This window comes from Diceros bicornis, chromosome 39 (assembly GCF_020826845.1).
Source record: "Diceros bicornis minor isolate mBicDic1 chromosome 39, mDicBic1.mat.cur, whole genome shotgun sequence".
Classification (NCBI taxonomy): domain Eukaryota; kingdom Metazoa; phylum Chordata; class Mammalia; order Perissodactyla; family Rhinocerotidae; genus Diceros; species Diceros bicornis.
In genome coordinates, this window is record NC_080778.1 from 1,087,474 (window position 1) to 1,159,562 (window position 72,089).

Genomic DNA, 72,089 nt, shown 5'->3' on the forward strand with positions numbered 1-72,089 from the left:
CCTATAGAAACTTGTTCCTAAATAGTAACTTGCAACTTTGAATGAGAATGTGCTTGCTTACAGCAACGTGCTATATGTTCTGAATGCCCGAACTGGGAATCTGTGTCAAAACTCTGTTAGGAATTATGTGATCCTTACTAGCTGGAAGTAAGGGTGATGAGGCATGAAGTTATTTCTAGGAGTTGGAGACATACAACGTTTAGCTCAGTTCTGGGCATCTTTGAAATACCTATACAAACTGGTTCCTACATAGTAACTTGCAACTTTGAATGAGAATGTGCTTGCTTACAGCAACGTTCTATATGTTCTGAATGCCCGAATTGGGAATCTGTATCAAAACTTTGCTAGAAATTATGTGATCCTTACTAGCTGGAAGTAAGGGAGATGGGGCAGGAAGTTATTTCTAGGAGTTGGAGACATACAACGTTTAGCTCAGTTCTGGGCATCTTTGAAATACCTATACAAACTTGTTCCTACATAGTAACTTGCAACTTTGAATGAGAATGTGCTTGCTTACAGCAACGTGCTATATGTTCTGAATGCCAGAATTGGGAATCTGTGTCAAAACTTTGTTAGGATTTATGTGATCCTTACTAGCTGGAAGTAAGGGAGATGGGGCATGAAGTTATTTCTAGGAGTTGGAGACATACCAAGTTTAGCTCAGTTCTGGGCATCTTTGAAATACCTATACAAACTGGTTCCTACATAGGAACTTGCAACTTTGAATGAGAATGTGCTTGCTTACAGCAACGTGCTATATGTTCTGAATGCCCGAAAAGGGAATCTGTGTCAAAACTTTGTTAGGAATTATGTGATCCTTACTAGCTGGAAGTAAGGGAGATGGGGCATGAAGTTATTTCTAGGAGTTGGAGACATACAAACTTCAGCTCAGCCCTCGGCATCTTTGAAATACCTATAGAAACTTGTTCCTACATAGTAACTTGCAACTTTGAATGAGAATGTGCTTCCTTACAGCAACGTTCTATATGTTCTGAATGCCCGAATTGGGAATCTGTGTCAAAACTTTGTTAGGAATTATGTGATCCTTACTAGCTGGAAGAAAGGGAGATGGGGCATGATGTTATTTCTAGGAGTTGGAGTCATACAAACTTCAGCTCAGTTCTGGGCATCTTTGAAATACCTATACAAACTTGTTCCTACATAGTAACTTGCAACTTTGAATGAGAATGTGCTTGCTTACAGCAACGTTCTATATGTTCTGAATGCCCGAATTGGGAATCTGTGTCAAAACTTTGTTAGAAATTATGTGATCCTTACTAGCTGGAAGTAAGGGAGATGGGGCATGAAGTTATTTCTAGGAGTTGGAGACATACAACGTTTAGCTCAGTTCTGGGCATCTTTGAAATACCTATACAAATTTGTTCCTACATAGTAACTTGCAACTTTGAATGAGAATGTGCTTGCTTACAGCAACGTGCTATATGTTCTGAATGCCCGAATTGGGAATCTGTGTCAAAACTTTGTTAGGAATTATGTGATCCTTACTAGCTGGAAGTAAGGGAGATGGGGCATGAAGTTATTTCTAGGACTTGGAGACATACAACGTTTAGCTCAGTTCTGGGCATCTTTTAAATACCTATACAAACTTGTTCTTACATAGTAACTTGCAACTTTGAATGAGAATGTGCTTGCTTACAGCAACGTGCTATATGTTCTGAATGCCCGAATTGGGAATCTGTGTCAAAACTTTGTTAGGAATTATGTGATCCTTACTAGCTGCAAGTAATGGAGATGGGGCATGAAGTTATTTCTAGAGGTTGGACACATACCAAGTTTAGCTCAGTTCTGGGCATCTTTGAAATACCTATACAAACTTGTTCCTACATAGTAACTTGCAACTTTCAATGAGAATGTGCTTGCTTACAGCAACGTTCTATATGTTCTGAATGCCCGAATTGGAAATCTGTGTCAAAACATTGTTAGAAATTATGTGATCCTTACTAGCTGGAAGTAAGGGAGATGGGGCATGAAGTTATTTCTAGGAGTTGGAGACATACAACGTTTAGCTCAGTTCTGGGCATCTTTGAAATACCTATACAAATTTGTTCCTACATAGTTACTTGCAACTTTGAATGAGAATGTGCTTGCTTACAGCAACGTGCTATATGTTCTGAATGCCGGAATTGGAAATCTGTGTCAAAACTTTGTTAGGAATTATGTGATCCTTACTAGCTGGAAGTAAGGGAGATGAGGCATGAAGTTATTTCTAGGAGTTGGAGTCATACAACGTTTAGCTCAGTTCTGGGCATCTTTGAAATACCTATAGAAACTTGTTCCTACATAGTAACTTGCAACTTTGAATGAGAATGTGCTTGCTTACAGCAACGTGCTATATGTTCTGAATGCCCGAATTGGGAATCTGTGTCAAAACTTTGTTAGGAATTATGTGATCCTTACTAGCTGGAAGTAAGGGAGACGGGGCATGAAGTTATTTCTAGGAGTTGGACACATACCAAGTTTAGCTCAGTTCTGGGCATGTTTGAAATACCTATACAAACTTGTTCCTACATAGTAACTTGCAACTTTGAATGAGAATGTGCTTGCTTACAGCAACGTGCTATATGTTCTGAATGCCCGAATTGGGAATCTGTGTCAAAACTTTGTTAGGAATTATGTGATCCTTACTAGCTGGAAGTAAGGGAGATGGGGCATGAAGTTATTTCTAGAGGTTGGACACATACAACGTTTAGCTCAGTTCTGGGCATCTTTGAAATACCTATACAAACTTGTTCCTACATAGTAACTTGCAACTTTGAATGAGAATGTGCTTGCTTACAGCAACGTGCTATATGTTCTGAATGCCCGAATTGGGAATCTGTGTCAAAACTTTGTTAGGAATTATGTGATCCTTACTAGCTGGAAGAAAGGGAGATGGGGCATGAAGTTATTTCTAGGAGTTGGACACATACCAAGTTTAGCTCAGTTCTGGGCATCTTTGAAATACCTATAGAAACTTGTTCCTACATAGTAACTTGCAACTTTGAATGAGAATGAGCTTGCTTACAGCAACGTGCTATATGTTCTGAATGCCCGAACTGGGAATCTGTGTCAAAACTTTGTTAGAAATTATGTGATTCTTACTAGCTGGAAATAAGGGAGATGGGGCACGAAGTTATTTCTAGAGGTTGGAGACATACAACGTTTAGCTCAGTTCTGGGCATCTTTGAAATACCTATACATACTTGTTCCTACATAGTAACTTGCAACTTTGAATGAGAATGTGCTAGCTTACAGCAACGTGCTATATGTTCTGAATGCCCGAATTGGGATCTGTGTCAAAACTTTGTTAGGAATTATGTGATCCTTACTAGCTGGAAGTAAGGGAGATGGGGCATGAAGTTATTTCTAGAGGTTGGACACATACCAAGTTTAGCTCAGTTCTGGGCATCTTTGAAATACCTATAGAAACTTGTTCCTAAATAGTAACTTGCAACTTTGAATGAGAATGTGCTTGCTTACAGCAACGTGCTATATGTTCTGAATGCCCGAACTGGGAATCTGTGTCAAAACTCTGTTAGGAATTATGTGATCCTTACTAGCTGGAAGTAAGGGTGATGAGGCATGAAGTTATTTCTAGGAGTTGGAGACATACAACGTTTAGCTCAGTTCTGGGCATCTTTGAAATACCTATACAAACTGGTTCCTACATAGTAACTTGCAACTTTGAATGAGAATGTGCTTGCTTACAGCAACGTTCTATATGTTCTGAATGCCCGAATTGGGAATCTGTATCAAAACTTTGCTAGAAATTATGTGATCCTTACTAGCTGGAAGTAAGGGAGATGGGGCAGGAAGTTATTTCTAGGAGTTGGAGACATACAACGTTTAGCTCAGTTCTGGGCATCTTTGAAATACCTATACAAACTTGTTCCTACATAGTAACTTGCAACTTTGAATGAGAATGTGCTTGCTTACAGCAACGTGCTATATGTTCTGAATGCCCGAATTGGGAATCTGTGTCAAAACTTTGTTAGGATTTATGTGATCCTTACTAGCTGGAAGTAAGGGAGATGGGGCATGAAGTTATTTCTAGGAGTTGGACACATACCAAGTTTAGCTCAGTTCTGGGCATCTTTGAAATACCTATACAAACTGGTTCCTACATAGGAACTTGCAACTTTGAATGAGAATGTGCTTGCTTACAGCAACGTGCTATATGTTCTGAATGCCCGAAAAGGGAATCTGTGTCAAAACTTTGTTAGGAATTATGTGATCCTTACTAGCTGGAAGTAAGGGAGATGGGGCATGAAGTTATTTCTAGGAGTTGGAGACATACAAACTTCAGCTCAGCCCTCGGCATCTTTGAAATACCTATAGAAACTTGTTCCTACATAGTAACTTGCAACTTTGAATGAGAATGTGCTTCCTTACAGCAACGTTCTATATGTTCTGAATGCCCGAATTGGGAATCTGTGTCAAAACTTTGTTAGGAATTATGTGATCCTTACTAGCTGGAAGAAAGTGAGATGGGGCATGATGTTATTTCTAGGAGTTGGAGTCATACAAACTTCAGCTCAGTTCTGGGCATCTTTGAAATACCTATACAAACTTGTTCCTACATAGTAACTTGCAACTTTGAATGAGAATGTGCTTGCTTACAGCAACGTTCTATATGTTCTGAATGCCCGAATTGGGAATCTGTGTCAAAACTTTGTTAGAAATTATGTGATCCTTACTAGCTGGAAGTAAGGGAGATGGGGCATGAAGTTATTTCTAGGAGTTGGAGACATACAACGTTTAGCTCAGTTCTGGGCATCTTTGAAATACCTATACAAATTTGTTCCTACATAGTAACTTGCAACTTTGAATGAAAAGGTGCTTGCTTACAGCAACGTGCTATATGATCTGAATGCCCGAATTGGGAATCTGTGTCAAAACTTTGTTAGGAATTATGTGATCCTTACTAGCTGGAAGTAAGGGAGATGGGGCATGAAGTTATTTCTAGGAGTTGGACACATACCAAGTTTAGCTCAGTTCTGGGCATCTTTGAAATACCTATACAAACTTGTTCCTACATAGTAACTTGCAACTTTGAATGAGAATGTGTTTGCTTACAGCAACGTGCTATATGTTCTGAATGCCCGAATTGGTAATCTGTGTCAAAACTTTGTTAGGAATTATGTGATCCTTACTAGCTGGAAGTAAGTGAGATGGGGCATGAAGTTATTTCTTGGAGTTGGAGACATACCAAGTTTAGCTCAGTTCTGGGCATCTTTGAAATACCTATACAAACTTGTTCCTACATAGTAACTTGCATCTTTGAATGAGAATGTGCTTGCTTACAGCAACGTGCTATATGTTCTGAATGCCGAATTGGCAATCTGTGTCAAAACTTTGTTAGGAATGATGTGATCCTTACTAGCTGGAAGTAAGGGAGATGGGGCATGAAGTTATTTCTAGGAGTTGGACACATACCAAGTTTAGCTCAGTTCTGGGCATCTTTGAAATACCTATACAAACTTGTTCCTACATAGTAACTTGCATCTTTGAATGAGAATCTGCTTGCTTACAGCAACGTGCTATATGTTCTGAATGCCCGAATTGGGATTCTGTGTCAAAACTTTGTTAGGAATGATGTGATCCTTACTAGCTGGAAGTAAGGGAGATGGGGCATGAAGTTATTTCTAGGAGTTGGACACATACCAAGTTTTGCTCAGTTCTGGGCATCTTTGAAATACCTATAGAAACTTGTTCCTACATAGGAACTTGCAACTTTGAATGAAAATGTGCTTGCTTACAGCAACGTGCTATATGTTCTAAATGCCCGAATTGGGAATCTGTGTCAAAACTTTGTTAGGAATTATGTGATCCTTACTAGCTGGAAGTAAGGGAGATGGGGCATGAAGTTATTTCTAGGAGTTGGACACATACCAAGTTTAGCTCAGTTCTGGGCATCTTTGAAATGCCTATACAAACTTGTTCCTACATAGTAACTTGCAACTTTGAATGAGAATGTGCTTGCTTGCAGCAACGTGCTATAGGTTCTGAATGCCCGATTTGGGAATCTGTGTCAAAACTTTGTTAGGAATTATGTGATCCTTACTAGCTGGAAGTAAGTGAGATGGGGCATGAAGTTATTTCTAGGAGTTGGAGACATACAACGTTTAGCTCAGTTCTGGGCATCTTTGAAATACCTATACAAACTTGTTCCTACATAGTAACTTGCAACTTTGAATGAGAATGTGCTTGCTTGCAGCAACGTGCTATATGTTCTGAATGCCCGAATTGGGAATCTGTGTCAAAACTTTGTTAGGAATTATGTGATCCTTACTAGCTGGAAGTAAGGGAGATGGGGCATGAAGTTATTTCTAGGAGTTGGACACATACCAAGTTTAGCTCAGTTCTGGGCATCTTTGAAATACCTATACAAACTTGTTCCTACATATTAACTTGCAACTTTGAATGAGAATGTGCTTGCTTACAGCAACGTGCTATATGCTCTGAATGCCCTAAAAGGAAATCTGTGTCAAAACTTTGTTAGGAATTATGTGATCCTTACTAGCTGGAAGTAAGTGAGATGGGGCATGGAGTTATTTCTAGGAGTTGGAGACATACAACGTTTAGCTCAGTTCTGGGCATCTTTGAAATACCTATACAAACTTGTTCCTACATAGTAACTTGCAACTTTGAATGAAAATGTGCTTGCTTACAGCAACGTGCTATATGTTCTGAATGCCCGAATTGGGAATATGTGTCAAAACTTTGTTAGGAATTATGTGATCCTTACTAGATGGAAGTAAGGGAGTTGGGGCATGAAGGTATTTCTAGGAGTTGGACACATACCAAGTTTAGCACAGTTCTGGGCATCTTTGAAATACCTATACAAACTTGTTCCTACATAGTAACTTGCAACTTTGAATGAGAATGTGCTTGCTTACAGCAACGTGCTATATGTTCTGAATGCCCGAATTGGGAATCTGTGTCAAAACTTTGTTAGGAATTATGTGATCCTTACTAGCTGGAAGTAAGGGAGATGGGGCATGAAGTTATTTCTAGGAATTGGACACATACCAAGTTTAGCTCAGTTCTGGGCATCTTTGAAATACCTATACAAACTTGTTCCTACATAGTAACTTGCAACTTTGAATGAGAATGTGCTTGCTTACAGCAACGTGCTATATGTTCTGAATGCCCGAATTGGGAATCTGTGTCAAAACTTTGTTAGGAATTATGTGATCCTTACTAGCTGGAAGTAAGGGAGATGGGGCATGAAGTTATTTCTAGAGGTTGGAGACATACAACGTTTAGCTCAGTTCTGGGCATCTTTTAAATACCAATACAAACTTGTTCCTACATAGTAACTTGCAACTTTGAATGAGAATGTGCTTGCTTACAGCAACGTGCTATATGTTCTGAATGCCCGAATTGGGATCTGTGTCAAAACTTTGTTAGGAATTATGTGATCCTTACTAGCTGGAAGTAAGGGAGATGGGGCATGAAGTTATTTCTAGGAGTTGGACACATACCAAGTTTAGCTCAGTTCTGGGCATCTTTGAAATACCTATAGAAACTTGTTCCTAAATAGTAACTTGCAACTTTGAATGAGAATGTGCTTGCTTACAGCAACGTGCTATATGTTCTGAATGCCCGAACTGGGAATCTGTGTCAAAACTCTGTTAGGAATTATGTGATCCTTACTAGCTGGAAGTAAGGGTGATGAGGCATGAAGTTATTTCTAGGAGTTGGAGACATACAACGTTTAGCTCAGTTCTGGGCATCTTTGAAATACCTATACAAACTGGTTCCTACATAGTAACTTGCAACTTTGAATGAGAATGTGCTTGCTTACAGCAACGTTCTATATGTTCTGAATGCCCGAATTGGGAATCTGTATCAAAACTTTGCTAGAAATTATGTGATCCTTACTAGCTGGAAGTAAGGGAGATGGGGCAGGAAGTTATTTCTAGGAGTTGGAGACATACAACGTTTAGCTCAGTTCTGGGCATCTTTGAAATACCTATACAAACTTGTTCCTACATAGTAACTTGCAACTTTGAATGAGAATGTGCTTGCTTACAGCAACGTGCTATATGTTCTGAATGCCAGAATTGGGAATCTGTGTCAAAACTTTGTTAGGATTTATGTGATCCTTACTAGCTGGAAGTAAGGGAGATGGGGCATGAAGTTATTTCTAGGAGTTGGAGACATACCAAGTTTAGCTCAGTTCTGGGCATCTTTGAAATACCTATACAAACTGGTTCCTACATAGGAACTTGCAACTTTGAATGAGAATGTGCTTGCTTACAGCAACGTGCTATATGTTCTGAATGCCCGAAAAGGGAATCTGTGTCAAAACTTTGTTAGGAATTATGTGATCCTTACTAGCTGGAAGTAAGGGAGATGGGGCATGAAGTTATTTCTAGGAGTTGGAGACATACAAACTTCAGCTCAGCCCTCGGCATCTTTGAAATACCTATAGAAACTTGTTCCTACATAGTAACTTGCAACTTTGAATGAGAATGTGCTTCCTTACAGCAACGTTCTATATGTTCTGAATGCCCGAATTGGGAATCTGTGTCAAAACTTTGTTAGGAATTATGTGATCCTTACTAGCTGGAAGAAAGGGAGATGGGGCATGATGTTATTTCTAGGAGTTGGAGTCATACAAACTTCAGCTCAGTTCTGGGCATCTTTGAAATACCTATACAAACTTGTTCCTACATAGTAACTTGCAACTTTGAATGAGAATGTGCTTGCTTACAGCAACGTTCTATATGTTCTGAATGCCCGAATTGGGAATCTGTGTCAAAACTTTGTTAGAAATTATGTGATCCTTACTAGCTGGAAGTAAGGGAGATGGGGCATGAAGTTATTTCTAGGAGTTGGAGACATACAACGTTTAGCTCAGTTCTGGGCATCTTTGAAATACCTATACAAATTTGTTCCTACATAGTAACTTGCAACTTTGAATGAGAATGTGCTTGCTTACAGCAACGTGCTATATGTTCTGAATGCCCGAATTGGGAATCTGTGTCAAAACTTTGTTAGGAATTATGTGATCCTTACTAGCTGGAAGTAAGGGAGATGGGGCATGAAGTTATTTCTAGGACTTGGAGACATACAACGTTTAGCTCAGTTCTGGGCATCTTTTAAATACCTATACAAACTTGTTCTTACATAGTAACTTGCAACTTTGAATGAGAATGTGCTTGCTTACAGCAACGTGCTATATGTTCTGAATGCCCGAATTGGGAATCTGTGTCAAAACTTTGTTAGGAATTATGTGATCCTTACTAGCTGCAAGTAATGGAGATGGGGCATGAAGTTATTTCTAGAGGTTGGACACATACCAAGTTTAGCTCAGTTCTGGGCATCTTTGAAATACCTATACAAACTTGTTCCTACATAGTAACTTGCAACTTTCAATGAGAATGTGCTTGCTTACAGCAACGTTCTATATGTTCTGAATGCCCGAATTGGAAATCTGTGTCAAAACATTGTTAGAAATTATGTGATCCTTACTAGCTGGAAGTAAGGGAGATGGGGCATGAAGTTATTTCTAGGAGTTGGAGACATACAACGTTTAGCTCAGTTCTGGGCATCTTTGAAATACCTATACAAATTTGTTCCTACATAGTTACTTGCAACTTTGAATGAGAATGTGCTTGCTTACAGCAACGTGCTATATGTTCTGAATGCCGGAATTGGAAATCTGTGTCAAAACTTTGTTAGGAATTATGTGATCCTTACTAGCTGGAAGTAAGGGAGATGGGGCATGAAGTTATTTCTAGGAGTTGGAGTCATACAACGTTTAGCTCAGTTCTGGGCATCTTTGAAATACCTATAGAAACTTGTTCCTACATAGTAACTTGCAACTTTGAATGAGAATGTGCTTGCTTACAGCAACGTGCTATATGTTCTGAATGCCCGAATTGGGAATCTGTGTCAAAACTTTGTTAGGAATTATGTGATCCTTACTAGCTGGAAGTAAGGGAGACGGGGCATGAAGTTATTTCTAGGAGTTGGACACATACCAAGTTTAGCTCAGTTCTGGGCATGTTTGAAATACCTATACAAACTTGTTCCTACATAGTAACTTGCAACTTTGAATGAGAATGTGCTTGCTTACAGCAACGTGCTATATGTTCTGAATGCCCGAATTGGGAATCTGTGTCAAAACTTTGTTAGGAATTATGTGATCCTTACTAGCTGGAAGTAAGGGAGATGGGGCATGAAGTTATTTCTAGAGGTTGGACACATACAACGTTTAGCTCAGTTCTGGGCATCTTTGAAATACCTATACAAACTTGTTCCTACATAGTAACTTGCAACTTTGAATGAGAATGTGCTTGCTTACAGCAACGTGCTATATGTTCTGAATGCCCGAATTGGGAATCTGTGTCAAAACTTTGTTAGGAATTATGTGATCCTTACTAGCTGGAAGAAAGGGAGATGGGGCATGAAGTTATTTCTAGGAGTTGGACACATACCAAGTTTAGCTCAGTTCTGGGCATCTTTGAAATACCTATAGAAACTTGTTCCTACATAGTAACTTGCAACTTTGAATGAGAATGAGCTTGCTTACAGCAACGTGCTATATGTTCTGAATGCCCGAACTGGGAATCTGTGTCAAAACTTTGTTAGAAATTATGTGATTCTTACTAGCTGGAAATAAGGGAGATGGGGCACGAAGTTATTTCTAGAGGTTGGAGACATACAACGTTTAGCTCAGTTCTGGGCATCTTTGAAATACCTATACATACTTGTTCCTACATAGTAACTTGCAACTTTGAATGAGAATGTGCTAGCTTACAGCAACGTGCTATATGTTCTGAATGCCCGAATTGGGATCTGTGTCAAAACTTTGTTAGGAATTATGTGATCCTTACTAGCTGGAAGTAAGGGAGATGGGGCATGAAGTTATTTCTAGAGGTTGGACACATACCAAGTTTAGCTCAGTTCTGGGCATCTTTGAAATACCTATAGAAACTTGTTCCTAAATAGTAACTTGCAACTTTGAATGAGAATGTGCTTGCTTACAGCAACGTGCTATATGTTCTGAATGCCCGAACTGGGAATCTGTGTCAAAACTCTGTTAGGAATTATGTGATCCTTACTAGCTGGAAGTAAGGGTGATGAGGCATGAAGTTATTTCTAGGAGTTGGAGACATACAACGTTTAGCTCAGTTCTGGGCATCTTTGAAATACCTATACAAACTGGTTCCTACATAGTAACTTGCAACTTTGAATGAGAATGTGCTTGCTTACAGCAACGTTCTATATGTTCTGAATGCCCGAATTGGGAATCTGTATCAAAACTTTGCTAGAAATTATGTGATCCTTACTAGCTGGAAGTAAGGGAGATGGGGCAGGAAGTTATTTCTAGGAGTTGGAGACATACAACGTTTAGCTCAGTTCTGGGCATCTTTGAAATACCTATACAAACTTGTTCCTACATAGTAACTTGCAACTTTGAATGAGAATGTGCTTGCTTACAGCAACGTGCTATATGTTCTGAATGCCCGAATTGGGAATCTGTGTCAAAACTTTGTTAGGATTTATGTGATCCTTACTAGCTGGAAGTAAGGGAGATGGGGCATGAAGTTATTTCTAGGAGTTGGACACATACCAAGTTTAGCTCAGTTCTGGGCATCTTTGAAATACCTATACAAACTGGTTCCTACATAGGAACTTGCAACTTTGAATGAGAATGTGCTTGCTTACAGCAACGTGCTATATGTTCTGAATGCCCGAAAAGGGAATCTGTGTCAAAACTTTGTTAGGAATTATGTGATCCTTACTAGCTGGAAGTAAGGGAGATGGGGCATGAAGTTATTTCTAGGAGTTGGAGACATACAAACTTCAGCTCAGCCCTCGGCATCTTTGAAATACCTATAGAAACTTGTTCCTACATAGTAACTTGCAACTTTGAATGAGAATGTGCTTCCTTACAGCAACGTTCTATATGTTCTGAATGCCCGAATTGGGAATCTGTGTCAAAACTTTGTTAGGAATTATGTGATCCTTACTAGCTGGAAGAAAGTGAGATGGGGCATGATGTTATTTCTAGGAGTTGGAGTCATACAAACTTCAGCTCAGTTCTGGGCATCTTTGAAATACCTATACAAACTTGTTCCTACATAGTAACTTGCAACTTTGAATGAGAATGTGCTTGCTTACAGCAACGTTCTATATGTTCTGAATGCCCGAATTGGGAATCTGTGTCAAAACTTTGTTAGAAATTATGTGATCCTTACTAGCTGGAAGTAAGGGAGATGGGGCATGAAGTTATTTCTAGGAGTTGGAGACATACAACGTTTAGCTCAGTTCTGGGCATCTTTGAAATACCTATACAAATTTGTTCCTACATAGTAACTTGCAACTTTGAATGAGAATGTGCTTGCTTACAGCAACGTGCTATATGTTCTGAATGCCCGAATTGGAAATCTGTGTCAAAACTTTGTTAGGAATTATGTGATCCTTACTAGCTGGAAGTAAGGGAGATGGGGCATGAAGTTATTTCTAGGAGTTGGACACATATCAAGTTTAGCTCAGATCTGTGCATCTTTGAAATACCTATACAAACTTGTTCCTACATAGTAACTTGCATCTTTGAATGAGAATGTGCTTGCTTACAGCAACGTGCTATATGTTCTGAATGCCCGAATTGGCAATCTGTGTCAAAACTTTGTTAGGAATTATGTGATCCTTACTAGCTGGAAGTAAGGGAGATGGGACATGAAGTTATTTCTAGGAGTTGGACACATACCAAGTTTAGCTCAGTTCTGGGCATCTTTGAAATACCTATACAAACTTGTTCCTACATAGTAACTTGCATCTTTGAATGAGAATCTGCTTGCTTACAGCAACGTGCTATATGTTCTGAATGCCCGAATTGGGAATCTGTGTCAAAACTTTGTTAGGAATTATGTGATCCTTACTAGCTGGAAGTAAGTGAGATGGGGCATGAAGTTATTTCTAGGAGTTGGACACATACCAAGTTTAGCTCAGTTCTGGGCATCTTTGAAATACCTATACAAACTTGTTCCTACATAGGAAATTGCAACTTTGAATGAAAATGTGCTTGCTTACAGCAACGTGCTATATGTTCTGAATGCCCGAATTGGGAATATTTGTCAAAACTTTGTTAGGAATTATGTGATACTTACTAGATGGAAGTAAGGGAGTTGGTGCATGAAGGTATTTCTAGGAGCTGGACACATACCAAGTTTAGCACAGTTCTGGGCATCTTTGAAATACCTATACAAACTTGTTCCTACATAGTAACTTGCAACTTTGAATGAAAAGGTGCTTGCTTACAGCAACGTGCTATATGATCTGAATGCCCGAATTGGGAATCTGTGTCAAAACTTTGTTAGGAATTATGTGATCCTTACTAGCTGGAAGTAAGGGAGATGGGGCATGAAGTTATTTCTAGGAGTTGGACACATACCAAGTTTAGCTCAGTTCTGGGCATCTTTGAAATACCTATACAAACTTGTTCCTACATAGTAACTTGCAACTTTGAATGAGAATGTGTTTGCTTACAGCAACGTGCTATATGTTCTGAATGCCCGAATTGGTAATCTGTGTCAAAACTTTGTTAGGAATTATGTGATCCTTACTAGCTGGAAGTAAGTGAGATGGGGCATGAAGTTATTTCTTGGAGTTGGAGACATACCAAGTTTAGCTCAGTTCTGGGCATCTTTGAAATACCTATACAAACTTGTTCCTACATAGTAACTTGCATCTTTGAATGAGAATGTGCTTGCTTACAGCAACGTGCTATATGTTCTGAATGCCGAATTGGCAATCTGTGTCAAAACTTTGTTAGGAATGATGTGATCCTTACTAGCTGGAAGTAAGGGAGATGGGGCATGAAGTTATTTCTAGGAGTTGGACACATACCAAGTTTAGCTCAGTTCTGGGCATCTTTGAAATACCTATACAAACTTGTTCCTACATAGTAACTTGCATCTTTGAATGAGAATCTGCTTGCTTACAGCAACGTGCTATATGTTCTGAATGCCCGAATTGGGATTCTGTGTCAAAACTTTGTTAGGAATGATGTGATCCTTACTAGCTGGAAGTAAGGGAGATGGGGCATGAAGTTATTTCTAGGAGTTGGACACATACCAAGTTTTGCTCAGTTCTGGGCATCTTTGAAATACCTATAGAAACTTGTTCCTACATAGGAACTTGCAACTTTGAATGAAAATGTGCTTGCTTACAGCAACGTGCTATATGTTCTAAATGCCCGAATTGGGAATCTGTGTCAAAACTTTGTTAGGAATTATGTGATCCTTACTAGCTGGAAGTAAGGGAGATGGGGCATGAAGTTATTTCTAGGAGTTGGACACATACCAAGTTTAGCTCAGTTCTGGGCATCTTTGAAATGCCTATACAAACTTGTTCCTACATAGTAACTTGCAACTTTGAATGAGAATGTGCTTGCTTGCAGCAACGTGCTATAGGTTCTGAATGCCCGATTTGGGAATCTGTGTCAAAACTTTGTTAGGAATTATGTGATCCTTACTAGCTGGAAGTAAGTGAGATGGGGCATGAAGTTATTTCTAGGAGTTGGAGACATACAACGTTTAGCTCAGTTCTGGGCATCTTTGAAATACCTATACAAACTTGTTCCTACATAGTAACTTGCAACTTTGAATGAGAATGTGCTTGCTTGCAGCAACGTGCTATATGTTCTGAATGCCCGAATTGGGAATCTGTGTCAAAACTTTGTTAGGAATTATGTGATCCTTACTAGCTGGAAGTAAGGGAGATGGGGCATGAAGTTATTTCTAGGAGTTGGACACATACCAAGTTTAGCTCAGTTCTGGGCATCTTTGAAATACCTATACAAACTTGTTCCTACATATTAACTTGCAACTTTGAATGAGAATGTGCTTGCTTACAGCAACGTGCTATATGCTCTGAATGCCCTAAAAGGAAATCTGTGTCAAAACTTTGTTAGGAATTATGTGATCCTTACTAGCTGGAAGTAAGTGAGATGGGGCATGGAGTTATTTCTAGGAGTTGGAGACATACAACGTTTAGCTCAGTTCTGGGCATCTTTGAAATACCTATACAAACTTGTTCCTACATAGTAACTTGCAACTTTGAATGAAAATGTGCTTGCTTACAGCAACGTGCTATATGTTCTGAATGCCCGAATTGGGAATATGTGTCAAAACTTTGTTAGGAATTATGTGATCCTTACTAGATGGAAGTAAGGGAGTTGGGGCATGAAGGTATTTCTAGGAGTTGGACACATACCAAGTTTAGCACAGTTCTGGGCATCTTTGAAATACCTATACAAACTTGTTCCTACATAGTAACTTGCAACTTTGAATGAGAATGTGCTTGCTTACAGCAACGTGCTATATGTTCTGAATGCCCGAATTGGGAATCTGTGTCAAAACTTTGTTAGGAATTATGTGATCCTTACTAGCTGGAAGTAAGGGAGATGGGGCATGAAGTTATTTCTAGGAATTGGACACATACCAAGTTTAGCTCAGTTCTGGGCATCTTTGAAATACCTATACAAACTTGTTCCTACATAGTAACTTGCAACTTTGAATGAGAATGTGCTTGCTTACAGCAACGTGCTATATGTTCTGAATGCCCGAATTGGGAATCTGTGTCAAAACTTTGTTAGGAATTATGTGATCCTTACTAGCTGGAAGTAAGGGAGATGGGGCATGAAGTTATTTCTAGAGGTTGGAGACATACAACGTTTAGCTCAGTTCTGGGCATCTTTTAAATACCAATACAAACTTGTTCCTACATAGTAACTTGCAACTTTGAATGAGAATGTGCTTGCTTACAGCAACGTGCTATATGTTCTGAATGCCCGAATTGGGATCTGTGTCAAAACTTTGTTAGGAATTATGTGATCCTTACTAGCTGGAAGTAAGGGAGATGGGGCATGAAGTTATTTCTAGGAGTTGGACACATACCAAGTTTAGCTCAGTTCTGGGCATCTTTGAAATACCTATAGAAACTTGTTCCTAAATAGTAACTTGCAACTTTGAATGAGAATGTGCTTGCTTACAGCAACGTGCTATATGTTCTGAATGCCCGAACTGGGAATCTGTGTCAAAACTCTGTTAGGAATTATGTGATCCTTACTAGCTGGAAGTAAGGGTGATGAGGCATGAAGTTATTTCTAGGAGTTGGAGACATACAACGTTTAGCTCAGTTCTGGGCATCTTTGAAATACCTATACAAACTGGTTCCTACATAGTAACTTGCAACTTTGAATGAGAATGTGCTTGCTTACAGCAACGTTCTATATGTTCTGAATGCCCGAATTGGGAATCTGTATCAAAACTTTGCTAGAAATTATGTGATCCTTACTAGCTGGAAGTAAGGGAGATGGGGCAGGAAGTTATTTCTAGGAGTTGGAGACATACAACGTTTAGCTCAGTTCTGGGCATCTTTGAAATACCTATACAAACTTGTTCCTACATAGTAACTTGCAACTTTGAATGAGAATGTGCTTGCTTACAGCAACGTGCTATATGTTCTGAATGCCAGAATTGGGAATCTGTGTCAAAACTTTGTTAGGATTTATGTGATCCTTACTAGCTGGAAGTAAGGGAGATGGGGCATGAAGTTATTTCTAGGAGTTGGACACATACCAAGTTTAGCTCAGTTCTGGGCATCTTTGAAATACCTATACAAACTGGTTCCTACATAGGAACTTGCAACTTTGAATGAGAATGTGCTTGCTTACAGCAACGTGCTATATGTTCTGAATGCCCGAAAAGGGAATCTGTGTCAAAACTTTGTTAGGAATTATGTGATCCTTACTAGCTGGAAGTAAGGGAGATGGGGCATGAAGTTATTTCTAGGAGTTGGAGACATACAAACTTCAGCTCAGCCCTCGGCATCTTTGAAATACCTATAGAAACTTGTTCCTACATAGTAACTTGCAACTTTGAATGAGAATGTGCTTCCTTACAGCAACGTTCTATATGTTCTGAATGCCCGAATTGGGAATCTGTGTCAAAACTTTGTTAGGAATTATGTGATCCTTACTAGCTGGAAGAAAGGGAGATGGGGCATGATGTTATTTCTAGGAGTTGGAGTCATACAAACTTCAGCTCAGTTCTGGGCATCTTTGAAATACCTATACAAACTTGTTCCTACATAGTAACTTGCAACTTTGAATGAGAATGTGCTTGCTTACAGCAACGTTCTATATGTTCTGAATGCCCGAATTGGGAATCTGTGTCAAAACTTTGTTAGAAATTATGTGATCCTTACTAGCTGGAAGTAAGGGAGATGGGGCATGAAGTTATTTCTAGGAGTTGGAGACATACAACGTTTAGCTCAGTTCTGGGCATCTTTGAAATACCTATACAAATTTGTTCCTACATAGTAACTTGCAACTTTGAATGAGAATGTGCTTGCTTACAGCAACGTGCTATATGTTCTGAATGCCCGAATTGGGAATCTGTGTCAAAACTTTGTTAGGAATTATGTGATCCTTACTAGCTGGAAGTAAGGGAGATGGGGCATGAAGTTATTTCTAGGACTTGGAGACATACAACGTTTAGCTCAGTTCTGGGCATCTTTTAAATACCTATACAAACTTGTTCTTACATAGTAACTTGCAACTTTGAATGAGAATGTGCTTGCTTACAGCAACGTGCTATATGTTCTGAATGCCCGAATTGGGAATCTGTGTCAAAACTTTGTTAGGAATTATGTGATCCTTACTAGCTGCAAGTAATGGAGATGGGGCATGAAGTTATTTCTAGAGGTTGGACACATACCAAGTTTAGCTCAGTTCTGGGCATCTTTGAAATACCTATACAAACTTGTTCCTACATAGTAACTTGCAACTTTCAATGAGAATGTGCTTGCTTACAGCAACGTTCTATATGTTCTGAATGCCCGAATTGGAAATCTGTGTCAAAACATTGTTAGAAATTATGTGATCCTTACTAGCTGGAAGTAAGGGAGATGGGGCATGAAGTTATTTCTAGGAGTTGGAGACATACAACGTTTAGCTCAGTTCTGGGCATCTTTGAAATACCTATACAAATTTGTTCCTACATAGTTACTTGCAACTTTGAATGAGAATGTGCTTGCTTACAGCAACGTGCTATATGTTCTGAATGCCGGAATTGGAAATCTGTGTCAAAACTTTGTTAGGAATTATGTGATCCTTACTAGCTGGAAGTAAGGGAGATGGGGCATGAAGTTATTTCTAGGAGTTGGAGTCATACAACGTTTAGCTCAGTTCTGGGCATCTTTGAAATACCTATAGAAACTTGTTCCTACATAGTAACTTGCAACTTTGAATGAGAATGTGCTTGCTTACAGCAACGTGCTATATGTTCTGAATGCCCGAATTGGGAATCTGTGTCAAAACTTTGTTAGGAATTATGTGATCCTTACTAGCTGGAAGTAAGGGAGACGGGGCATGAAGTTATTTCTAGGAGTTGGACACATACCAAGTTTAGCTCAGTTCTGGGCATGTTTGAAATACCTATACAAACTTGTTCCTACATAGTAACTTGCAACTTTGAATGAGAATGTGCTTGCTTACAGCAACGTGCTATATGTTCTGAATGCCCGAATTGGGAATCTGTGTCAAAACTTTGTTAGGAATTATGTGATCCTTACTAGCTGGAAGTAAGGGAGATGGGGCATGAAGTTATTTCTAGAGGTTGGACACATACAACGTTTAGCTCAGTTCTGGGCATCTTTGAAATACCTATACAAACTTGTTCCTACATAGTAACTTGCAACTTTGAATGAGAATGTGCTTGCTTACAGCAACGTGCTATATGTTCTGAATGCCCGAATTGGGAATCTGTGTCAAAACTTTGTTAGGAATTATGTGATCCTTACTAGCTGGAAGAAAGGGAGATGGGGCATGAAGTTATTTCTAGGAGTTGGACACATACCAAGTTTAGCTCAGTTCTGGGCATCTTTGAAATACCTATAGAAACTTGTTCCTACATAGTAACTTGCAACTTTGAATGAGAATGAGCTTGCTTACAGCAACGTGCTATATGTTCTGAATGCCCGAACTGGGAATCTGTGTCAAAACTTTGTTAGAAATTATGTGATTCTTACTAGCTGGAAATAAGGGAGATGGGGCACGAAGTTATTTCTAGAGGTTGGAGACATACAACGTTTAGCTCAGTTCTGGGCATCTTTGAAATACCTATACATACTTGTTCCTACATAGTAACTTGCAACTTTGAATGAGAATGTGCTAGCTTACAGCAACGTGCTATATGTTCTGAATGCCCGAATTGGGATCTGTGTCAAAACTTTGTTAGGAATTATGTGATCCTTACTAGCTGGAAGTAAGGGAGATGGGGCATGAAGTTATTTCTAGAGGTTGGACACATACCAAGTTTAGCTCAGTTCTGGGCATCTTTGAAATACCTATAGAAACTTGTTCCTAAATAGTAACTTGCAACTTTGAATGAGAATGTGCTTGCTTACAGCAACGTGCTATATGTTCTGAATGCCCGAACTGGGAATCTGTGTCAAAACTCTGTTAGGAATTATGTGATCCTTACTAGCTGGAAGTAAGTGTGATGAGGCATGAAGTTATTTCTAGGAGTTGGAGACATACAACGTTTAGCTCAGTTCTGGGCATCTTTGAAATACCTATACAAACTGGTTCCTACATAGTAACTTGCAACTTTGAATGAGAATGTGCTTGCTTACAGCAACGTTCTATATGTTCTGAATGCCCGAATTGGGAATCTGTATCAAAACTTTGCTAGAAATTATGTGATCCTTACTAGCTGGAAGTAAGGGAGATGGGGCAGGAAGTTATTTCTAGGAGTTGGAGACATACAACGTTTAGCTCAGTTCTGGGCATCTTTGAAATACCTATACAAACTTGTTCCTACATAGTAACTTGCAACTTTGAATGAGAATGTGCTTGCTTACAGCAACGTGCTATATGTTCTGAATGCCCGAATTGGGAATCTGTGTCAAAACTTTGTTAGGATTTATGTGATCCTTACTAGCTGGAAGTAAGGGAGATGGGGCATGAAGTTATTTCTAGGAGTTGGACACATACCAAGTTTAGCTCAGTTCTGGGCATCTTTGAAATACCTATACAAACTGGTTCCTACATAGGAACTTGCAACTTTGAATGAGAATGTGCTTGCTTACAGCAACGTGCTATATGTTCTGAATGCCCGAAAAGGGAATCTGTGTCAAAACTTTGTTAGGAATTATGTGATCCTTACTAGCTGGAAGTAAGGGAGATGGGGCATGAAGTTATTTCTAGGAGTTGGAGACATACAAACTTCAGCTCAGCCCTCGGCATCTTTGAAATACCTATAGAAACTTGTTCCTACATAGTAACTTGCAACTTTGAATGAGAATGTGCTTCCTTACAGCAACGTTCTATATGTTCTGAATGCCCGAATTGGGAATCTGTGTCAAAACTTTGTTAGGAATTATGTGATCCTTACTAGCTGGAAGAAAGTGAGATGGGGCATGATGTTATTTCTAGGAGTTGGAGTCATACAAACTTCAGCTCAGTTCTGGGCATCTTTGAAATACCTATACAAACTTGTTCCTACATAGTAACTTGCAACTTTGAATGAGAATGTGCTTGCTTACAGCAACGTTCTATATGTTCTGAATGCCCGAATTGGGAATCTGTGTCAAAACTTTGTTAGAAATTATGTGATCCTTACTAGCTGGAAGTAAGGGAGATGGGGCATGAAGTTATTTCTAGGAGTTGGAGACATACAACGTTTAGCTCAGTTCTGGGCATCTTTGAAATACCTATACAAATTTGTTCCTACATAGTAACTTGCAACTTTGAATGAGAATGTGCTTGCTTACAGCAACGTGCTATATGTTCTGAATGCCCGAATTGGGAATCTGTGTCAAAACTTTGTTAGGAATTATGTGATCCTTACTAGCTGGAAGTAAGGGAGATGGGGCATGAAGTTATTTCTAGGACTTGGAGACATACAACGTTTAGCTCAGTTCTGGGCATCTTTTAAATACCTATACAAACTTGTTCTTACATAGTAACTTGCAACTTTGAATGAGAATGTGCTTGCTTACAGCAACGTGCTATATGTTCTGAATGCCCGAATTGGGAATCTGTGTCAAAACTTTGTTAGGAATTATGTGATCCTTACTAGCTGCAAGTAAGGGAGATGGGGCATGAAGTTATTTCTAGAGGTTGGACACATACCAAGTTTAGCTCAGTTCTGGGCATCTTTGAAATACCTATACAAACTTGTTCCTACATAGTAACTTGCAACTTTCAATGAGAATGTGCTTGCTTACAGCAACGTTCTATATGTTCTGAATGCCCGAATTGGAAATCTGTGTCAAAACTTTGTTAGAAATTATGTGATCCTTACTAGCTGGAAGTAAGGGAGATGGGGCATGAAGTTATTTCTAGGAGTTGGAGACATACAACGTTTAGCTCAGTTCTGGGCATCTTTGAAATACCTATACAAATTTGTTCCTACATAGTAACTTGCAACTTTGAATGAGAATGTGCTTGCTTACAGCAACGTGCTATATGTTCTGAATGCCGGAATTGGAAATCTGTGTCAAAACTTTGTTAGGAATTATGTGATCCTTACTAGCTGGAAGTAAGGGAGATGGGGCATGAAGTTATTTCTAGGAGTTGGAGTCATACAACGTTTAGCTCAGTTCTGGGCATCTTTGAAATACCTATAGAAACTTGTTCCTACATAGTAACTTGCAACTTTGAATGAGAATGTGCTTGCTTACAGCAACGTGCTATATGTTCTGAATGCCCGAATTGGGAATCTGTGTCAAAACTTTGTTAGGAATTATGTGATCCTTACTAGCTGGAAGTAAGGGAGACGGGGCATGAAGTTATTTCTAGGAGTTGGACACATACCAAGTTTAGCTCAGTTCTGGGCATGTTTGAAATACCTATACAAACTTGTTCCTACATAGTAACTTGCAACTTTGAATGAGAATGTGCTTGCTTACAGCAACGTGCTATATGTTCTGAATGCCCGAATTGGGAATCTGTGTCAAAACTTTGTTAGGAATTATGTGATCCTTACTAGCTGGAAGTAAGGGAGATGGGGCATGAAGTTATTTCTAGAGGTTGGACACATACAACGTTTAGCTCAGTTCTGGGCATCTTTGAAATACCTATACAAACTTGTTCCTACATAGTAACTTGCAACTTTGAATGAGAATGTGCTTGCTTAAAGCAACGTGCTATATGTTCTGAATGCCCGAATTGGGAATCTGTGTCAAAACTTTGTTAGGAATTATGTGATCCTTACTAGCTGGAAGAAAGGGAGATGGGGCATGAAGTTATTTCTAGGAGTTGGACACATACCAAGTTTAGCTCAGTTCTGGGCATCTTTGAAATACCTATACAAACTTGTTCCTACATAGTAACTTGCAACTTTGAATGAGAATGAGCTTGCTTACAGCAACGTGCTATATGTTCTGAATGCCCGAACTGGGAATCTGTGTCAAAACTTTGTTAGAAATTATGTGATTCTTACTAGCTGGAAATAAGGGAGATGGGGCACGAAGTTATTTCTAGAGGTTGGAGACATACAACGTTTAGCTCAGTTCTGGGCATCTTTGAAATACCTATACATACTTGTTCCTACATAGTAACTTGCAACTTTGAATGAGAATGTGCTAGCTTACAGCAACGTGCTATATGTTCTGAATGCCCGAATTGGGATCTGTGTCAAAACTTTGTTAGGAATTATGTGATCCTTACTAGCTGGAAGTAAGGGAGATGGGGCATGAAGTTATTTCTAGAGGTTGGACACATACCAAGTTTAGCTCAGTTCTGGGCATCTTTGAAATACCTATAGAAACTTGTTCCTAAATAGTAACTTGCAACTTTGAATGAGAATGTGCTTGCTTACAGCAACGTGCTATATGTTCTGAATGCCCGAATTGGGAATCTGTGTCAAAACTTTGTTAGGAATTATGTGATCCTTACCAGCTGGAAGTAAGGGTGATGAGACATGAAGTTATTTCTAGGATTTGGAGTCATACAACGTTTAGCTCAGTTCTGGGCATCTTTGAAATACCTATAGAAACTTGTTCCTACATAGTAACTTGCAACATTGAATGAGAATGTGCTTGCTTACAGCAACGTTCTATATGTTCTGAATGCCCGAATTGGGAATCTGTGTCAAAACTTTGCTAGAAATTATGTGATCCTTAGTAGCTGGAAGTAAGGGAGATGGGGCAGGATGTTATTTCTAGGAGTTGGAGACATACAAACTTCAGCTCAGTTCTGGGCATCTTTGAAATACCTATACAAACTTGTTCCTACATAGTAACTTGCAACTTTGAATGAGAATGCGCTTGCTTACAGCAACGTGCTATATGTTCTGAATGCCCGAATTGGGAATCTGTGTCAAAACTTTGTTAGGAATTATGTGATCCTCACTAGCTGGAAGTAAGGGAGATGGGGCATGAAGTTATTTCTAGGAGTTGGAGACATACAAACTTCAGCTCAGTTCTGGGCATCTTTGAAATACCTATACAAACTTGTTCCTACATAGTAACTTGCAACTTTGAATGAGAATGTGCTTGCTTACAGCAACGTGCTATATGTTCTGAATGCCCGAATTGGGAATCTGTGTCAAAACTCTGTTAGAAATTATGTCATCCTTACTAGCTGGAAGTAAGGGAGATGGGGCATGAAGTTATTTCTAGGAGTTGGAGACATACAACGTTTAGCTCAGTTCTGGGCATCTTTGAAATACCTATACAAACTGGTTCCTACATAGTAACTTGCAACTTTGAATGAGAATGTGCTTGCTTACAGCAACGTGCTATATGTTCTGAATGCCCGAATTGGGAATCTGTGTCAAAACTTTGTTAGGAATTATGTGACCCTTACTAGCTGGAAGTAAGGGAGATGGGGCATGAAGTTATTTCTAGAGGTTGGACACATACAACGTTTAGCTCAGTTCTGGGCATCTTTGAAATACCTATAGAAACTTGTTCCTACATAGTAACTTGCAACTTTGAATGAGAATGTGCTTGCTTACAGCAACGTGCTATATGTTCTGAATGCCCGAATTGGGAATCTGTGTCAAAACTTTGTTAGGAATTATGTGATCCTTACTAGCTGGAAGTAAGGGAGATGGGGCATGAAGTTATTTCTAGGAGTTGGACACATACCAAGTTTAGCTCAGTTCTGGGCATCTTTGAAATACCTATACAAACTTGTTCCTACATAGTAACTTGCAACTTTGAATGAGAATGTGCTTCCTTACAGCAACGTTCTATATGTTCTGAATGCCCGAATTGGAAATCTGTGTCAAAACTTTGTTAGAAATTATGTGATCCTTACTAGCTGGAAATAAGGGAGATGGGGCATGAAGTTATTTCTAGAGGTTGGAGACATACAACGTTTAGCTCAGTTCTGGGCATCTTTGAAATACCTATACAAATTTGTTCCTACATAGTAACTTGCAACTTTGAGTGAGAATGTGCTTGCTTACAGCAACGTGCTATATGTTCTGAATGCCCGAATTGGGAATCTGTGTCAAAACTTTGTTAGGAATTATGTGATCCTTACTAGCTGGAAGTAAGGGAGATGGGGCATGAAGTTATTTCTAGAGGTTGGACACATACCAAGTTCAGCTCAGTTCTGGGCATCTTTTAAATACCTATACAAACTGGTTCCTACATAGTAACTTGCAACTTTGAATGAGAATGTGCTTGCTTACAGCAACGTGCTATATGTTCTGAATGCCCGAATTGGGAATCTGTGTCAAAACTTTGTTAGGAATTATGTGATCCTTACTAGCTGGAAGTAAGGGAGACGGGGCAGGAAGTTATTTCTAGGAGTTGGACACATACCAAGTTTAGCTCAGTTCTTGGCATCTTTGAAATACCTATACAAACTTGTTCCTACATAGTAACTTGCAACTTTGAATGAGAATGAGCTTGCTTACAGCAACGTGCTATATGTTCTGAATGCCCGAATTGGGAATCTGTGTCAAAACTTTGTTAGGAATTATGTGATCCTCACTTGCTGGAAGTAAGGGAGATGGGGCATGAAGTTATTTCTAGGAGTTGGAGACATACAAACTTCAGCTCAGTTCTGGGCATCTTTGAAAGTCCTATACAAGCTTGTTCCTACATAGTAACTTGCAACTATGACTGAGAATGTGCTTGCTTACAGCAACGTGCTATATGTTCTGAATGCCCGAACTGGGAATCTGTGTCAAAACTTTGTTAGAAATTATGTGATCCTTACTAGCTGGAAGTAAGGGAGATGGGGCATGAAGTTATTTCTAGGAGTTGTAGACACACAACGTTTAGCTCAGTTCTGGGCATCTTTGAAATACCTATACAAATTTGTTCCTACGTAGTAACTTGCAACTTTGAATGAGAATGTGCTTGCTTACAGCAACGTTCTATATGTTCTGAATGCCCGAATTGGGATCTGTGTCAAAACTTTGTTAGGAATTATGTGATCCTTACTAGCTGGAAGTAAGGGAGATGGGGCATGAAGTTATTTCTAGAGGTTGGACACATACCAAGTTTAGCTCAGTTCTGGGCATCTTTGAAATACCTATACAAACTGGTTCCTACATAGTAACTTGCAACTTTGAATGAGAATGTGCTTGCTTACAGCAACGTGCTATAAGTTCTGAATGCCCGAATTGGGAATCTGTGTCAAAACTTTGTTAGGAATTATGTGATCCTTACTAGCTGGAAGTAAGGGAGATGGGGCATGAAGTTATTTCTAGAAGTTGGACACATGCCAAGTTTAGCTCAGTTCTGGGCATCTTTGAAATACCTATACAAACTTGTTCCTACATAGTAACTTGCATCTTTGAATGAGAATGTGCTTGCTTACAGCAACGTGCTATATGTTCTGAATGCCCGAATTGGGAATCTGTGTCAAAACTTTGTTAGGAATTATGTGATCCTCACTAGCTGGAAGTAAGGGAGATGGGGCATGAAGTTATTTCTAGGAGTTGGAGACATACAACGTTTAGCTCAGTTCTGGGCATCTTTGAAATACCTATACAAACTTGTTCCTACATAGTAACTTGCAAATTTGAATGAGAATGTGCTTGCTTACAGCAACGTGCTATATGTTCTGAATGCCGGAATTGGGAATCTGTGTCCAAACGTTGTTAGGAATTATGTGATCCTTTCTAGCTGGAAGTAAGGGAGATGGGGCATGAAGATATTTCTAGAGGTTGGACACATACCAAGTTTAGCTCAGTTCTGGGCATCTTTGAAATACCTATACAAACTTGTTCCTACATAGTAACTTGCAACTTTGAATGAGAATGTGCTTGCTTACAGCAACGTGCTATATGTTCTGAATGCCCGAATTGGGAATGTGTGTCAAAACTTTGTTAGGAATTATGTGATCCTTACTAGCTGGAATTAAGGGAAATGGGGCATGAAGTTATTTTTAGGAGTTGGAGACATACAACGTTTAGCTCAGTTCTGGGCATCTTTGAAATACCTATACAAACTGGTTCCTACATAGTAACTTGCAACTTTGAATGAGAATGTGCTTGCTTACAGCAACGTGCTATATGTTCTGAATGCCCGAAATGGGATCTGTGTCAAAACTTTGTTAGGAATTATGTGATCCTTACTAGCTGGATGTAAGGGAGATGGGGCATGAAGTTATTTCTAGGAGTTGGACACATACCAAGTTTAGCTCAGTTCTGGGCATCTTTGAAATACCTATACACACTTGTTCCTACATAGTAACTTGCAACTTTGAATGAGAATGTGCTTGCTTACAGCAACGTGCTATATGTTCTGAATGCCCGAGTTGGGAATCTGTGTCAAAACTTTGTTAGGAATTATGTGATCCTTACTAGCTGGAAGTAAGGGATATGGGGCATGAAGTTATTTCTAGAGGTTGGACACATACCCACTTTAGCTCAGTTCTGGGCATCTTTGAAATACCTATACAAACTGGTTCCTACATAGTAACTTGCTTCTTAGAATGAGAATGTGCTTGCTTACAGCAACGTGCTATATGTTCTGAATGCCCGAATTGGGAATCTGTGTCAAAACTTTGTTACTAATTATGTGATCCTTACTAGCTGGAAGTAAGGGAGATGGGGCATGAAGTTATTTCTAGGAGTTGGAGACATACCAAGTTTAGCTAAGTTCTGGGCATCTTTGAAATACCTATACAAACTTGTTCCTACATAGTAACTTGCAACTTTGAATGAGAATGTGCTTGCTTACAGCAACGTGCTATATGTTCTGAATGCCCGAATTGGGAATCTGTGTCAAAACTTTGGTAGGAATTATGTGATCCTTACTAGCTGGAAGTAAGGGAGATGGGGCATGAAGTTATTTCTAGGAGTTGGACACATACGAAGTTTAGCTCAGTTCTGGGCATCTTTGAAATACCTACACAAACTTGTTCCTACATAGTAACTTGCAACTTTGAATGAGAATGTGCTTGCTTACAGCAACGTGCTATATGTTCTGAATGCCCGAACTGGGAATCTGTGTCAAAACTTTGTTAGAAATTATGTGATCCTTACTAGCTGGAAGTAAGGGAGATGGGGCATGAAGTTATTTCTAGGAGTTGGAGACATAAAACGTTTATATCCGGTCTGGGCATCTTTGAAATACCTATAGAAACTTGTTCCCACATAGTAACTTGCATCTTTGAATGAGAATGTGCTTGCTTACAGCAACGTGCTATACGTTCTGAATGCCCGAATTGGGAATCTGTGTCAAAACATTGTTAGGAATTATGTGATCCTTACAAGCTGGAAGTAAGGGAGATGGGGCATGAAGATATTTGTAGGAGTTGGAAACATACCAAGTTTAGCTCAGTTCTGGGCATCTTTGAAATACATATACAAACTTGTTCCTACATAGTAACTTGCAACTTTGAATGAGAATGTGCTTGCTTACAGCAACGTGCTATATGTTCTGAATGCCCGAATTGGGAATCTGTGTCAAAACTTTGTTAGATATTATGTGATCCTTACTAGCTGGAAGTAAGCGAGATGGGGCATGAAGTTATTTCTAGGAGTTGGAGTCATACAACGTTTAGCTCAGTTCTGGGCATCTTTGAAATACCTATAGAAACTTGTTCCTACATCGTAACTTGCAACTTTGAATGAGAATGTGCTTGCTTACAGCAACGTGCTATATGTTCTGAATGCCGGAATTGGGAACCTGTGTCAAAACTTTGTTCGGAATTATGTGATCCTTACTAGCTGGAAGTAAGGGAGATGGGGCATGAAGTTATTTCTAGGAGTTGTAGACATACAACGTTTAGCTCAGTTCTGGGCATCTTTGAAATACCTATACAAATTTGTTCCTACGTAGTAACTTGCAACTTTGAATGAGAATGTGCTTGCTTACAGCAACGTTCTATATGTTCTGAATGCCCGAATTGGGATCTGTGTCAAAACTTTGTTAGGAATTATGTGATCCTTACTAGCTGGAAGTAAGGGAGATGGGGCATGATGTTATTTCTAGAGGTTGGACACATACCATTTTAGCTCAGTTCTGGGCATCTTTGAAATACCTATACAAACTTGTTCCTACATAGTAACTTGCAACTTTGAATGAGAATGTGCTTGCTTACAGCAACGTGCTATATGTTCTGAATGCCGGAATTGGGAACCTGTGTCCAAACTTTGTTAGAAATTATGTGATCCTTACTAGCTGGAATTAAGGGAGATGGGGCATGAAGTTATTTCTAGTAGTTGGAGACATACAACGTTTAGCTCAGTTCTGGGCATCTTTGAAATACCTATACAAACTTATTCCTACATAGTAACTTGCAACTTTGAATGAGAATGTGCTTGCTTACAGCAATGTGCTATATGTTCTGAATGCCGGAATTGGGAACCTGTGTCCAAACTTTGTTAGGAATTATGTGATCCTTTCTAGCTGGAAGTAAGGGAGATGGGGCATGAAGTTATTTCTAGAGGTTGGACACATACCAAGTTTAGCTCAGTTCTGGGCATCTTTGAAATACCTATACAAACTGGTTCCTACATAGTAACTTGCAACTTTGAATGAGAATGTGCTTGCTTACAGCAACGTGCTATATGTTCTGAATGCCCGAATTGGGAATGTGTGTCAAAACTTTGTTAGGAATTATGTGATCCTTACTAGCTGGAATTAAGGGAGATGGGGCATGAAGTTATTTTTAGGAGTTGGAGACATACAACGTTTAGCTCAGTTCTGGGCATCTTTGAAATACCTATACAAACTTGTTCCTACATAGTAACATGCAACTTTGAATGAGAATGTGCTTGCTTACTGCAACGTGCTATATATTCTGAATGCCCGAATTGGGAATCTGTGTCAAAACTTTGTTAGGAATTATGTGATCCTTACTAGCTGGAAGTAAGGGAGATGGGGCATGAAGTTATTTCTAGGAGTTGGACACATACCAAGTTTAGCTCAGTTCTGGGCATCTTTGAAATACCTATACAAACTTGTTCCTACATAGTAACTTGCAACTTTGAATGAGAATGTGCTTGCTTACAGCAACGTGCTATATGTTCTGAATGCCTGAGTTGGGAATCTGTGTCAAAACTTTGTTAGGAATTATGTGATCCTTACTAGCTGGAAGTAAGGGAGATGGGGCATGAAGTTATTTCTAGAGGTTGGACACATACCCACTTTAGCTCAGTTCTGGGCATCTTTGAAATACCTATACAAACTTGTTCCTACATAGTAACTTGCTTCTTAGAATGAGAATGTGCTTGCTTACAGCAACGTGCTATATGTTCTGAATGCCCGAATTGGGAATCTGTGTCAAAACTTTGTTAGGAATTATGTGATCCTTACTAGCTGGAAGTAAGGGAGATGGGGCATGAAGTTATTTCTAGGAGTTGGAGACATACCAAGTTTAGCTCAGTTCTGGGCATCTTTGAAATACCTATACAAACTTGTTCCTACATAGTAACTTGCAACTTTGAATGAGAATGTGCTTGCTTACAGCAACGTGCTATATGTTCTGAATGCCCGAATTGGGAATCTGTGTCAAAACTTTGTTAGGAATTATGTGATCCTTACTAGCTGGAAGTAAGGGAGATGGGGCATGAAGTTATTTCTAGAGGTTGGACACATACCAAGTTTAGCTCAGTTCTGGGCATCTTTGAAATACCTATACAAACTGGTTCCTACATAGTAACTTGCAACTTTGAATGAGAATGTGCTTGCTTACAGCAACGTGCTATATGTTCTGAATGCCCGAATTGGGAATCTGTGTCAAAACTTTGTTAGAAATTATGTGATCCTTACTAGCTGGAAGTAAGGGAGATAGGGCATGAAGTTATTTCTAGGAGTTGGAGACATATAACGTTTAGCTCAGTTCTGGGCATCTTTGAAATACCTATACAAACTTGTTCCTACATAGTAACTTGCAATTTTGAATGAGAATGTGCTTGCTTACAGCAACGTGCTATATGTTCTGAATGCCCGAATTGGGAATCTGTGTCAAAACTTTGTTAGGAATTATGTGATCCTTACTAGCTGGAAGTAAGGGAGATGGGGCATGAAGTTATTTCTAGAGGTTGGACACATACCAAGTTTAGCTCAGTTCTGGGCATCTTTGAAATACCTATACAAACTGGTTCCTACATAGTAACTTGCAACTTTGAATGAGAATGTGCTTGCTTACAGCAACGTGCTATATGTTCTGAATGCCCGAATTGGGAATCTGTGTCAAAACTTTGTTAGGAATTATGTGATCCTTACTAGCTGGAAGTAAGGGAGATGGGGCATGAAGTTATTTCTAGAGGTTGGACACATACCAAAATTAGCTCAGTTCTGGGCATCTTTGAAATACCTATACAAACTGGTTCCTACATAGCAACTTGCAACTTTGAATGAGAATGTGCTTGCTTACAGCAACGTGCCATATGTTCTGAATGCCCGAATTGGGAATCTGTGTCAAAACTTTGTTAGGAATTATGTGATCCTTACTAGCTGGAAGTAAGGGAGATGGAGCATGAAGTTATTTCTAGGAGTTGGAGACATACAACGTTTAGCTCAGTTCTGGGCATCTTTGAAATACCTATACAAACTTGTTCCTACATAGTAACTTGCAACTTTGAATGAGAATGTACTTGCTTACAGCAACGTGCTATATGTTCTGAATGCCCGAATTGGGAATCTGTGTCAAAACTTTGTTAGGAATTATGTGATCCTTACTAGCTGGAAGTAAGGGAGATGGGGCATGAAGTTATTTCTAGGAGTTGGACACATACCCACTTTAGCTCAGTTCTGGGCATCTTTGAAATACCTATACAAACTTGTTCCTACATAGTAACTTGCTTCTTAGAATGAGAATGTGCTTGCTTACAGCAACGTGCTATATGTTCTGAATGCCCGAATTGGGAATCTGTGTCAAAACTTTGTTAGGAATTATGTGATCCTTACTAGCTGGAAGTAAGGGAGATGGGGCATGAAGTTATTTCTAGGAGTTGGAGACATACAACGTTTAGCTCAGTTCTGGGCATCTTTGAAATACCTATACAAAATTGTTCCTACATAGTAACTTGCAACTTTGAATGAGAATGTGCTTGCTTACAGCAACGTGCCATATGTTCTGAATGCCCGAATTGGGAATCTCTGTCAAAACTTTGTTAGGAATTATGTGATCCTTACTAGCTGGAAGTAAGGGAGATGGGGCATGAAGTTATTTCTAGGAGTTGGACACATACGAAGTTTAGCTCAGTTCTGGGCATCTTTGAAATACCTAAACAAACTTGTTCCTACATAGTAACTTGCAACTTTGAATGAGAATGTGCTTGCTTACAGCAAGGTGCTATATGTACTGAATGGCCGAATTGGGAATCTGTGTCAAAACTTTGTTAGAAATTATGTGATCCTTACTAGCTGGAAGTAAGGGAGATGGGGCATGAAGTTATTTCCAGGAGTTGGAGACATACAACGTTTAGCTCAGTTCTGGGCATCTTTGAAATACCTATACAAACTTGTTCCTACATAGTAACTTGCTTCTTAGAATGAGAATGTGCTTGCTTACAGCAACGTGCTATATGTTCTGAATGCCCGAATTGGGAACCTGTGTCAAAACTTTGTTAGGAATTATGTGATCCTTACTAGCTGGAAGTAAGGGAGATGGGGCATGAAGTTATTTCTAGAGGTTGGACACATACCAAAATTAGCTCAGTTCTGGGCATCTTTGAAATACCTATACAAACTGGTTCCTACATAGCAACTTGCAACTTTGAATGAGAATGTGCTTGCTTACAGCAACGTGCCATATGTTCTGAATGCCCGAATTGGGAATCTGTGTCAAAACTTTGTTAGGAATTATGTGATCCTTACTAGCTGGAAGTAAGGGAGATGGCGCATGAAGTTATTTCTAGGAGTTGGAGACATACAACGTTTAGCTCAGTTCTGGGCATCTTTGAAATACCTATACAAACTTGTTCCTACATAGTAACTTGCAACTTTGAATGAGAATGTGCTTGCTTACAGCAACGTGCTATATGTTCTGAATGCCCGAATTGGGAATCTGTGTCAAAACTTTGTTAGGAATTATGTGATCCTTACTAGCTGGAAGTAAGGGAGATGGGGCATGAAGTTATTTCTAGGAGTTGGACACATACCCACTTTAGCTCAGTTCTGGGCATCTTTGAAATACCTATACAAACTTGTTCCTACATAGTAACTTGCTTCTTAGAATGAGAATGTGCTTGCTTACAGCAACGTGCTATATGTTCTGAATGCCCGAATTGGGAATCTGTGTCAAAACTTTGTTAGGAATTATGTGATCCTTACTAGCTGGAAGTAAGGGAGATGGGGCATGAAGTTATTTCTAGGAGTTGGAGACATACAACGTTTAGCTCAGTTCTGGGCATCTTTGAAATACCTATACAAACTTGTTCCTACATAGTAACTTGCAACTTTGAATGAGAATGTGCTTGCTTACAGCAACGTGCCATATGTTCTGAATGCCCGAATTGGGAATCTGTGTCAAAACTTTGTTAGGAATTATGTGATCCTTACTAGCTGGAAGTAAGGGAGATGGGGCATGAAGTTATTTCTAGGAGTTGGACACATACAACGTTTAGCTCAGTTCTGGGCATCTTTGAAATACCTATACAAACTTGTTCCTACATAGTAACTTGCTTCTTAGAATGAGAATGTGCTTGCTTACAGCAACGTGCTATATGTTCTGAATGCCCGAATTGGGAACCTGTGTCAAAACTTTGTTAGGAATTATGTGATCCTTACTAGCTGGAAGTAAGGGGGATGGGGCATGAAGTTATTTCTAGAGGTTGGACACATACCAAGTTTAGCTCAGTTCTGGGCATCTTTGAAATACCTAAACAAACTGGTTCCTACATAGTAACATGCAACTTTGAATGAGAATGTGCTTGCTTACAGCAACGTGCTATATGTTCTGAATGCCCGAATTGGGATCTGTGTCAAAACTTTGTTAGGAATTATGTGATTCTTACTAGCTGGAAGTAAGGGAGATGGGGCATGAAGTTATTTCTAGAGGTTGGACACATACCAAGTTTAGCTCAGTTCTGGTCATCTTTGAAATACCTATACAAACTTGTTCCTACATAGTAACTTGCAACTTTGAATGAGAATGTGCTTTCTTACAGCAACGTGCTATATGTTCTGAATGCCCGAATTGGGAATCTGTGTCAAAACTTTGTTAGGAAATATGTGATCCTTACTAGCTGGAAGTAAGGGAGATGGGGCATGAAGTTATTTCTAGGAGTTGGAGACATACAACGTTTAGCTCAGTTCTGGGCATCTTTGAAATACCTATACAAACTTGTTCCTACATAGTAACTTGCAACTTTGAATGAGAATGTGCTTGCTTACAGCAACGTGCTATATGTTCTGAATGCCCGAATTGGGAATCTGTGTCAAAACTTTGTTAGAAATTATGTGATCCTTACTAGCTGGAAGTAAGGGAGATGGGGCATGAAGTTATTTCTAGAGGTTGGACACATACCAAGTTTAGCTCAGTTCTGGGCATCTTTGAAATACCTATAGAAACTGGTTCCTACATAGTAACTTGCAACTTTGAATGAGAATGTGCTTGCTTACAGCAACGTGCTATATGTTCTGAATGCCCGAATTGGGAATCTGTGTCAAAACTTTGTTAGAAATTATGTGATCCTTACTAGCTGGAAGTAAGGGAGATGGGGCATGAAGTTATTTCTAGGAGTTGTAGACATACAACGTTTAGCTCAGTTCTGGGCATCTTTGAAATACCTATACAAACTTGTTCCTACATAGTAACTTGCAACTTTGAATGAGAATGTGCTTGCTTACAGCAACGTGCTATATGTTCTGAATGCCCGAATTGGGATCTGTGTCAAAACTTTGGTAGGAATTATGTGATCCTTACTAGCTGGAAGTAAGGGAGATGGGGCATGAAGTTATTTCTAGGAGTTGGACACATACCAAGTTTAGCTCAGTTCTGGGCATCTTTGAAATACCTATACAAACTGGTTCCTACATAGCAACTTACAACTTTGAATGAGAATGTGCTTGCTTACAGCAACGTGCCATATGTTCTGAATGCCCGAATTGGGAATCTGTGTCAAAACTTTGTTAGGAATTTTGTGATCCTTACTAACTGGAAGTAAGGGAGATGGGGCATGAAGTTATTTCTAGAGGTTGGACACATACCAAGTTTAGCTCAGTTCTGGGCATCTTTGAAATACCTATAGAAACTGGTTCCTACATAGTAACTTGCAACTTTGAATGAGAATGTGCTTGCTTACAGCAACGTGCTATATGTTCTGAATGCCCGAATTGGGAATCTGTGTCAAAACTTTGTTAGGAATTATGTGATCCTTACTAGCTGGAAGTAAGGGAGTTGGGGCATGAATTTATTTCTAGGAGTTGGAGACATACAAACTTCAGCTCAGTTCTGGGCATCTTTGAAAGTCCTATACAAACTTGTTCCTACATAGTAACTTGCAACTTTGAATGAGAATGTGCTTGCTTACAGCAACGTGCTATATGTTCTGAATGCCCGAACTGGGAATCTGTGTCAAAACTTTGTTAGAAATTATGTGATCCTTACTAGCTGGAAGTAAGGGAGATGGGGCATGAAGTTATTTCTAGAGGTTGGACACATACCAAGTTTAGCTCAGTTCTGGGCATCTTTGAAATACCTATACAAACTGGTTCCTACATAGTAACTTGCAACTTTGAATGAGAATGTGCTTGCTTACAGCAACGTGCTATATGTTCTGAATGCCCGAATTGGGAATGTGTGTCAAAACTTTGTTAGGAATTATGTGATCCTTACTAGCTGGAAGTAAGGGAGATGGGGCATGAAGTTATTTCTAGGAGTTGGAGACATACAACGTTTAGCTCAGTTCTGGGCATCTTTGAAATACCTATACAAACTTGTTCCTACTTAGTAACTTGCAACTTTGAATGAGAATGTGCTTGCTTACAGCAACGTGCTATATGTTCTGAATGCCCGAATTGGGAATCTGTGTCAAAACTTTGTTAGGAATTATGTGATCCTTACTAGCTGGAAGTAAGGGAGATGGGGCATGAAGTTATTTCTAGGAGTTGGAGACATACAACGTTTAGCTCAGTTCTGGGCATCTTTGAAATACCTATACAAACTTGTTCCTACATTGTAACTTGCTTCTTAGAATGAGAATCTGCTTGCTTACAGCAACGTGCTATATGTTCTGAATGCCCGAATTGGGAATCTGTGTCAAAACTTTGTTAGGAATTATGTGATCCTTACTAGCTGGAAGTAAGGGAGATGGGGCATGAAGTTATTTCTAGGAGTTGGAGACATACAACGTTTAGCTCAGTTCTGGGCATCTTTGAAATACCTATACAAACTTGTTCCTACATAGTAACTTGCAACTTTGAATGAGAATGTGCTTGCTTACAGCAACGTGCTATATGTTCTGAATGCCCGAATTGGGAATCTGTGTCAAAACTTTTTTATGAAATATGTGATCCTTACCAGCTGTAAGTAAGGGAGTTGGGGCATGAAGTTATTTCTATAGGTTGGACAAATACCAAGTTTAGCTCAGTTCTGGGCATCTTTGAAATACCTATACAAACTTGTTCCTACATAGTAACTTGCAACTTTGAATGAGAATGTGCTTGCTTACAGCAACGTGCTATATGTTCTGAATGCCCGAATTGGGAACCTGTGTCAAAACTTTGTTAGGAATTATGTGATCCTTACTAGCTGGAAGTAAGGGGGATGGGGCATGAAGTTATTTCTAGAGGTTGGACACATACCAAGTTTAGCTCAGTTCTGGGCATCTTTGAAATACCTATACAAACTTGTTCCTACATAGTAACTTGCAACTTTGAATGAGAATGTGCTTGCTTACAGCAACGTGCTATATGTTCTGAATGCCCGAATTGGGAATCTGTGTCAAAACTTTGTTAGAAATTATGTGATCCTTACTAGCTGGAAGTAAGGGAGATGGGCCATGAAGTTATTTCTAGGAGTTGGAGTCATACAACGTTTAGCTCAGTTCTGGGCATCTTTGAAATACCTATACAAACTTGTTCCTACATAGTAACTTGCAACTTTGAATGAGAATGTGCTTGCTTACAGCAACGTGCTATATGTTCTGAATGCCCGAATTGGGAATCTGTGTCAAAACTTTTTTATGAAATATGTGATCCTTACCAGCTGTAAGTAAGGGAGTTGGGGCATGAAGTTATTTCTATAGGTTGGACAAATACCAAGTTTAGCTCAGTTCTGGGCATCTTTGAAATACCTATACAAACTTGTTCCTACATAGTAACTTGCTTCTTAGAATGAGAATGTGCTTGCTTACAGCAACGTGCTATATGTTCTGAATGCCCGAATTGGGAATCTGTGTCAAAACTTTGTTAGGAATTATGTGTTCCTCACTAGCTGGAAGTAAGGGAGATGGGGCATGAAGTTATTTCTAGGAGTTGGAGACATACAAACTTCAGCTCAGCTCTCGGCATTTTTGAAATACTTATACAAACTTCTTCCTACATAGTATCTTGCAACTTTGAATGAGAATGCGCTTGCTTACAGCAACGTGCTATATGTTCTGAATGCCCGAATTGGGAATCTGTGTCAAAAATTTGTTAGGAATTATGTGATCCTCACTAGCTGGAAGTAAGGGAGATGGGGCATGAAGTTATTTCTAGGAGTTGGAGACATACAAACTTTAGCTCAGTTCTGGGCATCTTTGAACGTCCTATACAAACTTGTTCCTACATAGTAACTTGCAACTTTGAATGAGAATGTGCTTCCTTACAGCAACGTGCTATATGTTCTGAATGCCCGAACTGGGAATCTGTGTCAAAACTTTGTTAGAAATTATGTGATCCTTACTAGCTGGAAGTAAGGGAGATGGGGCATGAAGTTATTTCTAGAGGTTGGACACATACCAAGTTTAGCTCAGTTCTGGGCATCTTTGAAATACCTATAGAAACTGGTTCCTACATAGTAACTTGCAACTTTGAATGAGAATGTGCTTGCTTACAGCAACGTGCTATATGTTCTGAATGCCCGAATTGGGAATCTCTTTCAAAACTTTGTTAGGAATTATGTGATCCTTGTTAGCTGGAAGTAAGGGAGATGGGGCATGAAGTTATTTCTAGGAGTTGGACACATACGAAGTTTAGCTCAGTTCTGGGCATCTTTGAAATACCTATACAAACTTGTTCCTACATAGTAACTTGCAACTTTGAATGAGAATGAGCTTGCTTACAGCAACGTGCTATATGTTCTGAATGCCCGAACTGGAAATCTGTGTCAAAACTTTGTTAGGAATTATGTGATACTTAGTAGCTGGAAGTAAGGGAGATGGGGCATGAAGTTATTTCTAGAGGTTGGAGACATACAACGTTTAGCTCAGTTCTGGTCATCTTTTAAATACCTATACAAACTTGTTCCTACATTGTAACTTGCAACGTTGAATGAGAATGTGCTTGCTTACAGCAACGTGCTATATGTTCTGAATGCCCGAATTGGGATCTGTGTCAAAACTTTGTTAGGAATTATGTGATCCTTACTAGCTGGAAGTAAGGGAGATGGGGCATGAAGTTATTTCTAGAGGTTGGACACATACCAAGTTTAGCTCAGTTCTGGGCATCTTTGAAATACCTATAGAATCTGGTTCCTACATAGTAACTTGCAACTTTGAATGAGAATGTGCTTGCTTACAGCAACGTGCTATATGTTCTGAATGCCCGAATTGGGAATCTGTGTCAAAACTTTGTTAGGAATTATGTGATCCTTACTAGCTGGAAGTAAGGGAGATGGGGCATGAAGTTATTTCTAGGAGTTGGAGACATACCAAGTTTAGCTCAGTTCTGGGCATCTTTGAAATACCTATACAAACTGGTTCCTACATAGTAACTTGCAACTTTGAATGAGAATGTGCTTGCTTACAGCAACGTGCTATATGTTCTGAATGCCCGAATTGGGAATCTGTGTCAAAATTTTGCTAGTAATTATGTGATCCTTACTAGCTGGAAGTAAGGGAGATGGGGCATGATGTTATTTCTAGGAGTTGGAGTCATACAACGTTTAGCTCAGTTCTGGGCATCTTTGAAATACCTATAGAAACTTGTTCCTACATAGTAACTTGCAACTTTGAATGAGAATGTGCTTGCTTACAGCAACGTTCTATATGTTCTGAATGCCCGAATTGGGAATCTGTGTCAAACTTTGCTAGAAATTATGTGATCCTTACTAGCTGGAAGTAAGGGAGATGGGGCATGAAGTTATTTCTAGGAGTTGGAGACATACAACGTTTAGCTCAGTTCTGGGCATCTTTGAAATACCTATACAAACTTGTTCCTACATAGTAACTTGCAACTTTGAATGAGAATGTGCTTGCTTACAGCAACGTGCTATATGTTCTGAATGCCCGAATTGGGATCTGTGTCAAAACTTTGTTAGGAATTATGTGATCCTTACTAGCTGGAAGTAAGGGAGATGGGGCATGAAGTTATTTCTAGAGGTTGGACACATACCAAGTTTAGCTCAGTTCTGGGCATCTTTGAAATACCTATACAAACTTGTTCCTACATAGTAACTTGCAACTTGGAATGAGAATGTGCTTGCTTACAGCAACGTGCTATATGTTCTGAATGGCCGAAATGGGAATCTGTGTCAAAACTTTGTTAGGAATTATGTGATCCTTACTAGCTGGAAGTAAAGGAGATGGGCATGAAGTTATTTCTAGAGGTTGGACACATACCAAGTTTAGCTCAGTTCTGGGCATCTTTGAAATACCTATACAAACTGGTTCCTACATAGTAACTTGCAACTTTGAATGAGAATGTGCTTGCTTACAGCAAAGTGCTATATGTTCTGAATGCCCGAAATGGGAATCTGTGTCAAACTTTGTTAGAAATTATGTGATCCTTACTAGCTGGAAGTAAGGGAGATAGGGCATGAAGTTATTTCTAGGAGTTGGAGACATACAACGTTTAGCTCAGTTCTGGGCATCTTTGAAATACCTATACAAACTTGTTCCTACATAGTAACTTGCAACTTTGAATGAGAATGTGCTTGCTTACTGCAACGTGCTATATGTTCTGAATGCCCGAATTGGGATCTGTGTCAAAACTTGGTTAGGAATTATGTGATCCTTACTAGCTGGAAGTAAGGGAGATGGGGCATGAAGTTATTTCTAGAGGTTGGACACATACCAAGTTTAGCTCACTTCTGGGCATCTTTGAAATACCTATATAAACTGGTTCCTACATAGCAACTTGCCACTTTGAATGAGAATGTGCTTGCTTACAGCAACGTGCCATATGTTCTGAATGCCCGAATTGGGAATCTGTGTCAAAACTTTGTTAGGAATTATGTGATCCTTACTAGCTGGAAGTAAGGGAGATGGGGCATGAAGTTATTTCTAGGAGTTGGAGACATACAACGTTTAGCTCAGTTCTGGGCATCTTTGAAATACCTATACAAACTTGTTCCTACTTAGTAACTTGCAACTTTGAATGAGAATGTGCTTGCTTACAGCAACGTGCTATATGTTCTGAATGCCCGAATTGGGAATCTGTGTCAAAACTTTGTTAGGAATTATGTGATCCTTACTAGCTGGAAGTAAGGGAGATGGGGCATGAAGTTATTTCTAGGAGTTGGACACATACCCACTTTAGCTCAGTTCTGGGCATCTTTGAAATACCTATACAAACTTGTTCCTACATAGTAACTTGCTTTTTAGAATGAGAATCTGCTTGCTTACAGCAACGTGCTATATGTTCTGAATGCCCGAATTGGGAATCTGTGTCAAAACTTTGTTAGGAATTATGTGATCATTACTAGCTGGAAGTAAGGGAGATGGGGCATGAAGTTATTTCTAGCAGTTGGACACATACCCACTTTAGCTCAATTCTGGGCATCTTTGAAATACCTATACAAACTTGTTCCTACATAGTGACTTGCTTCTTAGAATGAGAATGTGCTTGCTTACAGCAACGTGCTATATGTTCTGAATGCCCGAATTGGGAATCTGTGTCAAAAATTTGTTAGGAATTATGTGATCCTCACCAGCTGGAAGTAAGGGAGATGGGGCATGAAGTTATTTCTAGGAGTTGGAGACATACAAACTTCAGCTCAGTTCTGGGCATCTTTGAAAGTCCTATACAAACTTGTTCCTACATAGTAACTTGCAACTTTGAATGAGAATGTGCTTGCTTACAGCAACGTGCTATATGTTCTGAATGCCCGAACTGGGAATCTGTGTCAAAACTTTGTTAGAAATTATGTGATACTTACTAGCTGGAAGTAAGGGAGATGGGGCATGAAGTTATTTCTAGAGGTTGGACACATACCAAGTTTAGCTCAGTTCTGGGCATCTTTGAAATACCTATACAAACTTGTTCCTACATAGTAACTTGCAACTTTGAATGAGAATGAGCTTGCTTACAGCAACGTGCTATATGTTCTGAATGCCCGAACTGGGAATCTGTGTCAAAACTTTGTTAGGAATTATGTGATCCTTACTAGCTGGAAGTAAGGGAGATGGGGCATGAAGTTATTTCCAGAGGTTGGAGACATACAACGTTTAGCTCAGTTCTGGGCATCTTTTAAATACCTATACAAACTTGTTCCTACATAGTAACTTGCAACTTTGAATGAGAATGTGCTTGCTTACAGCAACGTGCTATATGTTCTGAATGCCCGAATTGGGATCTGTGTCAAAACTTTGTTAGGAATTATGTGATCCTTACTAGCTGGAAGTAAGGGAGATGGGGCATGAAGTTATTTCTAGAGGTTGGACACATACCAAGTTTAGCTCAGTTCTGGGCATCTTTGAAATACCTATAGAAACTGGTTCCTACATAGTAACTTGCAACTTTGAATGAGAATGTGCTTGCTTACAGCAACGTGCTATATGTTCTGAATGCCCGAATTGGGAATCTGTGTCAAAACTTTGTTAGGAATTATGTGATCCTTACTAGCTGGAAGTAAGGGAGATGGGGCATGAAGTTATTTCTAGGAGTTGGACACATACCAAGTTTAGCTCAGTTCTGGGCATCTTTGAAATACCTATAGAAACTTGTTCCTACATAGTAACTTGCAACTTTGAATGAGAATGTGCTTGCTTACAGCAACGTTCTATATGTTCTGAATGCCCGAATTGGGAATCTGTGTCAAACTTTGCTAGAAATTATGTGATTCTTACTAGCTTTAAGTAAGGGAGATGGGGCATGAAGTTATTTCTAGGAGTTGGAGACATACAACGTTTAGCTCAGTTCTGGGCATCTTTGAAATACCTATACAAACTGTTTCCTACATAGTAACTTGCAACTTTGAATGAGAATGTGCTTGCTTACAGCAACGTGCTATATGTTCTGAATGCCCGAATTGGGATCTGTGTCAAAACTTTGTTAGGAATTATGTGATCCTTACTAACTGGAAGTAAGGGAGATGGGGCATGAAGTTATTTCTAGAGGTTGGACACATACCAAGTTTAGCTCAGTTCTGGGCATCTTTGAAATACCTATACAAACTTGTTCCTACATAGTAACTTGCAACTTGGAATGAGAATGTGCTTGCTTACAGCAACGTGCTATATGTTCTGAATGCCCGAATCGGGAATCTGTGTCAAAACTTTGTTAGGAATTATGTGATCCTTACTAGCTGGAAGTAAGGGAGATGGGGCATGAAGTTATTTATAGGAGTTGGACACATACCAATTTTAGCTCACTTCTGGGCATCTTTGAAATACCTATACAAACTTGTTCCTACATAGTAACTTGCAACTTTGAATGAGAATGTGCTTGCTTACAGCAACGTGCTATATGTTCTGAATGCCAGAATTGGGAATGTGTGTCAAAACTTTGTTAGGAATTATGTGATCCTTACTAGCTGGAAGTAAGGGAGATGGGGCATGAAGTTATTTCTAGGAGTTGGAGACATACAACTTTTAGCTCAGTTCTGGGCATCTTTGAAATACCTATACAAACTGGTTCCTACATAGTAACTTGCTTCTTAGAATGAGAATGTGCTTGCTTACAGCAACGTGCTATATGTTCTGAATGCCCGAATCGGGAATCTGTGTCAAAACTTTGTTAGGAATTATGTGATCCTTACTAGCTGGAAGTAAGGGAGATGGGGCATGAAGTTATTTATAGGAGTTGGACACATACCAATTTTAGCTCACTTCTGGGCATCTTTGAAATACCTATACAAACTTGTTCCTACATAGTAACTTGCAACTTTGAATGAGAATGTGCTTGCTTACAGCAACGTGCTATATGTTCTGAATGCCAGAATTGGGAATGTGTGTCAAAACTTTGTTAGGAATTATGTGATCCTTACTAGCTGGAAGTAAGGGACATGGGGCATGAAGTTATTTCTAGGAGTTGGAGACATACAACTTTTAGCTCAGTTCTGGGCATCTTTGAAATACCTATACAAACTGGATCCTACATAGTAACTTGCAAGTTTGAATGAGAATGTGCTTGCTTACAGCAACGTACTATATGTTCTGAATGCCCGAAGTGGGAATCTGTGTCAAAACTTTGTTAGTAAATATGTGATCCTTACCAGCTGGAAGTAAGGGAGTTGGGGCATGAAGTTATTTCTAGAGGTTGGACACATAGCCAGTTTAGCTCAGTTCTGGGCATCTTTGAAATACCTATACAAACTTGTTCCTACATAGTATCTTGCAACTTTGAATGAGAATGTGCTTGCTTACAGCAACGTGCTATATGTTCTGAATGCCCGAATTGGGAATCTGTGTCAAAACTTTGTTAGGAATTATGTGATCCTTACTAGCTGGAAGTAAGGGAGACGGGGCATGAAGCTATTTCTAGCAGTTGGACACATACCGACTTTAGCTCAATTCTGGGCTTCCTTGAAATACCTATACAAACTTGTTCCTACATAGTAACTTGCTTCTTAGAATGAGAATGTGCTTGCTTACAGCAACGTGCTATATGTTCTGAATGCCCGAATTGGGAATCTGTCAAATCTTTGTTAGGAATTATGTGATCCTCACTAGCTGGAAGTAAGGGAGATGGGGCATGAAGTTATTTCTAGGAGTTGGAGACATACAAACTTCAGCTCAGCTCTCGGCATCTTTGAAATACCTATACAAACTTCTTCCTACATAGTAAATTGCAACTTTGTATGAGAATGCGCTTGCTTACAGCAACGTGCTATATGTTCTGAATGCCCGAATTGGGAATCTGTGTCAAAACTTTGTTAGGAAATATGTGATCCTTACTAGCTGGAAGTAAGGGAGATGGGGCATGAAGTTATTTCTAGGAGTTGGAGACATACAAACTTCAACTCAGCTCTCGGATCTTTGAAATACCTATACAAACATCTTCCTACATTGTAACTTGCAACTTTGAATGAGAATGCGCTTGCTTACAGCAACGTGCTATATGTTCTGAATGCCCGAATTGGGAATCTGTGTCAAAACTTTGTTAGGAATTATGTGATCCTCACTAGATGGAAGTAAGGGAGATGGGGCATGAAGTTATTTCTAGGAGTTGGAGACGTACAAACTTCAGCTCAGTTCTGGGCATCGTTGAAAGTCCTATACAAACTTGTTCCTACATAGTAACTTGCAACTTTGAATGAGAATGTGCTTGCTTACAGCAACGTGCTATATGTTCTGAATGCCCGAACTGGGAATCTGTGTCAAAACTTTGTTAGAAATTATGTGATCCTTACTAGCTGGAAGTAAGGTAGATGGGGCATGAAGTTATTTCTAGGAGTTGGAGACATACAACGTTTAGCTCAGATCTGGGCATCTTTGAAATACCTATACAAACTTGTTCCTACATAGTAACTTGCAACTTTGAATGAGAATGTGCTTGCTTACAGCAACGTGCTATATGTTCTGAATGCCCGAATTGGGAATCTGTGTCAAATCTTTGTTAGGAATTATGTGATCCTTACTAGCTGGAAGTAAGGGAGATGGGGCATGAAGTTATTTCTAGGAGTTGGACACATACCAAGTTTAGCTCACTTCTGGGCATCTTTGAAATACCTATAGAAACTTTTTCCTACATAGTAACTTGCAACTTTGAATGAGAATGTGCTTGCTTACAGCAACGTTCTATATGTTCTGAATGCCCGAATTGGGAATCTGTGTCAAAAGTTTATTAGAAATTATGTGATCCTTACTAGCTGGAAGTAAGGGAGATGGGGCATGAAGTTATTTCTAGGAGTTGGAGACATACAACTTTTAGCTCAGTTCTGGGCATCTTTGAAATACCTATACAAACTGGTTCCTACATAGTAACTTGCTTCTTAGAATGAGAATGTGCTTGCTTACTGCAACGTGCTATATGTTCTGAATGCCCGAATTGGGATCTGTGTCAAAACTTGGTTAGGAATTATGTGATCCTTACTAGCTGGAAGTAAGGGAGATGGGGCATGAAGTTATTTCTAGAGGTTGGACACATACCAAGTTTAGCTCACTTCTGGGCATCTTTGAAATACCTATATAAACTGGTTCCTACATAGCAACTTACAACTTTGAATGAGAATGTGCTTGCTTACAGCAACGTGCCATATGTTCTGAATGCCCGAATTGGGAATCTGTGTCAAAACTTTGTTAGGAATTATGTGATCCTTACTAGCTGGAAGTAAGGGAGATGGGGCATGAAGTTATTTCTAGGAGTTGGAGACATACAACGTTTAGCTCAGTTCTGGGCATCTTTGAAATACCTATACAAACTTGTTCCTACTTAGTAACTTGCAACTTTGAATGAGAATGTGCTTGCTTACAGCAACGTGCCATATGTTCTGAATGCCCGAATTGGGAATCTGTGTCAAAACTTTGTTAGGAATTATGTGATCCTTACTAGCTGGAAGTAAGGGAGATGGGGCATGAAGTTATTTCTAGGAGTTGGACACATACCCACTTTAGCTCAGTTCTGGGCATCTTTGAAATACCTATACAAACTTGTTCCTACATAGTAACTTGCAACTTGGAATGAGAATGTGCTTGCTTACAGCAACGTGCTATATGTTCTGAATGCCCGAATCGGGAATCTGTGTCAAAACTTTGTTAGGAATTATGTGATCCTTACTAGCTGGAAGTAAGGGAGATGGGGCATGAAGTTATTTATAGGAGTTGGACACATACCAATTTTAGCTTACTTCTGGGCATCTTTGAAATACCTATACAAACTTGTTCCTACATAGTAACTTGCAACTTTGAAAGAGAATGTGCTTGCTTACAGCAACGTGCTATATGTTCTGAATGCCCGAACTGGGAATGTGTGTCAAAACTTTGTTAGGAATTATGTGATCCTTACTAGCTGGAAGTAAGGGAGATGGGGCATGAAGTTATTTCTAGGAGTTGGAGACATACAACTTTTAGCTCAGTTCTGGGCATCTTTGAAATACCTATACAAACTGGTTCCTACATAGTAACTTGCTTCTTAGAATGAGAATGTGCTTGCTTACAGCAACGTGCTATATGTTCTGAATGCCAGAATTGGGAATCTGTGTCAAAACTTTGTTAGGAATTATGTGATCCTTACTAGCTGGAAGTAAGGGAGATGGGGCATGAAGTTATTTCTAGGAGTTGGAGACATACAACGTTTAGCTCAGATCTGGGCATCTTTGAAATACCTATACAAACTTGTTTCTACATAGTAACTTGCAACTTTGAATGAGAATGTGCTTGCTTACAGCAACGTGCTATATGTTCTGAATGCCCGAATTGGGAATCTGTGTCAAAACTTTGTTAGGAATTATGTGATCCTTACTAGCTGGAAGTAAGGGAGTTGGGGCATGAAGTTATTTCTAGAGGTTGGACACATACCAAGTTTAGCTCAGTTCTGGGCATCTTTGAAATACCTATACAAACTTGTTCCTACATAGTAACTTGCAACTTTGAATGAGAATGGGCTTGCTTACAGCAACGTGCTATATGTTCTGAATGCCCAAATTGGGAATCTGTGTCAAAACTTTGTTAGGAATTATGTGATCCTTAATAGCTGGAAGTAAGGGAGATGGGGCATGAAGTTATTTCTAGGAGTTGGAGACATACAAGGTTTAGCTCAGTTCTGGGCATCTTTGAAATACCTATACAAACTTGTTCCTACATAGTAACTTGCAACTTTGAATGAGAATGTGCTTGCTTACAGCAACGTGCTCTATATTCTGAATGCCCGAATTGCGAATCTGTGTCAAAACTTTGTTAGGAATTATGTGATCCTTACTAGCTGGAAGTAAGGGAGATGGGGCATGAAGTTATTTCTAGGAGTTGGAGACATACCAAGTTTAGCTCAGTTCTGGGCATCTTTGAAATACCTATACAAACTTGTTCCTACATAGTAACTTGCAACTTTGAATGAGAATGTGCTTGCTTACAGCAACGTGCTATATGTTCTGAATGCCCGAATTGGGAATCTGTGTCAAAACTTTGTTAGGAATTATGTGATCATTACTAGCTGGAAGTAAGGGAGATGGGGCATGAAGTTATTTCCAGGAGTTGGACACATACCCACTTTAGCTCAGTTCTGGGCATCTTTGAAATACCTATACAAACTTGTTCCTACATAGTAAATTGCTTCTTAGAATGAGAATGTGCTTGCTTACAGCAACGTGCTATATGTTCTGAATGCCCAAATTGGGAATCTTTGTCAAAACTTTGTTAGGAATTATGTGATCCTCACTAGCTGGAAGTAAGGGAGATGGGGCATGAAGTTATTTCTAGGAGTTGGAGACATACAAACTTCAGCTCAGTTCTGGGCATCTTTGAAAGTCCTATACAAACTTGTTCCTACATAGTAACTTGCATCTTTGAATGAGAATGTGCTTGCTTACAGCAACGTGCTATATGTTCTGAATGCCCGAATTGGGAATCTGTGTCAAAACTTGGTTAGGAATTATGTGATCGTTACTAGCTGGAAGTAAGGGAGATGGGGCATGAAGTTATTTCTAGGAGTTGGAGACATACCAAGTTTAGCTCAGTTCTGGGCATCTTTGAAATACCTAAACAAACTTGTTCCTACATAGTAACTTGCAACTTTGAATGAGAATGTGCTTGCTTACAGCAACGTGCTGTATGTTCTGAATGCCCGAATTGGGAATCTGTGTCAAAACTTTGTTAGGAATTATGTGATCCTTACTAGCTGGAAGTAAGGGAGATGGGGCATGAAGTTATTTCTAGGAGTTGGACACATACCCACTTTAGCTCAGTTCTGGGCATCTTTGAAATACCTATACAAACTTGTTCCTACTTAGTAACTTGCTTCTTAAAATGAGAATGTGCTTGCTTACAGCAACGTGCTATATGTTCTGAATGCCCGAATTGGGAATCTGTGTCAAAACTTTGTTAGGAATTATGTGATCCTTAGTAGCTGGATGTAAGGGAGATGGGGCATGAAGTTATTTCTAGGAGTTGGAGACATACAACGTTTAGCTCAGTTCTGGGCATCTTTGAAATACCTATACAAACTTGTTCCTACATAGTAACTTGCAACTTTGAATGAGAATGTGCTTGCTTACAGCAACGTGCTATATGTTCTGAATGCCCGAATTGGGAATCTGTGTCAAAACTTTGTTAGGAATTATGTGATCCTTACTAGCTGGAAGTAAGGGAGATGGGGCATGAAGTTATTCCTAGGAGTTGGACACATACCCACTTTAGCTCAGTTCTGGGCATCTTTGAAATACCTATACAAACTTGTTCCTACATAGTAACTTGCAAATTTGAATGAGAATGTGCTTGCTTACAGCAACGTGCTATATGTTCTGAATGCCCGAATTGGGAATCTGTGTCAAAACTTTGTTAGGAATTATGTGATCCTTACTAGCTGGAAGTAAGGGAGATGGGGCATGAAGTTATTTCTAGGAGTTGGAGACATACAACGTTTAGCTCAGTTCTGGGCATCTTTGAAATACCTATACAAACTTGTTCCTACATAGTATCTTGCAACTTTGAATGAGAATGTGCTTGCTTACAGCAACGTGCTATATGTTCTGAATGCCCGAATTGGGAATCTGTGTCAAAACTTTGTTAGGAATTATGTGATCCTTACTAGCTGGAAGTAAGGGAGATGGGGCATGAAGTTATTTCTAGGAGTTGGACACATACAACGTTTAACTCAGTTCTGGGTATCTTTTAAATACCTATACAAACTTGTTCCTACATAGAAACTTGCAACTTTGAATGAGAATGTGCTTGCTTACAGCAACGTGCTATATGTTCTGAATGCCCGAATTGGGAATCTGTGTCAAAACTTTGTTAGGAATTATGTGATCCTTACTAGCTGGAAGTAAGGGAGATGGGGCATGAAGTTATTTCTAGAAGTTGCAGACATACAACGTTTAGCTCAGTTCTGGGCATCTTTGAAATACCTATACAAACTTGTTCCTACATAGTAACTTGCAACTTTGAATGAGAATGTGCTTGCTTACAGCAACGTGCTATATGTTCTGAATGCCCGAATTGACAATCTGTGTCAAACCTTTGTTAGGAATTATGTGATCCTTACTAGCTGGAAGTAAGGGAGTTGGGTTGTGAAGTTATTTCTAGAGGTTGGACACATACCAAGTTTAGCTCAGTTCTGGGCATCTTTGAAATACCTATACAAACTTGTTCCTACATAGTAACTTGCAACTTTGAATGAGAATGTGCTTGCTTACAGCAACGTGCTATATGTTCTGAATGCCCGAATTGGGAATCTGTGTCAAAACTTTGTTAGGAATTATGTGATCCTTACTAGCTGGAAATAAGGAAGATGGGGCATGAAGTTATTTCTAGGAGTTGGAGACATACAAACTTCAGCTCAGTTCTGGGCATCTTTGAAATACCTATACAAACTTGTTCCTACATAGTAACTTGCAACTTTGAATGAGAATGTGCTTGCTTACAGCAACGTGCTATATGTTCTGAATGCCCAAATTGGGAATCTGTGTCAAAACTTTGTTAGGAATTATGTGATCCTTACTAGCTGGAAGTAAGGGAGATGGGGCATGAAGTTATTTCTAGGAGTTGGCGACATACAACGTTTAGCTCAGTTCTGGGGATCTTTGAAATACCTATACAAACTTGTTCCTACATAGTAACTTGCAACTTTGAATGAGAATGTGCTTGCTTATAGCAACGTGCTGTATGTTCTGAATGCCCGAATTGGGAATCTGTGTCTAATCTTTGTTAGGAATTATGTGATCCTTACTAGCTGGAAGTAAGGGAGATGGGGCATGAAGTTATTTCTTGGAGTTGGAGACATACCAAGTTTAGCTCAGTTCTGGGCATCTTTGAAATACCTATACAAACTTGTTCCTACATAGTAACTTGCAACTTTGAATGAGAATGTGCTTGCTTACAGCAACGTGCTGTATGTTCTGAATGCGCGAATTGGGAATCTGTGTCAAAACTTTGTTAGAAATTATGTGATCCTTACTAGCTGGAAGTAAGGGAGATGGGGCATGAAGTTATTTCTAGGAGTTGGAGACATACAACGTTTAGCTCAGTTCTGGGCATCTTTGAAATACCTATACAAACTTGTTCCTACATAGTAACTTGCAACTTTGAATGAGAATGTGCTTGCTTACAGCAACGTGCTATATGTTCTGAATGCCCGAATTGGGAATCTGTGTCAACATTTTGTTAGGAAATATGTGATCCTTACCAGCTGGAAGTAAGGGAGTTGGGGCATGAAGTTATTTCTATAGGTTGGACACATTCCAAGTTTCGCTCAGTTCTGGGCATCTTTGAAATACCTATACAAACATGTTCCTACATAGTAACTTGCAACTTTGAATGAGAATGTGCTTGCTTACAGCAACGTGCTATATGTTCTGAATGCCCGAATTGGGAACCTGTGTCAAAACTTTGTTAGAAATTATGTGATCATTACTAGCTGGAAGTAAGTTAGATGGGGCATGAAGTTATTTCTAGCAGTTGGACACATACCCACTTTAGCTCAATTCTTGGCATCTTTGAAATACCTATACAAACTTGTTCCTACATAGTAACTTGCTTCTTAGAATGAGAATGTGCTTGCTTACAGCAACGTGCTATATGGTCTGAATGCCCGAATTGGGAATCTGTCAAAACTTTGTTAGGAATTATGTGATCCTCACTAGCTGGAAGTAAGGGAGATGGGGCATGAAGTTATTTCTAGGAGTTGGAGACATACAAACTTCAGCTCAGCTCTCGGCATCTTTGAAATACTTATACAATCTTCTTCCTACATAGTAACTTGCAACTTTGAATGAGAATGCGCTTGCTTACAGCAACGTGCTATATGTTCTGAATGCACGAATTGGGAATCTGTGTCAAAACTTTGTTAGGAATTTTGTGATCCTGACTAGCTGGAAGTAAGGGAGATGGGGCATGAAGTTATTTCTAGGACTTGGAGACATAGAACGTTTAGCTCAGTCTGGGCATCTTTGAAATACCTATACAAACTTGTTCCTACATAGTAACTTGCAACTTTGAATGAGAATGTGCTTGCTTACAGCAACGTGCTATATGTTCTGAATGCCCGAATTGGGAATCTGTGTCAAAACTTTGTTAGGAATTATGTGATCCTTTCTAAATGGAAGTAAGGGAGATGGGGCATGAAGTTATTTCTAGGAGTTGGAGACATACAACGTTTAGCTCAGTTCTGGGCATCTTTGAAATACCTATACAAACTTGTTCCTACATAGTAACTTGCAACTTTGAATGAGAATGTGCTTGCTTACAGCAACGTGCTATATGTTCTGAATGCCCGAATTGGGAATCTGTGTCAAAACTTTGTTAGGAATTATGTGATCCTTACTAGCTGGAAGTAAGGGAGTTGGGGCATGTAGTTATTTCTAGAGGTTGGACACATACCAAGTTTAGCTCAGTTCTGGGCATCTTTGAAATACCTATACAAACTTGTTCCTACATAGTAACTTGCAACTTTGAATGAGAATGTGCTTGCTTACAGCAACGTGCTATATGTTCTGAATGCCCGAATTGGGAATCTGTGTCAAAACTTTGTTAGGAATTATGTGATCCTTACTAGCTGGAAATAAGGGAGATGGGGCATGAAGTTATTTCTAGGAGTTGGACACATACCCACTTTAGCTCAGTTCTGGGCATCTTTGAAATACCTATACAAACTTGTTCCTACATAGTAACTTGTTTCTTAGAATGAGAATGTGCTTGCTTACAGCAACGTGCTATATGTTCTGAATGCCCGAATTGGGAATCTTTGTCAAAACTTTGTTAGGAATTATGGGATCCTCACTAGCTGGAAGTAAGGGAGATGGGGCATGAAGTTATTTCTAGGAGTTGGAGACATACAAACTTCAGCTCAGTTCTGGGCATCTTTGAAAGTCCTATACAAACTTGTTCCTACATAGTAACTTGCATCTTTGAATGAGAATGTGCTTGCTTACAGCAACGTGCTATATGTTCTGAATGCCCGAATTGGGAATCTGTGTCAAAACTTTGTTAGGAATTATGTGATCCTTACTAGCTGGAAGTAAGGGAGATGGGGCATGAAGTTATTTCTATGAATTGGAGACATACCAAGTTTAGCTCAGTTCTGGGCATCTTTGAAATACCTATACAAACTTGTTCCTACATAGTAACTTGCAACCTTGAATGAGAATGTGCTTGCTTACAGCAACGTGCTATATGTTCTGAATGCCCGATTTGGGAATCTGTGTCAAAACTTTGTTAGGAATTATGTGATCATTACTAGCTGGAAGTAAGGGAGATGGGGCATGAAGTTATTTCTAGGAGTTGGACACATACCCACTTTAGCTCAGTTCTGGGCATCTTTGAAATACCTATACAAACTTGTTCCTACATAGTAACTTGCTTCTTAGAATGAGAATGTGCTTGCTTACAGCAACGTGCTATATGTTCTGAATGCCCGAATTGGGAATCTATGTCAAAACTTTGTTAGGAATTATGTGATCCTTACTAGCTGGAAGCAAGGGAGATGGGGCATGAAGTTATTTCTAGGAGTTGGAGACATACAACGTTTAGCTCAGTCTGGGCATCTTTGAAATACCTATATAAACTTGTTCCTACATAGTAACTTGCAACATTGAATGAGAATGTGCTTGCTTACAGCAACGTGCTATATGTTCTGAATGCCCAAATTGGGAATCTGTGTCAAAACTTTGTTAGGAATTATGTGATCCTTACTAGATGGAAGTAAGGGAGATGGGACATGAAGTTATTTCTAGGAGTTGCAGACATACAACGTTTAGCTCAGTTCTGGGCATCTTTGAAATACCTATACAAACTTGTTCCTACATAGTAACTTGCAACTTTGAATGAGAATGTGCTTGCTTACAGCAACGTGCTATATGTTCTGAATGCCCAAATTGGGAATCTGTGTCAAAACTTTGTTAGGAATTATGTGATCCTTAATAGCTGGAAGTAAGGGAGATGGGGCATGAAGTTATTTCTAGGAGTTGGAGACATACAACGTTTAGCTCAGTTCTGGGCATCTTTGAAATACCTATACAAACTTGTTCCTACATAGTAACTTGCAACTTTGAATGAGAATGTGCTTGCTTACAGCAACGTGCTCTATGTTCTGAATGCCCGAATTGGGAATCTGTGTCAAAACTTTGTTAGGAATTATGTGATCCTTACTAGCTGGAAGTAAGGGAGATGGGGCATGAAGTTATTTCTAGGAGTTGGAGACATACAACGTTTAGCTCAGTTCTGGGCATCTTTGAAATACCTATACAAACTTGTTCCTACATAGTAACTTGCAACTTTGAATGAGAATGTGCTTGCTTACAGCAACGTGCTATATGTTCTGAATGCCCGAATTGGGAATCTCTGTCAAAACTTTGTTAGGAATTATGTGATCATTACTAGCTGGAAGTAAGGGAGATGGGGCATGAAGTTATTTCCAGGAGTTGGACACATACCCACTTTAGCTCAGTTCTGGGCATCTTTGAAATACCTATACAAACTTGTTCCTACATAGTAACTTGCTTCTTAGAATGAGAATGTGCTTGCTTACAGCAACGTGCTATATGTTCTGAATGCCCAAATTGGGAATCTTTGTCAAAACTTTGTTAGGAATTATGTGATCCTCAGTAGCTGGAAGTAAGGGAGATGGGGCATGAAGTTATTTCCAGGAGTTGGAGACATACAAACTTCAGCTCAGTTCTGGGCATCTTTGAAAGTCCTATACAAACTTGTTCCTGCATAGTAACTTCCATCTTTGAATGAGAATGTGCTTGCTTACAGCAACGTGCTATATGTTCTGAATGCCCGAATTGGGAATCTGTGTCAAAACTTGGTTAGGAATTATGTGATCGTTACTAGCTGGAAGTAAGGGAGATGGGGCATGAAGTTATTTCTAGGAGTTGGAGACATACCAAGTTTAGCTCAGTTCTGGGCATCTTTGAAATACCTATACAAACTTGTTCCTACATAGTAACTTGCAACTTTGAATGAGAATGTGCTTGCTTACAGCAACGTGCTGTATGTTCTGAATGCCCGAATTGGGAATCTGTGTCAAAACTTTGTTAGGAATTATGTGATCCTTAGTAGCTGGAAGTAAGGGAGATGGGGCATGAAGTTATTTCTAGGAGTTGGAGACATACAACGTTTAGCTCAGTTCTGGGCATCTTTGAAATACCTATACAAACTTGTTCCTACATAGTAACTTGCAACTTTGAATGAGAATGTGCTTGCTTACAGCAACGTGCTATATGTTCTTAATGCCCGAATTGGGAATCTGTGTCAAAACTTTGTTAGGAATTATGTGATCCTTACTAGATGGAAGTAAGGGAGATGAGGCATGAAGTTATTTCTAGAAGTTGCAGACATACAACGTTTAGCTCAGTTCTGGGCATCTTTGAAATACCTATACAAACTTGTTCCTACATAGTAACTTGCAACTTTGAATGAGAATGTGCTTGCTTACAGCAACGTGCTATATGTTCTGAATGCCCGAATTGACAATCTGTGTCAAACCTTTGTTAGGAATTATGTGATCCTTACTAGCTGGAAGTAAGGGAGTTGGGTTGTGAAGTTATTTCTAGAGGTTGGACACATACCAAGTTTAGCTCAGTTCTGGGCATCTTTGAAATACCTATACAAACTTGTTCCTACATAGTAACTTGCAACTTTCAATGAGAATGTGCTTGCTTACAGCAACGTGCTATATGTTCTGAATGCCCGAATTGGGAATCTGTGTCAAAACTTTGTTAGGAATTATGTGATCCTTACTAGCTGGAAATAAGGAAGATGGGGCATGAAGTTATTTCTAGGAGTTGGAGACATACAAACTTCAGCTCAGTTCTGGGCATCTTTGAAATACCTATACAAACTTGTTCCTACATAGTAACTTGCAACTTTGAATGAGAATGTGCTTGCTTACAGCAACGTGCTATATGTTCTGAATGCCCAAATTGGGAATCTGTGTCAAAACTTTGTTAGGAATTATGTGATCCTTACTAGCTGGAAGTAAGGGAGATGGGGCATGAAGTTATTTCTAGGAGTTGGAGACATACAACGTTTAGCTCAGTTCTGGGGTTCTTTGAAATACCTATACAAACTTGTTCCTACATAGTAACTTGCAACTTTGAATGAGAATGTGCTTGCTTATAGCAACGTGCTGTATGTTCTGAATGCCCGAATTGGGAATCTGTGTCAAAACTTTGTTAAGAATTATGTGATCCTTACTAGCTGGAAGTAAGGGAGATGGGGCATGAAGTTATTTCTAGGAGTTGGCGACATACAACGTTTAGCTCAGTTCTGGGCATCTTTGAAATACCTATACAAACTTGTTCCTACATAGTAACTTGCAACTTTGAATGAGAATGTGCTTGCTTACAGCAACGTGCTGTATGTTCTGAATGCGCGAATTGGGAATCTGTGTCAAAACTTTGTTAGAAATTATGTGATCCTTACTAGCTGGAAGTAAGGGAGATGGGGCATGAAGATATTTCTAGGAGTTGGAGACATACAACGTTTAGCTCAGTTCTGGGCATCTTTGAAATACCTATACAAACTTGTTCCTACATAGTAACTTGCAACTTTGAATGAGAATGTGCTTGCTTACAGCAACGTGCTATATGTTCTGAATGCCCGAATTGGGAATCTGTGTCAACATTTTGTTAGGAAATATGTGATCCTTACCAGCTGGAAGTAAGGGAGTTGGGGCATGAAGTTATTTCTATAGGTTGGACACATTCCAAGTTTCGCTCAGTTCTGGGCATCTTTGAAATACCTATACAAACTTGTTCTTACATAGTAACTTGCAACTTTGAATGAGAATGTGCTTGCTTACAGCAACGTGCTATATGTTCTGAATGCCCGAATTGGGAACCTGTGTCAAAACTTTGTTAGAAATTATGTGATCATTACTAGCTGGAAGTAAGTTAGATGGGGCATGAAGTTATTTCTAGCAGTTGGACACATACCCACTTTAGCTCAATTCTGGGCATCTTTGAAATACCTATACAAACTTGTTCCTACATAGTAACTTGCTTCTTAGAATGAGAATGTGCTTGCTTACAGCAACGTGCTATATGGTCTGAATGCCTGAATTGGGAATCTGTCAAAACTTTGTTAGGAATTATGTGATCCTCACTAGCTGGAAGTAAGGGAGATGGGGCATGAAGTTATTTCTAGGAGTTGGAGACATACAAACTTCAGCTCAGCTCTCGGCATCTTTGAAATACTTATACAATCTTCTTCCTACATAGTAACTTGCAACTTTGAATGAGAATGCGCTTGCTTACAGCAACGTGCTATATGTTCTGAATGCCCGAATTGGGAATCTGTGTCAAAACTTTGTTAGGAATTATGTGATCCTCACTAGCTGGAAGTAAGGGAGATGGGGCATGAAGTTATTTCTAGGACTTGGAGACATAGAACGTTTAGCTCAGTCTGGGCATCTTTGAAATACCTATACAAACTTGTTCCTACATAGTAACTTGCAACTTTGAATGAGAATGTGCTTGCTTACAGCAACGTGCTATATGTTCTGAATGCCCGAATTGGGAATCTGTGTCAAAACTTTGTTAGGAATTATGTGATCCTTTCTAAATGGAAGTAAGGGAGATGGGGCATGAAGTTATTTCTAGGAGTTGGAGACATACAACGTTTAGCTCAGTTCTGGGCATCTTTGAAATACCTATACAAACTTGTTCCTACATAGTAACTTGCAACTTTGAATGAGAATGTGCTTGCTTACAGCAACGTGCTATATGTTCTGAATGCCCGAATTGGGAATCTGTGTCAAAACTTTGTTAGGAATTATGTGATCCTTACTAGCTGGAAGTAAGGGAGTTGGGGCATGTAGTTATTTCTAGAGGTTGGACACATACCAAGTTTAGCTCAGTTCTGGGCATCTTTGAAATACCTATACAAACTTGTTCCTACATAGTAACTTGCAACTTTGAATGAGAATGTGCTTGCTTACAGCAACGTGCTATATGTTCTGAATGCCCGATTTGGGAATCTGTGTCAAAACTTTGTTAGGAATTATGTGATCATTACTAGCTGGAAGTAAGGGAGATGGGGCATGAAGTTATTTCTAGGAGTTGGACACATACCCACTTTAGCTCAGTTCTGGGCATCTTTGAAATACCTATACAAACTTGTTCCTACATAGTAACTTGCAACTTTGAATGAGAATGTGCTTGCTTACAGCAACGTGCTATATGTTCTGAATGCCCGAATTGGGAATCTATGTCAAAACTTTGTTAGGAATTATGTGATCCTTACTAGCTGGAAGTAAGGGAGATGGGGCATGAAGTTATTTCTAGGAGTTGGAGACATACAACGTTTAGCTCAGTCTGGGCATCTTTGAAATACCTATATAAACTTGTTCCTACATAGTAACTTGCAACATTGAATGAGAATGTGCTTGCTTACAGCAACGTGCTATATGTTCTGAATGCCCGAATTGGGAATCTGTGTCAAAACTTTGTTAGGAATTATGTGATCCTTACTAGATGGAAGTAAGGGAGATGGGACATGAATTTATTTCTAGGAGTTGCAGACATACAACGTTTAGCTCAGTTCTGGGCATCTTTGAAATACCTATACAAACTTGTTCCTACATAGTAACTTGCAACTTTGAATGAGAATGTGCTTGCTTACAGCAACGTGCTATATGTTCTGAATGCCCAATTTGGGAATCTGTGTCAAAACTTTGTTAGGAATTATGTGATCCTTAATAGTTGGAAGTAAGGGAGATGGGGCATGAAGTTATTTCTAGGAGTTGGAGACATACAACGTTTAGCTCAGTTCTGGGCATCTTTGAAATACCTATACAAACTTGTTCCTACATAGTAACTTGCAACTTTGAATGAGAATGTGCTTGCTTACAGCAACGTGCTCTATGTTCTGAATGCCCGAATTGGGAATCTGTGTCAAAACTTTGTTAGGAATTATGTGATCCTTACTAGCTGGAAGTAAGGGAGATGGGGCATGAAGTTATTTCTAGGAGTTGGAGACATACCAAGTTTAGCTCAGTTCTGGGCATCTTTGAAATACCTATACAAACTTGTTCCTACATAGTAACTTGCAACTTTGAATGAGAATGTGCTTGCTTACAGCAACGTGCTATATGTTCTGAATGCCCGAATGGGGAATCTGTGTCAAAACTTTGTTAGGAATTATGTGATCATTACTAGCTGGAAGTAAGGGAGATGGGGCATGAAGTTATTTCCAGGAGTTGGACACATACCCACTTTAGCTCAGTTCTGGGCATCTTTGAAATACCTATACAAACTTGTTCCTACATAGTAACTTGCTTCTTAGAATGAGAATGTGCTTGCTTACAGCAACGTGCTATATGTTCTGAATGCCCAAATTGGGAATCTTTGTCAAAACTTTGTTAGGAATTATGTGATCCTCAGTAGCTGGAAGTAAGGGAGATGGGGCATGAAGTTATATCCAAGAGTTGGAGACATACAAACTTCAGCTCAGTTCTGGGCATCTTTGAAAGTCCTATACAAACTTGTTCCTGCATAGTAACTTGCATCTTTGAATGAGAATGTGCTTGCTTACAGCAACGTGCTATATGTTCTGAATGCCCGAATTGGGAATCTGTGTCAAAACTTGGTTAGGAATTATGTGATCGTTACTAGCTGGAAGTAAGGGAGATGGGGCATGAAGTTATTTCTAGGAGTTGGAGACATACCAAGTTTAGCTCAGTTCTGGGCATCTTTGAAATACCTATACAAACTTGTTCCTACATAGTAACTTGCAACTTTGAATGAGAATGTGCTTGCTTACAGCAACGTGCTGTATGTTCTGAATGCCCGAATTGGGAATCTGTGTCAAAACTTTGTTAGGAATTATGTGATCCTTACTAGCTGGAAGTAAGGGAGATGGGGCATGAAGTTATTTCTAGGAGTTGGACACATACCCACTTTAGCTCAGTTCTGGGCATCTTTGAAATACCTATACAAACTTGTTCCTACTTAGTAACTTGCTTCTTAGAATGAGAATGTGCTTGCTTACAGCAACGTGCTATAAGTTCTGAATGCCCGAATTGGGAATCTGTGTCAAAACTTTGTTAGGAATTATGTGATCCTTAGTAGCTGGAAGTAAGGGAGATGGGGCATGAAGTTATTTCTAGGAGTTGGAGACATACAACGTTTAGCTCAGTTCTGGGCATCTTTGAAATACCTATACAAACTTGTTCCTACATAGTAACTTGCAACTTTGAATGAGAATGTGCTTGCTTACAGCAACGTGCTATATGTTCTTAATGCCCGAATTGGGAATCTGTGTCAAAACTTTGTTAGGAATTATGTGATCCTTACTAGATGGAAGTAAGGGAGATGAGGCATGAAGTTATTTCTAGAAGTTGCAGACATACAACGTTTAGCTCAGTTCTGGGCATCTTTGAAATACCTATACAAACTTGTTCCTACATAGTAACTTGCAACTTTGAATGAGAATGTGCTTGCTTACAGCAACGTGCTATATGTTCTGAATGCCCGAATTGACAATCTGTGTCAAACCTTTGTTAGGAATTATGTGATCCTTACTAGCTGGAAGTAAGGGAGTTGGGTTGTGAAGTTATTTCTAGAGGTTGGACACATACCAAGTTTAGCTCAGTTCTGGGCATCTTTGAAATACCTATACAAACTTGTTCCTACATAGTAACTTGCAACTTTGAATGAGAATGTGCTTGCTTACAGCAACGTGCTATATGTTCTGAATGCCCGAATTGGGAATCTGTGTCAAAACTTTGTTAGGAATTATGTGATCCTTACTAGCTGGAAATAAGGAAGATGGGGCATGAAGTTATTTCTAGGAGTTGGAGACATACAAACTTCAGCTCAGTTCTGGGCATCTTTGAAATACCTATACAAACTTGTTCCTACATAGTAACTTGCAACTTTGAATGAGAATGTGCTTGCTTACAGCAACGTGCTATATGTTCTGAATGCCCAAATTGGGAATCTGTGTCAAAACTTTGTTAGGAATTATGTGATCCTTACTAGCTGGAAGTAAGGGAGATGGGGCATGAAGTTATTTCTAGGAGTTGGAGACATACAACGTTTAGCTCAGTTCTGGGGATCTTTGAAATACCTATACAAACTTGTTCCTACATAGTAACTTGCAACATTGAATGAGAATGTGCTTGCTTATAGCAACGTGCTGTATGTTCTGAATGCCCGAATTGGGAATCTGTGTCAAAACTTTGTTAGGAATTATGTGATCCTTACTAGCTGGAAGTAAGGGAGATGGGGCGTGAAGTTATTTCTAGGAGTTGGCGACATACAACGTTTAGCTCAGTTCTGGGCATCTTTGAAATACCTATACAAACTTGTTCCTACATAGTAACTTGCAACTTTGAATGAGAATGTGCTTGCTTACAGCAACGTGCTGTATGTTCTGAATGCGCGAATTGGGAATCTGTGTCAAAACTTTGTTAGAAATTATGTGATCCTTACTAGCTGGAAGTAAGGGAGATGGGGCATGAAGATATTTCTAGGAGTTGGAGACATACAACGTTTAGCTCAGTTCTGGGCATCTTTGAAATACCTATACAAACTTGTTCCTACATAGTAACTTGCAACTTTGAATGAGAATGTGCTTGCTTACAGCAACGTGCTATATGTTCTGAATGCCCGAATTGGGAATCTGTGTCAACATTTTGTTAGGAAATATGTGATCCTTACCAGCTGGAAGTAAGGGAGTTGGGGCATGAAGTTATTTCTATAGGTTGGACACATTCCAAGTTTCGCTCAGTTCTGGGCATCTTTGAAATACCTATACAAACTTGTTCTTACATAGTAACTTGCAACTTTGAATGAGAATGTGCTTGCTTACAGCAACGTGCTATATGTTCTGAATGCCCGAATTGGGAACCTGTGTCAAAACTTTGTTAGAAATTATGTGATCATTACTAGCTGGAAGTAAGTTAGATGGGGCATGAAGTTATTTCTAGCAGTTGGACACATACCCACTTTAGCTCAATTCTGGGCATCTTTGAAATACCTATACAAACTTGTTCCTACATAGTAACTTGCTTCTTAGAATGAGAATGTGCTTGCTTACAGCAACGTGCTATATGGTCTGAATGCCCGAATTGGGAATCTGTCAAAACTTTGTTAGGAATTATGTGATCCTCACTAGCTGGAAGTAAGGGAGATGGGGCATGAAGTTATTTCTAGGAGTTGGAGACATACAAACTTCAGCTCAGCTCTCGGCATCTTTGAAATACTTATACAATCTTCTTCCTACATAGTAACTTGCAACTTTGAATGAGAATGTGCTTGCTTACAGCAACGTGCTATATGTTCTGAATGCCCGAATTGGGAATCTGTGTCAAAACTTTGTTAGGAATTATGTGATCCTTACTAGCTGGAAGTAAGGGAGTTGGGGCATGTAGTTATTTCTAGAGGTTGGACACATACCAAGTTTAGCTCAGTTCTGGGCATCTTTGAAATACCTATACAAACTTGTTCCTACATAGTAACTTGCAACTTTGAATGAGAATGTGCTTGCTTACAGCAACGTGCTGTATGTTCTGAATGCCCGAATTGGGAATCTGTGTCAAAACTTTGTTAGGAATTATGTGATCCTTACTAGCTGGAAGTAAGGGAGATGGGGCATGAAGTTATTTCTAGGAGTTGGACACATACCCACATTAGCTCAGTTCTGGGCATCTTTGAAATACCTATACAAACTTGTTCCTACTTAGTAACTTGCTTCTTAGAATGAGAATGTGCTTGCTTACAGCAACGTGCTATAAGTTCTGAATGCCCGAATTGGGAATCTGTGTCAAAACTTTGTTAGGAATTATGTGATCCTTAGTAGCTGGAAGTAAGGGAGATGGGGCATGAAGTTATTTCTAGGAGTTGGAGACATACAACGTTTAGCTCAGTTCTGGGCATCTTTGAAATACCTATACAAACTTGTTCCTACATAGTAACTTGCAACTTTGAATGAGAATGTGCTTGCTTACAGCAACGTGCTATATGTTCTTAATGCCCGAATTGGGAATCTGTGTCAAAACTTTGTTAGGAATTATGTGATCCTTACTAGCTGGAAGTAAGGGAGATGGGGCATGAAGTTATTTCTAGGAGTTGGACACATACCCACTTTAGCTCAGTTCTGGGCATCTTTGAAATACCTATACAAACTTATTCCTACATAGTAACTTGCAACTTTGAATGAGAATGTGCTTGCTTACAGCAACGTGCTATATGTTCTGAATGCCCGAATTGGGAATCTGTGTCAAAACTTTGTTAGGAATTATGTGATCCTTACTAGCTGGAAATAAGGAAGATGGGGCATGAAGTTATTTCTAGGAGTTGGAGACATACAAACTTCAGCTCAGTTCTGGGCATCTTTGAAATACCTATACAAACTTGTTCCTACATAGTAACTTGCAACTTTGAATGAGAATGTGCTTGCTTACAGCAACGTGCTGTATGTTCTGAATGCCCGAATTGGGAATCTGTGTCAAAACTTTGTTAGGAATTATGTGATCCTTACTAGCTGGAAGTAAGGGAGATGGGGCATGAAGTTATTTCTAGGAGTTGGAGACATACCAAGTTTAGCTCAGTTCTGGGCATCTTTGAAATACCTATACAAACTTGTTCCTACATAGTAACTTGCAACTTTGAATGAGAATGTGCTTGCTTACAGCAACGTGCTATATGTTCTGAATGCCCGAATTGGGAATCTGTGTCAAAATTTTGTTAGGAAATATGTGATCCTTACCAGCTGGAAGTAAGGGAGTTGGGGCATGAAGTTATTTCTAGAGGTTGGACACATTCCAAGTTTCGCTCAGTTCTGGGCATCTTTGAAATACCTATACAAACTTGTTCCTACATAGTAACTTGCAACTTTGAATGAGAATGTGCTTGCTTACAGCAACGTGCTATATGTTCTGAATGCCCGAATTGGGAACCTGTGTCAAAACTTTGTTAGAAATTATGTGATCATTACTAGCTGGAAGTAAGTTAGATGGGGCATGAAGTTATTTCTAGCAGTTGGACACATACCCACTTTAGCTCAATTCTGGGCATCTTTGAAATACCTATACAAACTTGTTCCTACATAGTAACTTGCAACTTTGAATGAGAATGTGCTTGCTTACAGCAACGTGCTATATGTTCTGAATGCCCGAATTGGGAATCTGTGTCAAAACTTTGTTAGGAATTATGTGATCCTTTCTAAATGGAAGTAAGGGAGATGGGGCATGAAGTTATTTCTAGGAGTTGGAGACATACAACGTTTAGCTCAGTTCTGGGCATCTTTGAAATACCTATACAAACTTGTTCCTACATAGTAACTTGCAACTTTGAATGAGAATGTGCTTGCTTACAGCAACGTGCTATATGTTCTGAATGCCCGAATTGGGAATCTGTGTCAAAACTTTGTTAGGAATTATGTGATCCTTACTAGCTGGAAGTAAGGGAGTTGGGGCATGTAGTTATTTCTAGAGGTTGGACACATACCAAGTTTAGCTCAGTTCTGGGCATCTTTGAAATACCTATACAAACTTGTTCCTACATAGTAACTTGCAACTTTGAATGAGAATGTGCTTGCTTACAGCAACGTGCTGTATGTTCTGAATGCCCGAATTGGGAATCTGTGTCAAAACTTTGTTAGGAATTATGTGATCCTTACTAGCTGGAAGTAAGGGAGATGGGGCATGAAGTTATTTCTAGGAGTTGGACACATACCCACTTTAGCTCAGTTCTGGGCATCTTTGAAATACCTATACAAACTTGTTCCTACTTAGTAACTTGCTTCTTAGAATGAGAATGTGCTTGCTTACAGCAACGTGCTATAAGTTCTGAATGCCCGAATTGGGAATCTGTGTCAAAACTTTGTTAGGAATTATGTGATCCTTAGTAGCTGGAAGTAAGGGAGATGGGGCATGAAGTTATTTCTAGGAGTTGGAGACATACAACGTTTAGCTCAGTTCTGGGCATCTTTGAAATACCTATACAAACTTGTTCCTACATAGTAACTTGCAACTTTGAATGAGAATGTGCTTGCTTACAGCAACGTGCTATATGTTCTTAATGCCCGAATTGGGAATCTGTGTCAAAACTTTGTTAGGAATTATGTGATCCTTACTAGCTGGAAGTAAGGGAGATGGGGCATGAAGTTATTTCTAGGAGTTGGACACATACCCACTTTAGCTCAGTTCTGGGCATCTTTGAAATACCTATACAAACTTATTCCTACATAGTAACTTGCAACTTTGAATGAGAATGTGCTTGCTTACAGCAACGTGCTATATGTTCTGAATGCCCGAATTGGGAATCTGTGTCAAAACTTGGTTAGGAATTATGTGATCGTTACTAGCTGGAAGTAAGGGAGATGGGGCATGAAGTTATTTCTAGGAGTTGGAGACATACCAAGTTTAGCTCAGTTCTGGGCATCTTTGAAATACCTATACAAACTTGTTCCTACATAGTAACTTGCAACTTTGAATGAGAATGTGCTTGCTTACAGCAACGTGCTCTATGTTCTGAATGCCCGAATTGGGAATCTGTGTCAAATCTTTGTTAGGAATTATGTGATCCTTACTAGCTGGAAGTAAGGGAGATGGGGCATGAAGTTATTTCTAGGAGTTGGACACATACCCACTTTAGCTCAGTTCTGGGCATCTTTGAAATACCTATACAAACTTGTTCCTACTTAGTAACTTGCTTCTTAGAATGAGAATGTGCTTGCTTACAGCAACGTGCTATAAGTTCTGAATGCCCGAATTGGGAATCTGTGTCAAAACTTTGTTAGGAATTATGTGATCCTTAGTAGCTGGAAGTAAGGGAGATGGGGCATGAAGTTATTTCTAGGAGTTGGAGACATACAACGTTTAGCTCAGTTCTGGGCATCTTTGAAATACCTATACAAACTTGTTCCTACATAGTAACTTGCAACTTTGAATGAGAATGTGCTTGCTTACAGCAACGTGCTATATGTTCTTAATGCCCGAATTGGGAATCTGTGTCAAAACTTTGTTAGGAATTATGTGATCCTTACTAGATGGAAGTAAGGGAGATGAGGCATGAAGTTATTTCTAGAAGTTGCAGACATACAACGTTTAGCTCAGTTCTGGGCATCTTTGAAATACCTATACAAACTTGTTCCTACATAGTAACTTGCAACTTTGAATGAGAATGTGCTTGCTTACAGCAACGTGCTATATGTTCTGAATGCCCGAATTGACAATCTGTGTCAAACCTTTGTTAGGAATTATGTGATCCTTACTAGCTGGAAGTAAGGGAGTTGGGTTGTGAAGTTATTTCTAGAGGTTGGACACATACCAAGTTTAGCTCAGTTCTGGGCATCTTTGAAATACCTATACAAACTTGTTCCTACATAGTAACTTGCAACTTTGAATGAGAATGTGCTTGCTTACAGCAACGTGCTATATGTTCTGAATGCCCGAATTGGGAATCTGTGTCAAAACTTTGTTAGGAATTATGTGATCCTTACTAGCTGGAAATAAGGAAGATGGGGCATGAAGTTATTTCTAGGATTTGGAGACATACAAACTTCAGCTCAGTTCTGGGCATCTTTGAAATACCTATACAAACTTGTTCCTACATAGTAACTTGCAACTTTGAATGAGAATGTGCTTGCTTACAGCAACGTGCTATATGTTCTGAATGCCCAAATTGGGAATCTGTGTCAAAACTTTGTTAGGAATTATGTGATCCTTACTAGCTGGAAGTAAGGGAGATGGGGCATGAAGTTATTTCTAGGAGTTGGAGACATACAACGTTTAGCTCAGTTCTGGGGATCTTTGAAATACCAATACAAACTTGTTCCTACATAGTAACTTGCAACATTGAATGAGAATGTGCTTGCTTATAGCAACGTGCTGTATGTTCTGAATGCCCGAATTGGGAATCTGTGTCAAAACTTTGTTAGGAATTATGTGATCCTTACTAGCTGGAAGTAAGGGAGATGGGGCGTGAAGTTATTTCTAGGAGTTGGCGACATACAACGTTTAGCTCAGTTCTGGGCATCTTTGAAATACCTATACAAACTTGTTCCTACATAGTAACTTGCAACTTTGAATGAGAATGTGCTTGCTTACAGCAACGTGCTGTATGTTCTGAATGCGCGAATTGGGAATCTGTGTCAAAACTTTGTTAGAAATTATGTGATCCTTACTAGCTGGAAGTAAGGGAGATGGGGCATGAAGATATTTCTAGGAGTTGGAGACATACAACGTTTAGCTCAGTTCTGGGCATCTTTGAAATACCTATACAAACTTGTTCCTACATAGTAACTTGCAACTTTGAATGAGAATGTGCTTGCTTACAGCAACGTGCTATATGTTCTGAATGCCCGAATTGGGAATCTGTGTCAACATTTTGTTAGGAAATATGTGATCCTTACCAGCTGGAAGTAAGGGAGTTGGGGCATGAAGTTATTTCTATAGGTTGGACACATTCCAAGTTTCGCTCAGTTCTGGGCATCTTTGAAATACCTATACAAACTTGTTCTTACATAGTAACTTGCAACTTTGAATGAGAATGTGCTTGCTTACAGCAACGTGCTATATGTTCTGAATGCCCGAATTGGGAACCTGTGTCAAAACTTTGTTAGAAATTATGTGATCATTACTAGCTGGAAGTAAGTTAGATGGGGCATGAAGTTATTTCTAGCAGTTGGACACATACCCACTTTAGCTCAATTCTGGGCATCTTTGAAATACCTATACAAACTTGTTCCTACATAGTAACTTGCTTCTTAGAATGAGAATGTGCTTGCTTACAGCAACGTGCTATATGGTCTGAATGCCCGAATTGGGAATCTGTCAAAACTTTGTTAGGAATTATGTGATCCTCACTAGCTGGAAGTAAGGGAGATGGGGCATGAAGTTATTTCTAGGAGTTGGAGACATACAAACTTCAGCTCAGCTCTCGGCATCTTTGAAATACTTATACAATCTTCTTCCTACATAGTAACTTGCAACTTTGAATGAGAATGCGCTTGCTTACAGCAACGTGCTATATGTTCTGAATGCCCGAATTGGGAATCTGTGTCAAAACTTTGTTAGGAATTATGTGATCCTCACTAGCTGGAAGTAAGGGAGATGGGGCATGAAGTTACTTCTAGGACTTGGAGACATAGAACGTTTAGCTCAGTCTGGGCATCTTTGAAATACCTATACAAACTTGTTCCTACATAGTAACTTGCAACTTTGAATGAGAATGTGCTTGCTTACAGCAACGTGCTATATGTTCTGAATGCCCGAATTGGGAATCTGTGTCAAAACTTTGTTAGGAATTATGTGATCCTTTCTAAATGGAAGTAAGGGAGATGGGGCATGAAGTTATTTCTAGGAGTTGGAGACATACAACGTTTAGCTCAGTTCTGGGCATCTTTGAAATACCTATACAAACTTGTTCCTACATAGTAACTTGCAACTTTGAATGAGAATGTGCTTGCTTACAGCAACGTGCTATATGTTCTGAATGCCCGAATTGGGAATCTGTGTCAAAACTTTGTTAGGAATTATGTGATCCTTACTAGCTGGAAGTAAGGGAGTTGGGGCATGTAGTTATTTCTAGAGGTTGGACACATACCAAGTTTAGCTCAGTTCTGGGCATCTTTGAAATACCTATACAAACTTGTTCCTACATAGTAACTTGCAACTTTGAATGAGAATGTGCTTGCTTACAGCAACGTGCTGTATGTTCTGAATGCCCGAATTGGGAATCTGTGTCAAAACTTTGTTAGGAATTATGTGATCCTTACTAGCTGGAAGTAAGGGAGATGGGGCATGAAGTTATTTCTAGGAGTTGGACACATACCCACATTAGCTCAGTTCTGGGCATCTTTGAAATACCTATACAAACTTGTTCCTACTTAGTAACTTGCTTCTTAGAATGAGAATGTGCTTGCTTACAGCAACGTGCTATAAGTTCTGAATGCCCGAATTGGGAATCTGTGTCAAAACTTTGTTAGGAATTATGTGATCCTTAGTAGCTGGAAGTAAGGGAGATGGGGCATGAAGTTATTTCTAGGAGTTGGAGACATACAACGTTTAGCTCAGTTCTGGGCATCTTTGAAATACCTATACAAACTTGTTCCTACATAGTAACTTGCAACTTTGAATGAGAATGTGCTTGCTTACAGCAACGTGCTATATGTTCTTAATGCCCGAATTGGGAATCTGTGTCAAAACTTTGTTAGGAATTATGTGATCCTTACTAGCTGGAAGTAAGGGAGATGGGGCATGAAGTTATTTCTAGGAGTTGGACACATACCCACTTTAGCTCAGTTCTGGGCATCTTTGAAATACCTATACAAACTTATTCCTACATAGTAACTTGCAACTTTGAATGAGAATGTGCTTGCTTACAGCAACGTGCTATATGTTCTGAATGCCCGAATTGGGAATCTGTGTCAAAACTTTGTTAGGAATTATGTGATCCTTACTAGCTGGAAATAAGGAAGATGGGGCATGAAGTTATTTCTAGGAGTTGGAGACATACAAACTTCAGCTCAGTTCTGGGCATCTTTGAAATACCTATACAAACTTGTTCCTACATAGTAACTTGCAACTTTGAATGAGAATGTGCTTGCTTACAGCAACGTGCTGTATGTTCTGAATGCCCGAATTGGGAATCTGTGTCAAAACTTTGTTAGGAATTATGTGATCCTTACTAGCTGGAAGTAAGGGAGATGGGGCATGAAGTTATTTCTAGGAGTTGGAGACATACAACGTTTAGCTCAGTTCTGGGCATCTTTGAAATACCTATACAAACTTGTTCCTACATAGTAACTTGCAACTTTGAATGAGAATGTGCTTGCTTACAGCAACGTGCTATATGTTCTGAATGCCCGAATTGGGAATCTGTGTCAAAATTTTGTTAGGAAATATGTGATCCTTACCAGCTGGAAGTAAGGGAGTTGGGGCATGAAGTTATTTCTATAGGTTGGACACATTCCAAGTTTCGCTCAGTTCTGGGCATCTTTGAAATACCTATACAAACTTGTTCCTACATAGTAACTTGCAACTTTGAATGAGAATGTGCTTGCTTACAGCAACGTGCTATATGTTCTGAATGCCCGAATTGGGAACCTGTGTCAAAACTTTGTTAGAAATTATGTGATCATTACTAGCTGGAAGTAAGTTAGATGGGGCATGAAGTTATTTCTAGCAGTTGGACACATACCCACTTTAGCTCAATTCTGGGCATCTTTGAAATACCTATACAAACTTGTTCCTACATAGTAACTTGCAACTTTGAATGAGAATGTGCTTGCTTACAGCAACGTGCTATATGTTCTGAATGCCCGAATTGGGAATCTGTGTCAAAACTTTGTTAGGAATTATGTGATCCTTTCTAAATGGAAGTAAGGGAGATGGGGCATGAAGTTATTTCTAGGAGTTGGAGACATACAGCGTTTAGCTCAGTTCTGGGCATCTTTGAAATACCTATACAAACTTGTTCCTACATAGTAACTTGCAACTTTGAATGAGAATGTGCTTGCTTACAGCAACGTGCTATATGTTCTGAATGCCCGAATTGGGAATCTGTGTCAAAACTTTGTTAGGAATTATGTGATCCTTACTAGCTGGAAGTAAGGGAGTTGGGGCATGTAGTTATTTCTAGAGGTTGGACACATACCAAGTTTAGCTCAGTTCTGGGCATCTTTGAAATACCTATACAAACTTGTTCCTACATAGTAACTTGCAACTTTGAATGAGAATGTGCTTGCTTACAGCAACGTGCTGTATGTTCTGAATGCCCGAATTGGGAATCTGTGTCAAAACTTTGTTAGGAATTATGTGATCCTTACTAGCTGGAAGTAAGGGAGATGGGGCATGAAGTTATTTCTAGGAGTTGGACACATACCCACTTTAGCTCAGTTCTGGGCATCTTTGAAATACCTATACAAACTTGTTCCTACTTAGTAACTTGCTTCTTAGAATGAGAATGTGCTTGCTTACAGCAACGTGCTATAAGTTCTGAATGCCCGAATTGGGAATCTGTGTCAAAACTTTGTTAGGAATTATGTGATCCTTAGTAGCTGGAAGTAAGGGAGATGGGGCATGAAGTTATTTCTAGGAGTTGGAGACATACAACGTTTAGCTCAGTTCTGGGCATCTTTGAAATACCTATACAAACTTGTTCCTACATAGTAACTTGCAACTTTGAATGAGAATGTGCTTGCTTACAGCAACGTGCTATATGTTCTTAATGCCCGAATTGGGAATCTGTGTCAAAACTTTGTTAGGAATTATGTGATCCTTACTAGCTGGAAGTAAGGGAGATGGGGCATGAAGTTATTTCTAGGAGTTGGACACATACCCACTTTAGCTCAGTTCTGGGCATCTTTGAAATACCTATACAAACTTATTCCTACATAGTAACTTGCAACTTTGAATGAGAATGTGCTTGCTTACAGCAACGTGCTATATGTTCTGAATGCCCGAATTGGGAATCTGTGTCAAAACTTTGTTAGGAATTATGTGATCCTTACTAGCTGGAAATAAGGAAGATGGGGCATGAAGTTATTTCTAGGAGTTGGAGACATACAAACTTCAGCTCAGTTCTGGGCATCTTTGAAATACCTATACAAACTTGTTCCTACATAGTAACTTGCAACTTTGAATGAGAATGTGCTTGCTTACAGCAACGTGCTGTATGTTCTGAATGCCCGAATTGGGAATCTGTGTCAAAACTTTGTTAGGAATTATGTGATCCTTACTAGCTGGAAGTAAGGGAGATGGGGCATGAAGTTATTTCTAGGAGTTGGAGACATACAACGTTTAGCTCAGTTCTGGGCATCTTTGAAATACCTATACAAACTTGTTCCTACATAGTAACTTGCAACTTTGAATGAGAATGTGCTTGCTTACAGCAACGTGCTATATGTTCTGAATGCCCGAATTGGGAATCTGTGTCAAAATTTTGTTAGGAAATATGTGATCCTTACCAGCTGGAAGTAAGGGAGTTGGGGCATGAAGTTATTTCTATAGGTTGGACACATTCCAAGTTTCGCTCAGTTCTGGGCATCTTTGAAATACCTATACAAACTTGTTCCTACATAGTAACTTGCAACTTTGAATGAGAATGTGCTTGCTTACAGCAACGTGCTATATGTTCTGAATGCCCGAATTGGGAACCTGTGTCAAAACTTTGTTAGAAATTATGTGATCATTACTAGCTGGAAGTAAGTTAGATGGGGCATGAAGTTATCTCTAGCAGTTGGACACATACCCACTTTAGCTCAATTCTGGGCATCTTTGAAATACCTATACAAACTTGTTCCTACATAGTAACTTGCTTCTTAGAATGAGAATGTGCTTGCTTACAGCAACGTGCTATATGTTCTGAATGCCCGAATTGGGAATCTGTGTCAAAACTTTGTCAGGAATTATGTGATCCTCACTAGCTGGAAGTAAGGGAGATGGGGCATGAAGTTATTTCTAGGAGTTGGAGACATACAAACTTCAGCTCAGCTCTCGGCATCTTTGAAATACTTATACAAACTTCTTCCTACATAGTAACTTGCAACTTTGAATGAGAATGCGCTTGCTTACAGCAACGTGCTATATGTTCTGAATGCCCGAATTGGGAATCTGTGTCAAAACTTTGTTAGGAATTATGTGATCCTCACTAGCTGGAAGTAAGGGAGATGGGGCATGAAGTTATTTCTAGGAGTTGGAGACGTACAAACTTCAGCTCAGTTCTGGGCATCTTTGAAAGTCCTATACAAACTTGTTCCTACATAGTAACTTGCAACTTTGAATGAGAATGTGCTTTCTTACAGCAACGTGCTATATGTTCTGAATGCCCGAACTGGGAATCTGTGTCAAATCTTTGTTAGAAATTATGTGATCCTTACTAGCTGGAAGTAAGGTAGATGGGGCATGAAGTTATTTCTAGGAGTTGGAGACATACAACGTTTAGCTCAGTTCTGGGCATCTTTGAAATACCTATACAAACTTGTTCCTACATAGTAACTTGCAACTTTCAATGAGAATGTGCTTGCTTACAGCAACGTGCTATATGTTCTGAATGCCCGAATTGGGAATCTGTGTCAAAACTTTGTTAGGAATTATGTGATCCTTACGAGCTGGAAGTAAGGGAGATGGGGCATGAAGTTATTTCTAGGAGTTGGACACATACCAAGTTTAGCTCAGTCTGGGCATCTTTGAAATACCTATAGAAACTTGTTCCTACATAGTAACTTGCAACTTTGAATGAGAATGTGCTTGCTTACAGCAACGTTCTATATGTTCTG